Source organism: Nicotiana tabacum, chromosome 3 (assembly GCF_000715075.1).
Source record: "Nicotiana tabacum cultivar K326 chromosome 3, ASM71507v2, whole genome shotgun sequence".
In the NCBI taxonomy this organism is placed as follows: Eukaryota; Viridiplantae; Streptophyta; class Magnoliopsida; order Solanales; family Solanaceae; genus Nicotiana; species Nicotiana tabacum.
The window spans coordinates 30,977,639-31,049,727 of NC_134082.1; the positions used below are offsets into that span (position 1 = coordinate 30,977,639).

General features: G+C 39.3%; 2 protein-coding genes across 2 annotated transcripts; one reads left to right on the forward strand and one right to left on the reverse strand.

Moving 5' to 3' along the window:
- The first annotated feature begins 19,934 nt into the window (after positions 1-19,934).
- LOC142175998 (uncharacterized) lies at positions 19,935-20,447 on the forward strand. Its single transcript, XM_075243023.1, has one exon. It carries the CDS (start codon positions 19,935-19,937, stop codon positions 20,445-20,447), a length of 513 nt encoding a protein of 170 aa, XP_075099124.1.
- A 9,918-nt stretch (positions 20,448-30,365) lies between these two features.
- Positions 30,366-52,132, reverse strand: LOC107788511 (chaperone protein ClpB4, mitochondrial). Its single transcript, XM_016610185.2, has 10 exons — positions 51,678-52,132; positions 49,626-49,844; positions 49,315-49,552; positions 38,669-38,864; positions 35,198-35,252; positions 34,269-34,419; positions 33,266-33,574; positions 32,698-32,963; positions 31,676-32,605; positions 30,366-30,787 (listed from the first exon to the last, which is right to left on the reverse strand). The coding sequence occupies exons 1-10, from the start codon at positions 51,924-51,926 to the stop codon at positions 30,476-30,478; spliced, it is 2,925 nt and encodes a 974-aa protein (XP_016465671.1). The 5' UTR covers positions 51,927-52,132; the 3' UTR covers positions 30,366-30,475.
- Between the last annotated feature and the right edge of the window lie 19,957 nt (positions 52,133-72,089).

Here is a 72,089-nt window from a genome sequence, read left to right on the forward strand (position 1 = left end):
ATCTATAATCCGTTTACCTCTATATCTATAAGATAGCATACCTATAGGTCTTCGTCTAACACTTAGGCAAATCATAAGGTAAACTTGTCAGATTCTTATTAACTACAACCAGCAGGCAGGCCTGATTCGGATATCTTATCTGAAATATGTAATAAATCAACCTGCCTCAACCTTTTAAGTTTTAATGAGACCCTAGGCAGTATGTGCAAGACATGCTAAACTATGTGTTTTTCTTTGGTTTTAAGGAGTTCTGTTGAGCCTTATTTGTTTATGTGCTTTCTCCCCAAACTTGCCACATGTGTGTTTTGTTTGTCGCCTTAGAATTTTGCCTTTGAAACTACAAAGCCTAATACCCTTTCCCTTTAGGATTAGTAGTCCTAAGTGCCTCCGAGACTGATAGGAATGGGACTGGTAATAGCATGCAATAAGTAATCGAGATCGATCCGCGCTTTAATACCTTAATAGGGTGGGAAAGGTAGATATCGATATGATGACCACGGGATAACATCTTGTGTAGCCCCTCATTGAGGAGAGATTACCGGATGTTGTGTGGGGTGATCCATATTATTTATAAACCTAGGACCCCCTTTTCCTTTACTTGTTTATTTCAATGTTTACTTTCAAACTATTTTCTCAAAATTCAACTTTTCTTTTGTTTTCTTTTTATTTCACCTATTTGTAACCCTTATGTGCAAATCACCTCTTATTTGAAGTCTTACTTGCCTTCATGTTATTTGTACTTAAAGTCACAACCGTAGCCTGGCCGGGAACCACATTAGTGGATCCTGAGGGGTGCCTAACACCTTCTACTCAGGATAATTTCAAGCCCTTACCCAATCTCTAGTTTCCTAAATCAAATTCTTCCTAGTGTCCTAATGCACTCAAATCATTAGGTGACGACTCTCCAATCCAAACCCAATTCCTGAAAGGGAACGAGTTGTCCTCCCAAATGTCATGAACCCGCTTTCGCGAGGAAAAAGGGGGCGTGACACCGTGTACTCAACATGGCCAAGAATCCAGTTCAACACAAAAGGACAAAACATATTGATATGAGGCATCATTTTCTGAGGGACAATGTGGAGAAATTATATGTATGAAGTTCTATATTACAGAAGATCAAATTGAAGACATTTTTACCAAGCCGCTAAGTAGGGAACAATTTGAAAGAAACAGAGTGAAGTTGGGGCTTTTAAAGCCCAATTGAGAACCTGATTCCTCTTTATCTGGCTATAAAAATCACCTTCAAGAAATAACTGGCTAAAAGTGTTTTCTGGCTACGTCTAACTCACTTTAATACTGTTGCAGGTAAACACACATGATGAGTATAGAAGCTGTAGATGTAGTGCATGAATGATAAAAGAGGATTGATTCTTTCAAATAAAAAGGTCAAGAACATGGTTATTGTACCAAAGGTTAGTAATTCTGTGCATCCTTTAATACATGTCTTAAAAAAGGGTATAAAACACAACTGCCATGTCATTCAACTTTTTAGATCCTGTTGTCACGTCTCTTCATTTCAAATCGTTCCATCTTCCTCTGAAACATTGAAATTCTCCACGCCCAACCGCCGTTTCAGAACCGGTGCCTATTCCTCTCTCTTCATAATTATCCTCTCCTCTTAAAGCCCCTCTTTTCTGCTATTCCTAACTATAAGTTTTACATTGGAATTTCCCAAAAGAATCATCACACCACTTTTTTCAATGGCTGAGACAACTTTCGATCTCTCTGCCTCAGTCGTAACTACTACTGATCAATCTATGGAGCCTTCCGCTCCCACTGAGCCTTCCTCACCCACTTTTACTCCTGTCTCTACAGTCACACCTCACCTAGTTTCCTAGTCTCTTCTTAATTTAGAAACCCTTAAAACTGCTACTCTATTCTCCCCATCGTCTGAGGCTTCCACTAGTCAAAGACAAAGTGGAGAACAAGGTCAAAACCCTGAGGTCACAAAGAGTTCTGCCATCGTTGCTACCGATTCCATGGTGGTAGTAGCACCATTTGAGGAAGAGAAAAATGTTGTAACCATGTTTGTGGTGTCTGCTGATGGTGTACTGCATGAGATCACCTCTTAGAAAAATGATGCACAAGGTGTGGGGGAAGAAGGGGTCATTGTAACTGTTGGCGGGGATGCACTAGCAGATACTACTAAGGCATCACATGAGGAACCAGATCCCTCTCCGGAGGACCCAGGTCAGGGCTCTCATTCCCAGGACAATGTTGTTCCTACATTCGATGTTGTGCCCTTGGAAATTCAAGAACCTAAAATAAGATCCAGTGATGAAGAAGACCTAGATAATGTGGCTCTTCATGCATTCATAAGTAAGCGGAGGGTTGTGTCCACCCCAGAGTCTGAAACCAAACAACCTACTACCAGGCTTCAAGTTAAGGTAGCCTACGATTTTGCCCTTCAAAAGAGCAAGAAGAGTAGTAATAAGAAAAGGAGAAAGTTGGTGAAAGATGGTGTACTTGTAAGTGATGAGGCGATCTCTGTAGTCGAGGTGGAAGAGGAAACCCCAGATGAACCTGGTTCACTTGTTAGACGGTCTTTGAAAAAGGCGAAGCCTGCTTCAATAGAGAAGGGGTCAATATCTAGGCCCAAGATGAAGGAGGTTGTGAGTGAGTTTTCGATGTCTGATGAGGATGTGTTAGTCAAATCCAAGAGAAAAGGAAAATTCACTAGAGGGAAGTCCGACAAATGCAAGTCTGAAACTTTTGACGAACCTGGTTCTGTGAAGAGAATGAGAAGTGAAGTCAGCCTTGGATATGAACGCCCGAGGCATCAAAAAGTTCTGCTGGGTCGTACGTTTAACCCAGTAATCTCTGAGATGGATGGAATGCGCCAAATTCTGGAAATGATCGAGTTTTAACGCTGGGTGCATCTATTTCAGATTGATGCACTTACGGTATATGAGGATGAGGTACAAAGCTTCTTTTCTAGCCTCTTTCCCATTGAGACTGACCACATTTGTGCCTTGGTCAATGGGGTGGACATCGTGTTCAATGTAAAGTTTCTTAGAGAGATTCTTAAAGTTCCTACAGTTGGTGTGTCTAGTGTAAAAGATGTGTGTTAGTTTAACTTTAGAAATGTCATGGTAAAAGACAATTCAAACCAAAAGGGGGACCAGGGCCATAAGAAAGCGCTACTCCCTATCTATCAGCTGTTGTTTGAATTGGTTAACAAAGTTCTATTGCCTCGAGCTGCGAGAAGGTCAGTAACTTCTAAGTCTGACCTATTCTGGATGGAGCAACTGGATAGTTTTACTCCCGTGAGTCTGCCTGCAATTATGATTGAACACATGCAAAAGGTTGCCTCCTTCAAAGATGGTAATCATGGCCTTCCATATAGGTTCCTGCTTACTCAAGTGTTCAAATTCTTTGAAGTCCCACTGGGACATGCAAGGTGGGGACTAGGAAGCAGACTTTCTCACATACAACTTTGGAAGAGTGCGAGTGCATGGAAAAGAATGAGGGGGGTAGGAAGTACATCAACCGTCTCACAACTTATTAATGCTCAGAATAGTGTAGCTGAGGAAATTCGTCGATTGAAGGCCATGAATGCTATCCTGGAAGGTCAGCAAGCCCAAGGGGTTCCGGTGTCAAATGATGAAGTAGCTCGTTTGACAAAGGAGAATGCTGGTCTCAGGGCGCAAGTAGAGAACCTGAAAGCAGAACTGTCAATGAGAAAAAGTCGGGAAATGCCCGAATAGACCTCGTTTTCCAAATGCTTGCTGCAGCTTCCAAGCCCTTTACTCCTAGTTCCCCTTAAGTACCCCTTCACTGACCAATTTCTGGAAATGTTTGTTAAGTTTTCTTTGATGTTTTGGCAGATGTTTTTTTGTTTTCGTTTTTTTTATGTGGTTGGGATGAAACACTACTGCTCCCGTTTTAACAAGTCCAATGTTGCCTTTCGCTTTCTCAAAGCAAAGGCATATTAAAGTTTTATTAATATCAATCCTTGTTTTATTATGTTAGTACTCTCCTTCTGTGTTTCTATTCTCTATCATGATTGTGTGCACATATGTGGCATGAGTTAGCTTATCTGGACTTCTTTGTGTTGTTATTCTATCTGTGTTTTTTAATGAGGCCAAAAGGGGGAAAATAATATGGCCATCAACTCAGGGGGAACACATGTGTTATGAAAGGCATAGAGTCAGGGGGAACATGTGTTCCCCTGTTACTTAATCTGGTTCTTATTGCTCTAAATGCACTCTATAAATGTTAAATTTGTCATCATCAAGAAGGGGGAAATTGATAGGTTTTAAATGTTCTTGCCTTTTGTTTTGATGATCTAACAAACTTATTGTTAAGAACCGGATAGGGAACCTGATCTACTCGGACTATACTGCAAGCTTAACAAATTCTAGCTAAAGGTAAACTGCTACAGTTTCAGGAGCTAGGAACCAAAACAAGGATCTGATACCCTTGTGATTTCCGCATCGCAGTACAAAGTCAATTGGACATAGCTGGAAATGAAGTGACTGACTGTATCGTTTCTGCCGCATTGCACTGTTTCCAATGCCCACTCATTCTCTAACCAACTAAAGAGGTCACATCATTTCAAGTGATGTGATCAAAGTGTACCAACAATGAGTTTATACAAAACAATACTTGAATGTTTCAGTTTCTCATTCAAGCTTCTTTCCAAAAACAGAGAAATCAGTCCTTACAAGCTTGAAGCACAAAGTTGAATGCAACTATGGACCTGTTCCTAAAGATAGCTTATTGTTGTCCTAGTTGAGTTGTAACTTTGTGATTGTACTTATTGTATCTCCTAAACTGCTTAGCTAGAAGTGTTTGATTAGGAATCCTCTTGTAAATCCGTAAACTCCTTGAGTTTATGTTGTGACTAGGTTTAGTCATAAGAAAAAGTCTTTGTAATCGTAGAGTTACAAAGTGGCTTGTGGTGAGAGCATCACAAGTTAGTAAAAGTCTTTGTAACTAGGAAGTCACAAAGTGGCTTATGGTAAGAGTACCACAAGTTAGTTGAGAAAATTCTTTGTAATGGAGTCATTGTAAAGTGGCTAGTAATAGGTTTTTACAAGTTAGTGAAGTTGAAAGCCTACATGTGTAGGTCGTGGTTTTTTTTGATCCCCTTATGTGGGATTTTTCCACATAAAAATTCTCTGCCTTATTTACGTACTGCTTTATTAGCATTCCCAGCAGAATCTCGTAAAGGACCAGGTACTCTACTGATTGGTGGACTCACAAAACTAACAAAGGTGATTATCGGGGATGATGGTGTTATGCGACTTCAGGGTTGGATTTGTGTTCCTAATGTTGATGGCTTGAGATGATTCATGAGGAACATCATAGTTTGTGGTATTCTATTCACCCAGGTGCTAAAAAGATTTATCATGATTTGAACCAACATTATTGGCGGAGAAAGATGAAGAAGGACATTATTGGGCACGTTTCTCGGTGTTTGAATTGCCAACAGGTCAAGTATGAGCATCATAAATTGTGTGGTTTGCTTCAAAGGATTGACATACCGGAGTAGAAGTTGGGGTGCATTACTAATGACTTTATGGTATGGTTCTATGGACCTTGAGGAAGTTTGATGCCATATGGGCCATTATTGATCGATTGACCAAATCAGCGCATTTCATTCCAGTTATGGATTCTTATACTTCAGAGAATTTGGCTCAGATCTACATTAAAGATATTGTTTGCTTGCATGATGTACTTGTCTCTATCATTTCAGACCATGACACTCAATTTACATTGCACTTTTGGAGGGCGGTTCAGAGTGAGTTGACCACATGGGTGAAGATTAGTACTGCATTTCACCCTCAGACAGATGGACAGTCTCAGCGGACCATTCAGATCCTTGAGGATATGTTGAGGGCATGCATTACTGATTTCAGAGGCCAGTTGGACCACTTTTTACCATTTATGGAGTTTGCATGCAACATCATCTACCAATATAGGTTCCAGATGGCTTTGTGAGGCCTTATATAGGAGGTGATGTCATTCTCCGGTTAGTTTGTTCGAGTTGGGTGCGGCTAGGATGTTGGGCACAGATTTGGCTTGTGATGCTTCGAAGAAGGTGAAGTTGATTCAGGAGAGGCTTCGCATAGCTCAGTCCATGAAGAAAGGTTATGCAGACAAGAAGGTTCGCGACGTGGCATTTATGGAAGATAAGAAGGCTCTCCTATAAAGGGTGTGATGATATTTAGGAAGAAGGGAAAGTTGAGCCCTCGATATATTGGTCCATATGACTAAGCACTACCCAGAACAAAGCCCAATCAATTCAAGACGGTCAGTAGAATACACAAAGACTATTGTTCAATGTTTTAGAGAGAGTTGGTGATGTAGTTTATAGGCTTGATTTTCCACCCAACTTGTCAGTATTTCATCCGGTTTTCCATGTTTCTATGCTTCGAAAGTATCATGAGGATCAGTCACATGTGTTGGATTTCAGTTCAGGCTAGTTGGATGAGAATATGTTTTATGAATAAGAGTTGATGGCCATTTTAGATAGGCAGGTTTGGAATTTTAGATCGAAAGAGATTGCATTAGTGAAGGTTCAATGGAGAGGTCCACCAGTTGAGGAAGCTACTTGGGGTACCGAGCATGATATGCGGATCAGATATCCTCATCTTTTTGGCACTTCAGGTGTGATTCTAAACCCATTTAAGCCTCGTTCCCCTATTTCTTGCTTTCAGTATCTGTATTGGTTATTTTAGGACTAGCGGGAATGGTTGGTTTAGCTTCGAGAAGGTTTGAGAGTGATTTGGGACACTTAGTCTTATTCTGGAAGTTTAGGTTGCTAGAGTTAACCATGGTTTGACTTTTAAGTAACCAACCTCGGATTGGTGATTTTATGGTTCCATTAAATTTTGTATGGTGTTTTTTGACTTAGGCGTATGTTCGGATCTGGATTTGGAGGTTTCTAGGAGGTTAAGGCTTAATTTGCCGAAATTTGGCAATTTGAAAATTTGGAGAGTTGGTAGGATTGACCGATAGTTGACTATGATGTAATCGGGATCTGATTGGTGTTCGAAGACTTTGGCTAGTTTCGCTTAGTTGATTGGAACTTGTGTGCAATTATAGTGGGAATTCAGAATGTTTAGGCATGATTCGGATGAGTTTGGCGAGGTTAGAATGTTTGAAACTTAAAAGAAGGATTTTGATAGTCGATTCATAGTTTTGATGTTGATTGTGGCGTTTTGAGCATTTGGATAACTTCGAATAACATATTAGGACTTGTTGGTATAGTTGGATTGGAGCCTGGGGGCTCAGGTGTGTTTCAGGATGATTTAGCAATTTTGGTTCTGGTGCATCACACTTGTGGAAGTCCGAGCGCAGGTGCAAAGTCGTAGGTGCGACTGGTCTGTCACATTTACGGTGTTGAGATGGTCAACAGAATTATCGTGTTTGTGGAAGAAGGAGAGCAGGTGCAGAGGTCGCACCTGCAGTGGTTGGAGAGCACCTACAAAGCTGGTTGGTCCTTTGTAAGATTACTTCTGCGAAAAAGGGAGCGCAGGTGCAAGGCATACATGCGGAAGTTTGCGTGTGCCTGCAAGAAGTGAGGAAGTCCTGAGGAAGAGCATCTGCGCACGTTTAGGTTCACCTGTGGAGCCGTGGATGCGGTTGGTGAGTCGTAGGTGAGAGGTCTTTATTTTTAAGTGAAGCTCGCATATGTGAGCTTTTGACCGCATAAGCGTGATCGCTGATGCAAGACTTTTTGTCGCAGATGTGACATCGCTGGCAGAATGTTATAATTCGAGGGTTTAGCTCATTTCTCATTATTTAGATTTTCGGAGCTTGGTAAGAGGTGAATTTGAAAGAGATTTTCATCACTACTTTGTGGGTAAGTAATTTTTACTTGGATTTGGCTATATATCTTAAATTCCCATGGATCTATACACTTTAATCATCGCATTTTAAAGAGAAAATTGAGGTTTTTATCTACAACCTAGGAGGGAAAATTTAGGGGGATTTAAGAGTCAATTTGGACTTGATTTTTCAATCTAATCACATATTTGGATTTGTAGGATTATGGGTAGTCAGGATCTACCCCTTGACTCGGGTTTGACCATGTGCACCCGGGTTGACTTTTGTTGACTTTTGGAAATGGAGTAAAGATTAAAGCTTTATTATTTGAAATTAATTCATGTGGATTTGTTTTACGTTAGTGAGTTGTATTTGACTAGATTCGAGCCGCTTAGAGGTTGATTTTGCGAGAGAAAGCATTTTTGGAATATTGATTTTGCTCGTTTGAAGTATGTATCTTGCCTAATCTTATTGTGAGTGAATAATTCTTACGATGTGACCTTATTTTTCAAATTAGAATGTGTGAAAAGTGACGTGTATGCAAGGTGATTAGCGTATATGTGGATGCTATGTATGATTTTGACCGGATTAAATATTAGGCTTCTATTATGCCTTGCTTGGACTGTATGCTTTCTTCGACTCATGTTTAATTATTTGTATGACTATGTGAACTTTTTGAATTATTCTAGAGACCATGTGTAGGATTTTATTTCCTGTTTGAGCATGAGACTTGTTTGTATGGCGTACCTGCATAATCTAAGTTGTATTCGTACATGTTGCACATGCATACACATATATTCTTGTATATAATTTTTGTTAGATGGACTAGTTTGATAGCACATGAGCAGTCTGTACGGGTTGAGTTATTATCGCATGTGAGTTGTCGGTGCGATAGCTATGATTATGGCACATGAGACGTGTGAACTAGGATCCATCCCCTAGGTCGTCCTCTCTTGTTTCTCTCTTGATGACGTACACACAGATTATGAAAAACTGATTTGTGTTGGGACTTTGTGTATATTCTCTATATGCAAACTCCTTGAATGTATACATGATTTTTACTACGTATCTTCTCTATATGCTAGCTCTAGAATGTATACATGACTTTTATGCATATCTTCTACAAATGTTGCTTTAATTGATGAAATGATTTATGGTACATATATTTTGTGTATGTTAATTTGTTTAACTTGACTTGCTTATTCATACGTATCTCCTCTATATGCAGCTGTTGACAGGTTATTTGGTCTTAAATGTATGTTCTCTATATGTTGGACTGTTAATTTGTTTATGACGCATGTGCATATCTTCTCTATGTGGACCATTGTCCGTACATGCACTTTATGCTTAGATTTTAGTAATGTTGTTGTGTACATGTATATTCATGAATTTTAAGGGTTTGATAAGTGAATATCATTGGTCACTCCCGCCACTGCCTCACTGAGGTTAGTCATGATACTTACTGAGTACAGAAGATCAGTTGTACTCGTACTACACTTTGCACTTAATTGTGCATATCCAGGAGGCGGCCCAATTAAATATTGAGGGTTGTTGCTGTTGCGGTCGAGACCCGAGGTAGAGCTGCATCCTAATCACAGTCTGTGGCATCTCTTTCTATCTTTCATTACTCTTATTGTTTCAGATAGTATACTATACTAGCAGACTTGTATTCACATATTAGAGCTCATGACTCAATTTTACCAGTTTTTGGGAATTTTTTATATTGATTTGGTAATTATTTATGATTATTCGACTTTCAGAATCATTTATTCTATAGTTAGTTATTAATTTTTGTATTTATTTTATGTTTGGCTTGCCTACCAAGTAGGGTTAGGCGCCATCATTGCTAGTGGTTTTGGGTCATGACAGGTAAAGGGGAGAACAATTTTTATTATAAAAGATATGGGGTCTATTTCAAAACACACATATACACTTACTTATTTTTGAAATTTATTACATTGACAATCCTATTTTTACTTAATATCTCTCGCCCTCTCTCATTTACTCTTCGTCACTGCTACTGGCAATATGGCGGAGGCCTTCTCTCCTCCCTTCACTTTATTCTTCTTCCTCCTCTCTCATTTCTCTCTCAAATCAGTTTCCATTCACTCTCCCTCACCCTTACACCCCTGGCCGCCAGAATTAACCACCGACGATGGCCAGCCATCCACTTTCTTTCCCCTCTGGCCTGCCTCTCTTTTTCCCCACCTCTATTATCCTTTGCTCCCTTTCCCATCATATTCTTGCCAGAGCCACATCACCGGCGATTCCAAACCTCCATCACCAAAATTGGATGATCTGTAAGGAGATCCACTATTACTGGCCATAGCTCTGTTTTGTTAGCTCTCCTCTTCTTCTCCTCTTTTCTTTCCATCTCGTTTTAAAACTATTACAAGCTTCCAAATCTGAAGCTTCATGGTGAATTAAGCTTATCGCTGGAAATCTCTAACTTGCCAAAGATATTGTAGGAGATCCCTTTTACCTCTCCTTATCGTCGTTGCTACAGACGCCAAGCAGCTCTATCTCAAGTCTCCTAGGCAAGTCGAATCTTAGCGAACTCCTCTACGCACTGCTGGGTCCAACACCAAGATCTGCACAAGAAGTGCAGCAGTATAGTGTGAGTACAACCGACCCTATGTACTCTGTAAATGTCAAGCCTAATCTCAACAAACTAGTGATGAGGCTATGACAAGACACTCCCTATAAGCCTATACGAATAATAATAAAAGAAGGAAGAAATATAGATAAAGTAGTAAACTTATAAGAACGAACCCGAAGGTTAACTAACAGAGGACCCCCAGAATAACAACATCTCATAACCTCATATCACAATACTGAGATAAAACACTACAACTATAGACAGCTACAACCCATCATACTTTATTGCGACATGCAACCCGATCCAAACATTTATCACAATATATGTTGCGGCGTGCAACCCGATCCCATATTATTTTAAAATATTTGTTGCAGTGCACAACCCGATCCCAATATTATATTAATACCTATTGTAGCGTGCAACCCGTTATCAATTCGTTAACATGAACAACACAATCAAATCCCGTAATCTCAACACAAATGGGAACCAGGCGTATAGAACATCAAGGAACTACCAATGCAAACAGAGAATAACGATTACCTCGTGTTCACAAACCTCAACAATTCATCAATACAAGAATAGCTCAAAGACTCACATAATTGGAAGAACGTAATGAAGTGCAACAAGTAATGTAATGACAATTAAAATAAGTAAAAATATGAGACAATGAAGATATACAATTGATATAGGTAGGAACATATAGAAGGTAAAGAGGTATTGAGTGAAGACTCAATAAATTGAAACGAGTAACAATTAAATAGCAGCAAGTAATGCATGGATAACAAGTAAGGACATGTGGAAATTAAAGCATATAACGAAACATAACATGGAATAAATAACAACGTAAAGGTAAATAGCCCAACCGGAATGCTTTAACCCATGACAACGCATATACACTCGTCACCTCGCATATACGTCGTCCGCGCATATAATTCATAGCAAATAGACCAAACAAGTCTTTTTTTCCCTCAAGAAAAGGTTAAACATGACACTTACTTCTTTTCAGAATCAAGTCAACAATCAATCACGAATTTTCCTTTAGAATAAGCCTCCAAACCAATCAAATCTAGCATAATATAGCTCAAACAATTCAAAATAAGCTTTAGAAACTACCCATGAGTGAAAAAGCTTCAATCTTTAATGAAATTGCAAAAAGTCAATAAAAGTTAACTCTTGGCCCATTTGGTCAAAATCCAAGATTCCGACCAAACATCGATTACCCATTCACCCCTGAGCCCAGTTATGTGATTTGACTCGAAATCCAACCTCAATTTGAGGTCTAGATCTCAATTTCTCCCAATTCCTAAATACTACCCAAACCCCTGATTTCTACCATGAAATTCATAGATTTAAATTTAAAAATCAATGGGTGTTTGTGAAAATACATCAAAACTAGTTTAAAAGCACTTAACAATGAAGTAAGGATGGAAATCTCTTCAAAAATCTCTCTAGTCTGAGCTCTAGGTTTCAAAAATTATGTAGAATGACAAAATCCCGACTTAGAGTTTTTATTTAACTCGGCGTCAGGTGTTCTTCACATTCGCGAACAACACAGGTCAGTTGGCCTTCTCGTTCGCGAGGTCTTTATCATGTTCACGAAGGCTATTCCCCAGCCAAGCCTCCATATTCACAACCTAGGGGTTGCGTTCATGATGAAGACCATCACCAGCCTTCCCCAGCCATCCCAAAGCTACGCGTTCGTGAGGGGTATGTCGCATTCGCGAAGTGAAGTCTCCCCAAGCAGCTTTCACAACCTACCTCTCGCGTTCGGGAAGAGTAACTAGCCCCAACCCCAACTTTTTCCCTTCACGATCGCAGGAGTGGCTTCACAATCGCGAAGCACTATGACAGCAGTAGAAAAACTAGCAATCTCACAAGTCCAAAAGTGGTCTGAAACCAATCCAAAACTCACCTAATCCCCTCAGGCTCTCAACCGAAGATGCACACAAGTGAAATAATGTCATATAAACTTGCTTGAAACCTCAAATCACCAAAATAACATCAAATAACAAGAATCGATCATCAAAACTCAAGATTTCATTTTAAAAACTCATTTCCCACAATTTTTCACATAATGCGCCGAAATGCACCTGGGTCACCCCGGACCCCAACCAAACGTGCGTATAAGTCCAAAAACACCATAACAACCTAATGGAATCATTAAAACACTATTCTGAGGTCGTTTATCCAAAATATTGACCATGGTCAACTGTAGCCTCATTTTAAGCCAAAAATCACATTTTCTTCAATATTTTACGTAAAATCTTTTTGGAAAACGACACGGACCATGCACATAAATCATTAAACATCAAAGGAAGCTATGGGAGGTCTCAAAACACAAAAATAATGACTAGTACTCAAAATGACCTATCGGGTCGTCACATTCTCCATCTCTACCTGGACTGTAAAGAGGTAGGGGTATCTACTCTGTATATCAAACTAAAACTCCCACGTTGCCTCCTCAATCGGCTTACCTCTCCATTGCACTGTCACAAAGGGAAAACTCTTAGATCTTAACATGCGAACCTTCCGGTCTAGAATAGATAGTGGCTCTTCCTCATAGGTCAGATTTTAATCAAGTTGCATCGTGCTGAAGTCCAAAACATGTGATATATCTTCATGGTACTTTCGAAGCATGGAAACATGAAATACTGGATGTACCCCTGCTAGGCTAGGAGGAAATTCAAGCATATAAGCAAAATCCCTAACTCTCTCCAAATCTCGAACGAGCCAATAAACCTTGGGCTCAACTTGCCCTTCTTCCCAAACCGCATCACACCCTTTATAGGCGATGCTCGGAGAAGAACCTTCTCACCCACCATGTAAGCTACATCTCAAACCTTCCGGTCCGCACAAATCTTCTTCCTGGACTGAGTTGTACGATCGCTCCTAAATCACCTTAAACTTCTACATAGCATCACGACCAAATTAGTGCCCAACAATCTAGCCTCTCAGGTCTCAAACCAATCAGTCGGCGAACGATATTGCCTCCGATATAAGGCCTCGTATGGAGCCATATGGATGCTCGACTGATAGTTGCTATTGTAGGAGAACTCTACCAGCGGTAGCAACTAATCGCATAAACCTCCGAATCAATAACATAGGCACGTAACATGTCCTCCAAGATCTGAATTGTGCGCTCGAACTATTCGTCCGTTTGAGGATGAAATGTTGTACTCAGCTCGACCTATGTGCCAAACTCACGCTTCACGGCTCTCCAAAAATTTGATGTGAACTGTGTGTCTCGGTCAGAATTTATAAAGATGGGCACGTCGTGGAAGCGGATAATCTCCCGAATGTAAGTCTGAGCCAACCGCTTTGAAGAATAGGAAGTCATCACCAGAATAAAGTATGAAGACTTAGTCAACTGGTCCACAATAACTGAGACTGCATCATATTTCCTCAAAGTCTGTGGTAAGCCTACCACAAAATCCATGGTGATGTTCTCCCACTTCAACTCCGGTATCTCCAATCTTTGAGTCAATTCACCCAGTTTTTGATGCCCATACTTCGCCTGCTGACAATTTAAACACCGAGACACATAAGCAATATATCTCTCTTCATTCTTCGCCACCAATAGTGTTGTTTCAAGTCACGGTACATCTTCGTGACAGAATGGAATAGCACAAACTATGAGCCTCCTCAAGGATCAACTCTCTCAACCCATCAACATTTGGAACACAAATCCAGCTCTGGAGCCGCATAACACCATCATCACCAATCACAACCTCCTTATCACCACCTCATTGCACTGTCTCTATCAAAACCTACAAGTGAGGTCATCAAACTGGCGAGCTTTGATACTCCAATAATGAGGACGGTGCCACAACTCAAGCAAGAACCCGATTGGGCTCTAAAACATCCAATCCACAAATTGATTGGCCAAAGACTGAACATCCATAACTAGTGGCCTTTCCACCACCGGTAAATATGCCAACTACCCATACTCTCAACCCACTTACTCAATGCATCCCCGGATGATATAATATGGTGATATCATAGTCTTTCAACAACTCTAGCCATATTCAGTGCCACAAAATAAGGTCCTTCTGCTTGAACAGGTGATGGGAGACTCTGATGGTTGATATAGACCTCACATGAAACGCCGTATAGATAGTGACTCCAAATCTTCAACGTGAACAAGGGTTGCTAAATCTAAATCATGCACACGGTAACTCTTCTCATGAATCTTCAACTGCCGAGATGCGTAGGCAATCACCCTACCATCATGCATCAACACTGCGCCTAGTCCCTTATGTCGATGCATCACAATATATGGTATAAAGCCCCAAAATTGTAGGCAACACCAATACTAGGGCAGTAGTCAATGCAGTCTTGAGCTTCTGAAAGCTCAACTCACACTCGTCGAACCATCCGAAAAGAGCATCCTTATGGTTCAACTTGGTCAATGGGGCTAAAATAGATGAAAACCCTTCAATGAACCGGCGATAATAACCTGCTAAACCTAAGAAGCCCCAAATCTCTGTAGCTGAAGTAGATCTAGGCCAATTCTGAACTGCCTCAATATTCTTAAGATCTGCTTTAATATCCTTGGAAGATACAACATGGCTCAAAAAGGAAACCGAGTCCAACTAAAACTCACATTTCAAAAACTTGGCATATAATTGACAATCCCTTAGAGCCTGAAGCATGATCCGAAGATGCTGCTCATGCTCCTCTCGACTGCGGGAGTAATATATCATCAATGAAGACAATCATAAAAGAATCTAGATAGGTCTTTAACACCTGGTTCATCAAATACATAAAGTTTGTTGGGGCATTTGTCAAGCCAAATGACATCAATAAGAACTCATAGTGACCATATCGAGTCTGAAAGCTGTCTTAGGGACATCTATTGCCCTAATGTTGACCTGATGGTAGCCAAATCAATCTTGGAAAATACCTTGGCACCCTGAAGTTAGTCAAATAAGTCATCAATCATTGGTAACAGATAATTGTTCTTGATAGTGACCTTGTTCAACTGCATGTAGTCAATACACATCCTCATAGATCCATCTTTCTTCTTCAAAAAGAATATCGGTACACCCTAAGGTGCGACAATAGGTCTAATGAATCCCTTGTCAAGAAAATCCTGCAACTGCTCCTCAATTCTTTCGACTCAATTGGGGCCATACGGTATGGTGGGGTAGAAATGGGCTGAGTACCCGAAACCAAGTCAATGCAGAAGTCGATATCTCTATCGGGTGGCATCCCTGTCAAATCTGTAGGAAACACCTCTAGGAACTCGCATACAATTGGTTTCGAATCCATGGAAGGAACCTCGCACTAGAATCACGGATATAGGCCAAATATGCTAGACACCCCTTCTCGACCATACGTCGAGCCTTCACATAAGAAATGACCCTACTAATAGAATGGCCAGTAGTCCCTCTCCACTCTAATCAAGGAAACCCCAGCATGGCTAATGTCATAGTCTTAGTGTGACATTTCAAAATAGCATGACAAGATGACAACCAATACATGCCCAAGATCACATCAAAATCCACCATATGAAGTAATAGAAGGTCTACTCTAGTCTCATAACTCCTAATAGTGACCAAACAAGTACGATATACCTGGTCGACCACAATAGTATACCCAATAGGCCTAGATACATAAATAGAAGCACTCAAAGAATCATGAGACATATCCAAATATGAAGCAAAACAGGATGACACATATGAATAAGTGAAACCCGGATCAAATAGAATTGATACATCTCTATGGAAAACTGGAATAGCATCTGACGACCTACCTCAGGTCTAGCTGGGAATGCATAGAAATGGGGTTGAGCCCCACCACTATGACATCCACCTTTGGGACGACCTCTAATTGGCTACCATTCACCTCTAACAGCCTGGCCATCACCTTGGGCTACCTAACCCTCACCTTTGGCTGGTTGAGCAGGTGGTGGAGTAACCGATGCTGAAATTATGGCACGAGTAACCTGTTGTGGTTTACTTCTCCTCTATTTATGATAGTACCTCCTAATATGATCTGCGTCGCCACACTCAAAGCAACCCTGCAGCTAGTGTAACTACTGAGTTTAGATGATCCCTAATGACCTGAATGACCACCATAGTAACTCTATAGCAGTGGTGCACTAATAGGAGCTGAAGGTATACGGAATACTAACTGCTCAAGATGAGACCCATAAGAACGAAGACTACCCGAAGCACTGTGTGCTACCTGAAGCGCAGACTGAATCGGCCTGGGTGGATGGCCTCTACCAAATGAACCTCTACCTCTAGATGAGACACCACTGAAACCACTGGAATGACAAGTCCTCTTCTCAGACGCCATATCTTTGCCCTAACTACGAAAGAAAGAAATATCATCCTCAATCTCTCTAGCCATCTGTAGCCTGATACACTATGTAACGCCATCTATAAATATCCTTAACATATCTCTCTTAGTAGGGATCAAGATAGCTCCATACCATGATAGATCCACAAATCTGGTATCGTCAAACTAGCTGTGTAGATCCTCTCTCTAAGTAAAATAGATGAACTTCTCCAAAAATAGTTGTGAAAACTAATCCCAAGTGAGTGGAGGTGAACCTGCTGGTCTACCCCGAACATACTCCTGCCACCATCTCTTGACAGAACTAGTCATCTGAAACATTACGAAGTCAACTCCATTGGACTCCATTATGCCCACATCGTGCAACACCTCAGAGTGTGATATATGGGACACATATTCTCTACAGTGTGAGTAGCGGGAGTTTAGGCTCCTCCCCCATCCTGAGAGACAGCTAGTTCTATAGGAAATGCATCGGCCTAGGCCAAACTCTCCATAGGACCCACTAAGCGGACTAGTGCATCCTGAAGCACATAAGTAGTAATAAACCCCTCCAGGACCTGAGCTGGTCAACCTGCCATACCCGGATAAGGGATCTCTTCCTCCTGCTCGATCTAAGGCTCTATAATCAATGTTGGTATGCAGGCTCTAGGTTGAGCTCTACCTCTACCTCTAGCTCTGCCTCAGCCTCGGCCTCTACCCCTGGTAGTGCCTACAACATGGGGCTCCCGCTCCTGCTCGGCTATGGATGTTGTGTGTGTCCTCACCATCTGTGAGAGAACAAGAATAGAATGACTCAAACTTTAGAAAAAGAATAAAGTTGCATGATAAAGTGTTCTAACACAGTTTCTGACCATTGAACTATATCAGAGCACGTGTCAACATATGAATTCCCTATTGAACTTTACTGGAGGGAATTTTACTGGATTGGATCCCACCCTCAGGGGGTCGAGATCCAGTCTAGTAAAATTCCCTCTAGTAAATTTCAATAAATTATTTATATGTTGACAAGTGTTCCAATATAGTTTCAATGGCCGGGATCTCTTTGGTTTTTAACTATAGTTAAGTTTCTTCTCTAACTTTTCTCTATTCCTAATTTCCCTCTACGATTGTCTAAGGTAAAATTGGCTTATATTAAATGATCGAACGATAGGACGACACGTGGAACCGAAGATAGATGAAAGAGAAATCAAGTGAGAACCGGGACCGGGAACAACAGCTATAGTTGGCACTAGATAAACCCCGAGACAAACGTGATCAACATGAGCGGGTTGAATGTTTGTCACCAGATGGCATTTAATAAAGAATATTCCTTAGTATTAAAATAGGCAGCCATTGTAGAGAATTTTGGCATTCATAGCATGTCGTTACATATTCATCAATGACCTCCTTTATTGTCATTTTCAATCCTAGGATCTTCTTTCCTAGGTATAGCTATAAATAGTAGCTTCAACAATCATTGTAAGGAGACGAAATCTCTGGAAAACTTCTGCTATACTCTATTCCCAAGCTAAAGAATACAACTTTGCTTTATGTTTGATATTGTTCTTATTTCTGTCCTCGGAAGTGTCGCTCTCGGAGCCAGGCTTGCCATTTCCTTTTGATTTTTACACTAACTCTTATATTTAATCTAATTTATTTATCATTTTAGATCAGATTAATTCACTTTTCTATAAACCACGTAATAAATTCAATTGTACCGTTTTACGGATAAATAGTTTGGTGCCCACCGTGGGGCTTAGAAAACTGCGTAATTGAGTTGATCCTTGCATCTATTACTAACTGGTTTGATGCTTTGTTTCATAGCAAAAAAATAAATAAATAAATAGCTGCTAACAATGTCAACACTGCACACAACCTTGAGGTGCAAGAATATCTGCCTCAACATGAGGATTCAGTCATGACACCTGCAACAAGGGGGATGTAGCAACTCCAGTCTATGGCGAACAATATCCCCGACATGTGCGAGAAATAAATCTCGATGACACAGAGGACGAGCATGTGCAAAAACGGTAAGGATATTGAGAGATCAGCAAAAGTCCATCATGGGCCTTCTCTCAAGATAGGACCAGGTCATGACGGAACTAAAGCGAGCATTATCAGGCACTTCCGACAATGCAAACGAAAGAGGCCCATCTCCTCCCGACACTCCTGCAAATCAAATAGCTCAAAAAGTTGATAATAACACCCCGAGGGGTGAGGTCAACTTCGACGGAGCTAGGGAGATCATTAGCGGATCCGCTAACAACAACGGTAATGATCCCTTCAATTTCAAACTCATAAGATTCATGAGGGAAATGAACTAGCGGGTGGATCAGAACGCGAAGGAGTTTCATGCCCGAATGGATCAAATTCCGAGCTCACCACTAGTTTTGAAGGGCCCATATTCGAAAATACACCCAGTTACCGTTTAAGCCGAGCACAGCATCGGAATTGATTCCGAAATGGTTCAATATGCAAGACATACCAAAGTATGATGGGACTTCAGATCCTCTAGAGCACATCACAACTTATACAATGGCGGTGAATGGAAACAACTTGGCTCAGTATAATATTGAATTGGTTCTGCTATAAAAATTCGGAGAAACCCTCACGAGAGGGGCCTTGACATGGTATTCGCTTTTACTCAAACATTCAATTGATTCTTTTGAAATGCTCACAGATCATTCATAAAGGCGCATGCCGGGGCCAGAAAGGTCCAAGCTCGAAAGGCGGATATATTTAGGATTGCACATGGAGAGTCCAAATTGTTGCGAGAGTTTGTTATTTGGTTCAAGAAAGGGAGGATGTTGCTACCGGTCGTACCAGACGAGTGGGCAATGGAGGCATTCACTAAGGGTTTGAACCCGAAGAACTCTGATGCCTCCTAAAAATTGAAGGAAAGCCTGCTCGAGTTCCAATCGACCACATGGGTGGATGTCCATAACCGCTATGAATCGAAGATAAGGATAAAAGATGATCAGCTCGGGTACCCGACATCAACCAAGAGATGGGACCGAGACAAGAACAGGGATAAGGTCAAGGATAATTTGATACAGACCGGTGATCTTCCAAAGGACAATTCTCGCCTTACCAGAGAGCCTAAGGATGCGATAGCAAAGGGTTTCGGTCCTCGGATAGGTTTGCTGCTGGTAGAAGAACCAATCACGGTCAGAACAACACGTCGTTACAAGAAAAAGAGGTATCGGGGACTGAGGATTTCTCATATCCCAGGCTATCAGATTATTTCAACATCAGCGTAGTGAAGCTAGTATCGGCAATGAGAAACATCAAGGAAGCACGATTCCTCAAGCCAATCAGAGCCAATCCTAGCCAGAGAGATACCAACTTATGGTGCGAATATCATGGAACTCATGGTCACATAATTAGGTATTGCCGACATCTCCACGAGGAAGTGGCAATGTTGTTGATGAACGGCCACCTCAAGGAGTTCTTGAGCGACCAAGCTAAGAACAATTACGGCCGCAGCCAGGACAATGCAGAACCCTCAAAGATAAGGGAAAACCCTCATCACCTAACTATCAAGATGATTTTTGGAGGGAATGAAATCAACGGTGTAACTTTCTCGGCAGCCAAGAAAACAAAAGTATTAGTGACTCAAAGCAAGAGACTCTGGGAAATCGCCGAAGACGGCATCACCTTCATGGAGGATGACGCCAATGGACTTCTTCTTCCACACAAAAACACCCTGGTAATTTCTCTTAATGTTCTAGATTTCGAGATTAAACGTGTTTTAGTTGACCTGGGAAGTTTAGCCAACATCATTCAATAGAGAGTGTTGGAGCAAGCCAAATTAATCGGAAGTATCATTATGGTAACAAAACTCCTCATCAGGTTCAATTTAGCAAGTATGACAACCCAAGGGGAGATCCTGCTATCTAGAAATGCCGAAGGGGTCACAAAGACCACCTTATTTGAAGTGGTAGACGGCAACATGGGCTACAACATAATTCTCGGTAGACCATGGTTACATGAGATGAAGGTCATACCATCAACATATCACCAACTACTAAAATTCCAGACCCAGAGGGAATCAAACAAATAAGAGGAGACCAACCGGCAGCGAGAGAAATAAATGCAGTATCAGTTTCTAGCAATAAAGGGAAGGAACTCAACAAATAGAAATTAAAGGAACCGAAGCCTACTCCCATACCGAGCGAAGATGATAAAGGCGAGGAGTCATTGGAATCCAACCAGGTACCGAGATACTTTCAAGTATCGGAAGAGACAGATGCAACCAAGCCCATGACAAAAGAACTTGAACACGTGGCTTTGTTCGAGGAATTCCTGGAGAGAAAATTTCACTTGGGAATAGGACTCAATCCCAAGCTTAGGTCATGATTTATTAATTTCCTTAAAACTAACATTGATTATTTCGCATGGTCGCACACGGATATGATAGGTATCCCACTAGAGGTGGTCGTGTGCAAGCTAAGCCTAGACCCAAGCATCCCACCGGTAAGGCAAAAGAAGCGCCCAATAGCCGAGGTCAGAAACAGGTTTGTTAAATAAGAGGTAACTCGGTTACATGACATAGGTTCAATCTGGGAGGTAAAGTATCCCGATTGGCTAGCTAATGTAGTTGTAGTTCCAAAAAAATAACAAATTTTGAATGTGCATAGATTATCAATACTTGAATAAGGCGTGCCCAAAAGACTCATTTCCACTTCCAAACATCGACCAAATGATTGATACAACAGCCGGGAATGAGGAATGAGTTTCCTTGATGCCTATTCCGGGTATAATCAAATTAAGATGAACCCGCAGAACCAGGGCTTAAAAATGTCGGAGCCATATTGACACATATTGTTATAATGTGATGCCCTTCGGCTTAAAAACGTCGAAACCACTTATCAGAGGCTCGTGAACAAGATGTTCGAGAAACAAATAGGTAAAATAATGGAATTATACATAGATGACATGTTGGTCAAGTCTTTGAATGTAGGTAACCATTTAAAACACCTCCAGGAAACATTCGATATCCTGCGGAAGCGCAACTTGAAACTCAACCCCGAAAAATGTGTGTTCGGGGTTAGCTCCGGTAAGTTCTTGGATTTATTGGTTTCACAAAGGGTCATCGAGGTAAATTCCATTAAGATCAAAGCCATAGAGGACATCCCAGACCAGCTGACAAACGTGAAAGAAGTTCAAAGGCTAACCGGAAAATTGGTCGCTCTAAGCAGGTTCATCTCTCGATCTTCCAAAAAATGTCATCACTTCTTCTCACTTCTGAATAAGAAGAAGAAGAAGAAGAAGAATAAGAAGAATTTTGAATGGACTTCAGTATTCCAACAGGCCTTAAAAGACCTAAAACGTTACCTACCAAACCCTCCGCTACTATCAAAACCGAGGGAAGGTGAACAACTGCTAATATACTTAGCGGTCTTGGAGGTAGTAGTAAGTGTCATTCTAGTTCGGTATTATGTTAGCAAAATTTTGTTAGGAGCGGAAACTTATTATTCGCACCTCAAAAAACTGGCCTCAGTTCTCGTAGTCGCCTCTTGAAAGCTTAGGCCTTATTTTCAGTGCCACTCGATAGCCGTTGTGACAACTTTTCCCTACGGAATGTCCTTCACAAACTTAAGTTTTCAGCGCGGTTGGCCAAATGGTCAATTGAAATTAGCGATATTGAATATAAGCCTAGGACTGCGATCAAATCACAAGTTTTGGCCAACCTTTATGGCCGATTTCAGTCCTAGGTTATTGGATTTGGCTGCAGAAGAAGTGGTTATGGTGTCGGAAATGACATCAGGAGATTGGACCTTGTTCATGGACGGAGCTTCCAATGTGAAAGGGTCCAGGCTCAAGGTGGTTCTAATCACGCCTTCGGGGAAAACCCTAAGGCAGGACATAAAAGCTATTCTATTGACTATCAATAAAGCCGAGTATGAGGCTTTGATTACAGGACTCGAACTGGCCTGGGGACTTGGCTCCGAGGTCATTGAAATCAAATGAGATTCCTAATTGGTAGTAAACCAAGTGTATGGAATTTTTATACAAAAGAGTAACGCGTGCAATAATATATGATTAAAGTTCAAACTTTGCTTACACGATCACACACATCCCGAGAGAAGAGAACGTAGAAGCAGATGCATTGGCCAATTTGGGGTCGTCCATGGAGATGAAAGGATATGACTCTGGTATTGTCATTCAACTTAATCATTCGGTACTCGATGTGGACGGCTATTATGAAGTAAATACAACCAACCTAGTATGGGATTGGAGGAATGAGTTCATCGATTACCTTCAGCATGGCAAGCTGCTCGAAGACCCGAGGGCATCCCAGGCACTACGCGTCAAAGCGGCTCGCCACAGCCTCTTGGGTAAACAGTTATATAGAAGATCGTTCCAAGGCCCGTTGGACCGATGTTTAGGAGTGTTGGAGGTAGACTACGTCATGAGAGAGGTCTACGAAGGAATTTGCGGGAACCATTCCAGTGCAGATCCTTTGGTGATAAAGTTGATTAGGGTAGGACACTAGTGGCCCCAGATAGAGCAAGACACAAAGGCGTTCGTTCAGAGATGCGACAAGTACTAGCGTCACGCACAATTGGTACACCAGCCGGTAGAGCTATTACATTCGGTTTTGTCTCCATGGCCATTCATGAAATGGGGGATGGATATAGTTGTGCCATTGCCACCGAGTCCCGAAAGGTAAGATTCCTTTTAATTTTAACTGAATACTTCACTAAATAGGTTGAAGAAGGTCCTTACCAAAATATCGGTGTGCCCGAACTGGTCGACTTCCTATGTGAAAACATAATTTGCCGATTTGGAATACCAAAGGATATGGCCTGTGATAACGAAGCACAATTCATAGGCTCCAAAATCACAAAATTTCTTAAAGACCTAAAAATCAAAAAGATTACTTCCTTACCATATCATCTGAGCGCTAATGGTCAGGCAGAATCAACCAATAAGGTGATTATTCAAAAGCTCAAAAAGAGGTTAGAAGCAGCTAAAGGCAAACGGCCGAAACAGTTACCTTAAGTACTATTAGGCATACTAGATGATGGCAAAATCAAGCACGGTAGAGACACCTTTCTCTCTCGTATACGGCTCAGAAGTTCTGATCCCGGTGGAAGTAGGAGAACCAACCTTACAGTTCTTCCGAGCAGACGAAGATGCAAATAATGAGGCATTGCCGGTAAAGTTGGAATTGCTTGATGAACGCAGGGACTTGGCACACGTGAGGATGGTGGCTCAGAAATAAAGGATGGAAAGATACTATAACCGGAGGGCCAATCTCTACTACTTTAAAGTAGGAGACTTGGTTTTGAGGAAAGAGACTCAGAACATTAGGGAAATCAATGCTAAAAATCTGGGTCCAACTTGGGAAGGTCCCTACCAAGTTTCAGCTGTCACTAGAAAGGGATCATACCATATAGAGAATCAAGTTGTAGTCAAATTTCAAGAAACAAGAATGTGACTCTTTTTAAAAGGTATTACTACTGATGAATCCTACTTATACTGAAAGTATGTGCTGCACTCTTTTTTTCCTTCGACCAGTTTTTATCCCAATCGGGTTTTTCTGACAAGGTTTTTAACGAGGCAACAACGGAAAGCATACTACTTAAGGAACATCATCAGCAACGTTAAGACCTTTAAAAGACAAGGAACTGAAACAACAAGACAATATGGGATGGTTAGATAGTCTTTGGCTCGATAGCAAAGTTCCTAAAGGGAAACGAAGCTTGCCATCGGACCAAATATTATCCAACTGTTCACAAGTGTTTTTCCTCAAAGTAGTAAGACTTCCAGTGTTCCAATTGGCATACTTCGCATTCGAACACTAGGGGAATAGTATGAGAATACGGAAACATGATTACCACAAAAATTGGGATTGCAAGACCCGGGAACAATAATGTCTCATCTGGACCGGGGATTTCATGACCAGCCCTATAGAAAAAGTTGTACTAATTAGCCACATGTATTGGCAATTTCTTTTTTTAACATTCGAACGCTTATGTACTTTTAAAGATGAAAGGAATAAAATAAAGTCCTTTTGTTTTATCTTGTTTCTTGTCCAAACGGTGATTTAATTTTTCATTTGAAAGTTAACAAAAAAACTTCAAATGCTTGTGCCGGAATGAACAGGAGATATCCTCTTCAAGGGAACCGTAATCATAAGAGGGCCCTATCTTATGAAATCCTTATAGTAAAGGGTTGGTTCCGGAAGAATTTATGCTCAGAGCCCAAAAGCTATCGAAAGACAATACACACAAAGCCTTATTTAATTCAACGCAAAAGGAATGAACTTTGCGTAATACTTACACAAAAAGCCTTTTGTATTTATCAATATGCCAAACAGCATAAGTACAAAGGTACAAAGGGAAGACATCAAAAGAAAAAGAGGAAAAATCTTAACTTCATCGCCACCGAAACTTGGGGGAGAGAGGCATCTACGCTCCCTCCCCCCCCCCCACTCCCCGGAGAAATGGGAGGGTCTGCCGCCAGTGTAGGATCTTGGCCTTCGTTAGCATCCTCTTCAAGTTCCTCCTAGTACTAGAAAAGTCAGTTGCGTCAGGCTGAGCCAGGAAACGTTCTTGAGCAGCTAACTCTAGTGCTCAGGCCTTGGTAATCTCATCATCAATATCAATAACGCCTTCTTTGGCCTCCTCCAAGGTTTTCCTCCTTATATGGTACATAGAGTATGTCTTTTCAAAGATGAGGGAATCTCCTTAGTGCTGGAGCTTTGCCTTAAGTCTGTCAACCTCGGCCAAAAGGCCATCCTGCTCGGACCTTGTGGCACCAAGGCTAAGATCAAGATCACGGATTGTAGATATGTGAACCCTATTTTGATCCATGATTTTATTATACCTATCTTCCATCCGAGCCCGCTTCTCCTCGGCAGCAGCAGCCTCTTCAGTTTTGGAGTTCAAGGCTGCCTCCAAAATATTTGCTCGTTCAATAGACGCAGACTTACGCTTGGTAGCAGCAAGAGCAATGCCTTGAGATTCAGCCATCCTAGCCTTGGCATCGTAATGTTGTGCATGTAGTTGAGTGGCTTCTTGACTATTAGTCATCGCCTCCTGCTCACTCTATTGCAACCGAGCCTCAAGCTTGGCCGCTTCAGCAGCCTTTGCCTCTAGTACCAGGACGCACACAACGAGATGATTCCTCTCGGCCAACAGTTGATCCCGCTCGGACATAAGTCCTTCTTTATCAAGGATCAATCTATGCATGCCTTCGGTAGTAAGGAAATTGACCTGCAAAACTTATACCAGAGTTAGAAAACCCATTATAACAGATAAACAAAAAATAAACAGTAAGTGAACAAGTATGTTACCGCTGCCGCATTGTGCATGGCGTTGTTCAACATACACTCCCTGAAAAGGGAATGTATCTTATTCTTATATTTATCTGAATCCAGCGGCTTCAGGTAATTGGCAAGCTACACCGGCCTAGACAGCAGATAGCACTCCTTCGGAACCGAGAGAGTGACTCTCCTCTTTCCTTGGGGATCCAAAGAAGGGGTTGAATAATTGTGCCCCAAATTCCCGTGATCGGGAGACTGGGAGGAGAAACAGCTTCTTCTCGGACATCGGTGGATGTTGAAAGAGATGTAGTAGTTGCTAGTGATGAGGGCACAACTGGTGTGGAGGGGTATAAAGCTGATGGTGTTGTAGGTTGAGAAGTAGCTGCAATAGGGGCAGTGCTAATTATTGGTTGCTTATCAACCAAAGGCAGAAAAGTCCCAGTTTTCGACCTTACAGGACCGGGAGAAGCAACTGGGACCGAAAATCGAGAATCGACATTCTCTACCATCTCGATTTTTTCCCAAAGTGATCGAACCTCGGCATTCTCTACCATCTCGATTTCTCCCCAAAGTGTTTGGACCTTGCCTTCGGTTGGGGTTCTAAGCTCTCTAGATTGAGCATTCTATTGAGCTGATGAAGATCGTTGTCTCCACTGAAGGGGAGCCTCTTCATCATTAGCTTTCCCATCATCATCAATGACCACAGTAGTTGCGGCTAACTCGGTATGGCCTTCTTTATTTTCTTATTTTTATCCCCATCCGAGGAAGAACGCCGTCTTTTTGGTTGCTTGTTATCTGGTTGGGGACTCTGGGTGGAAGCTCCTGAACCGGAGTCTAATCCAAGGGCACCACTCCGAGTAAGAGCTTTCTGCAACAAATCTCGCAGCCTCTGCAGGATCGGCCAAAACCTTGACTTCGGGGCAGGTAACAAAACCCTGCGGGAGCCCTAAATCGAGTAAAAATATATGGTTAGCAAGTTTCTTATGTACTTACAGAGGCGGAAAGTAGAAAGAATCAGTTTACCGTGGTTCTTGGCCTTCCACTAGTATTTGGGGCGAATTCTGTCCACCGACGGGAATTTGGCATGGTAAGATCCAGAATCTTCTGAACCCGTTGGTACAGGCCTTCTACCCGCGGTGGTCTCCATCGAGTAGCTAAAATAACGAGAAAAAAAGGGTTAGCAATGACAGGTAACAGTCTTTTTACGGAGAAAGAGTTAGATGAAAAACTTACCTAAACGACTCCATGATTCGAGAAAATATTGAGTTGTGGCCGGGATGATATCCTTGGTAACAATGACGACAAACCTCTCCATCTACCCACGGTCATTGACATCATCCATGCTGGTAAGCAAAGCATGGTGGTCGTGCTTGCTAAAATTTATTACTCCCCCACGGAAAATTTTGGGGGAGTAGAGGTTCATCATATATGCTAGGGTTAGGGTTTTCCCCGTCTCCGTGCACAGTTGGCGCAGGCAAACTGTCGTTCGCCATACATAGGGGCCCACTTATACCAAGAAGACCTGGTACCGATGGCGAAACTCCAAGATCACGGGGTCAAGTCCCCCGCTCGAAGAAAACGGACCCAAAGTAAAGGGGTACGTACAGACATTCGTAAACCCCTTCTTGGTAAAGGTAACACACTCCACCAGGTCAGGAGCAATGATGTTTAGGTCATGGTAGTCACAATTGTCCTTCACAGTAGAAATAATGGAAGGACGAATAGACGAGGGATACCTACTAACAAGACAAGTTCGAGGATTCGCGGAAGGGAACTTCTCTTGAAAGTCGTTAATAGTGCTCAAGTGTTTGGGTATGATTGTGCTCACCGTATGAGGATCAACATCAATATCAACCTCTTTGTCTTTGCTTCTCTTTAGGCCTCCACCGAAGGGAAGACCAGAGTTTTTAGAGGACTGAGTAAAAGAAGCCATGATAACAAAGTGTTTATGGGTTAAGAGCAAAGGAAAGAGATGAAAGCAGAAGAAGGTTAGGAGCAAAGAAGATAATAAACTTATGAGGGCTTTGGATAGTGAAAGAGGTAAAATGGTGTGTATAACTAAGGATATAAACGGCAGAAATCATGGCCATGATTACCTCGAGAACCGGTGAAAATATTGTTGAATCGTGGGGCAACAGATATTCGGGGTATTAAATGCAAACATACATGTGTCCTATCAAGCGTTAGAGACTATTCAGAAGGCTTCAAAAAGATTTCCCGCCAAGAAAGGAATCTTCACCAACTTCCTGATGACACAAAGATGTGTCATCGGAAAGCAGGGGGAATATCTGTATAAGGTAAAATTGACTTATATTAAATGATCAAATGATAGGATGATACGTGGAACTGGAGATAGATGAAATAGAAATCAAGTGAGAATCGGGATCGAGAAAAACAGTTGTAGTTGGCAACGGATAAACCCCGAGGGAAACGCGATCAACGTGAGCGGGTTGAATGTTTGTCACCAGATGGCATTTAATGAAGAATATTCCCTAATATCAAATAGGCAGATGTTGCAGAGAATTTTGACATTCAGAGCCTGTCGTTACATATTCATCAATGGCCCCATTTATTGTTATTTAAGAGGGGCTCGATCACAGGATCTTATTTCCTAGGTATAGCTACAAATAGTAACTTCAACAGTCATTGTAAGGAGACGAATCTCTGGAAAAACTTATGCTATACTTTATTCCCAAGCTAAAGAATACAACTTTACTTTCTGTTTGATATTGTTCTTATTTCTATCCTTGAAAGCATCGCTCCCGGAGCCAGGCTTGCCATTTCTGTTTGATTTTAGTGCTAAGTCTTATTTTTTATCTAATTTATTTATAATTTTTTTCGCTTGTCTATAAACTACGTAACAAATTCAACTGTAATGTTTTACGGGTAAATAGCAATAACACACACCAAGTCCTCTTCTTAATTTTCACTTTCTCCTCTTTTCATTCTTTTATCATCAAATCCTTTAGAATTTTCAGCCAAATAATTTTCCAATCATCTCTCTCCCTTCTTCAAGATCTGTACAGTTTATATTTCTCTCTTTATAGATTTGATAATTGTTTGTTCTCTTTCGTGCTCGAATATTCAAGATTAATTTTCCTCTTGTCATATCGAGTCCCATATCTGGCACTATTTTGGTTGAAGGTTTGAATGCAACATATTGTCCTTTCCTAAGAATATATTTATTCATTAGTAATATGATTTATTTCCATTTTACAATTGAATTACATGTAATACATGAATTAAATTATTCATAATTGTTAATTCGTTACGGAACATCTCGGAATTAGTAATGTCGAACATGCCGAAAAGTTAAGGAGAAAAGAGGTCCTAGTCTGGATTAGAGGTATCAAACGGGTCGGGGAGACCCGGGACCGGCCCGGCCTAGACCGATTGAAACCCGGACCGGCCCAGCCCGGTACTTAGGGGGCGGGTGGGCTGGGTTACTAGGGTTAGGGGGTTGGTCCGTTCACTTTAATTCATTCGATTAATCGGACCGGTCAAACCCGGTCAACCAAAATTCCTATAGAACTGGTTAACCGGCCCGGTCCGGTTTAACGGCTAGATTTTAATTTTTTTTAAAAGGTTTTAGAGTCTAAGGCAATGCAAAACCTTTGAATTTACTCTTTTTTCATTAGTTTACTTCTTGTTAAATGTAAACCTTTCAATTTGTAAGTTTGAATTTTGAAATAAATGTAGCACTTGCAATTTATAAGTGCAACTTTTTCCCATCTTCATTGTATTTTTTATATTTTTACTTTATATTAATATAACTTACAATAGTTATACAAAATACAAAAAAATAATTAAAAATTACACTAACCTAGCCCGCCCCTTGTACCCGTAACCCTTACAGTTCAATTTTTTACCTGGATAAACCCAAACCCGTTAGGTCTGGTAACCCTTAATCCGTAACCGGCCTGATTCGAAACCCGAACGGTTTCAACTTTTTCCTACCCAGCCCGGCCCGACCCACCCGTTTAACAACCTTAGTCTGGATTCTCCAGAGAGGAAAATAAAAGTTAGAGAATAATTAACTAAAGTTAAAGACCAAATAGATCCCGACATATCAGAACACGTGTTAACATATGAATTCCCTATTGAACTTAACGGGAGAAAATTTTACCGGACTAGATCCCAACCCTTAGGAATCAGGATGGTTACCAACTTACCATAAGTTACCAAGGGATTATCTTCTTCTTGAAGGTGATCGAACTCTACTTTCTAGATACGGTGAAGGAAACACCACACCTAAAAAAATACAGAAGAAAAATATTTTCCGTTGCCCCCTTATTATCTTCCTTAGAAACTCAAGGATTGTAAACATATCGTGCATGATTCTCTTCAAAAAATTTCGTTGCAGAAAAAGTGCATAAAATTCTCGCTTTATGTTGCGTGCATGGTTTAAATTATGCTTTAACTACCCTCAGCTGGACAGAAACACGACAACTATACTATTTCATTTATTCATGTTAAATTTTACAAACTAGATCCACACCTAGGCATCTACATCATATACGTACACCTTTTGGGACGAAATGTCAATCGTTGGCAACCATGGCATCCATGTTGGAACCATTTTCAATTCTTCGTATCAACAGTCTCTTCTCGGGAAGAAGGTCCTTCCCCTGAGGAGAAGCATCAGCATCAACGATAATCATGTCTTCCTCCGAAAAATCTCCTCTTAAAACACCCATTGCTACTTCGTTCTCAACCATCTGCTGAATCACTCGTTTAACGGGTCGAGCTCCATAGTTAGGGTCGAAGCCCATATTTGCCAGTAGACTGATAGCTTCCTGCGTGTAATGAAGATCAATTTTCTTCTGTTTGAGTCTGTCTTTCACCCTTCTCATCTGCGAAGAGAAAAAGAGAACTAGTCGTCAGGTTCTAAGAAACTCTAATATCAGCAGTATAACTTCAGAGGGAGACCTTCGCTTTCTCACGATAGAGAGAAGGTTTTATAGAAAATGAAATAGATAATCAGCCGCATGTAATACATAGCACTCAGCAGTTCCACCTCGAATTATCTCATGAAACAGAAGAAAAATCTCTTCAAACAGAAAAGATGGACGAAAAAAAGATAAAAGAGAGCAACTAATATAGTAATGATAATGAAAACACAAAGTTTTGTTCTACAAATATTTTCATCAGTTAACGATATTGTCAGGTAGCCTCGGTAACTTTCTTTCCCATGAACCTCACCAAGGTTATGCTATGGCTGCAGATGCGATGATAAGGTTAAAATAAGAAATAGCCAAACACTTTCCCCAAATTAAGAACCACAAAGAACAGATATCAAATTATGTTTCATCTTGGAGAAAGCTTAACCACCAGATGAAATGATATATTTTACATTATACTCTGTTAGAAAACTACTGCAAGAGCAGACATTAGACAGGATGCGCAGTGCGCTGCAGTTCTCAAGCTTGACATACTCAACCATGCACTCATCAGAAAGCAGCAAGGAGGACAAACTAGGACGACGACCACCAAGCAAATGAGATGTACTTATGTGTAATTTTGAGATCTAATGCACACTAAAACATTTTTTTGTTCTCACACAGAAAAACTGAAATTTACAGAGATAACGCACAAACAGTAATCTGCTGTAGTGCTTATAAAACTCTTAAAGTCAAAGTAATCAGAAAGCAGATGACACCGCAGCAAACAGAAAACAACACAGAAGAAAAACATATGAAGTCAGGAGAATCAGAATTCAACAGATTACAGATCTGTATTACCTGGAGCTCAACAATTCTGCTAACTTGCTTAAGGTCCAGAGGTTGGAAAACAATGTATTCATCAATCCGATTCATGAACTCAGGCCGGAAAGTCCGTCTTGCCAATTCAATAACCTGCTTTTTCATCGCATCATAAACTGCCTCCTGGCTATCTCGAGTGTTTTGCAGCGTCTCAAGAATGTAATGTGACCCGATGTTTGATGTCATTATTACAACAGTGTTTGTGAAACTAACAGTCCTCCCTTGAGAATCAGTTATTCTTCCATCATCCAACAACTGTAAGAGAATGTTAAAAACATCATGATGCGCTTTCTCAATTTCATCAAAAAGGACCACAGAGTAAGGCCTCCGACGGACCACTTCAGTGAGTTGCCCACCCTCTTCATATCCAACATAACCTGGTGGTGCACCAACCAACCGTGAAACAGCATGTTTTTCCATGTATTCACTCATGTCAATACGCACCAGAGCATTTTCAGTATTGAAAAGGTACGCAGCAAGAGCTTTTCCAAGTTCAGTTTTGCCAACTCCAGTGGGACCCATGAACATGAAGCTTGCAATGGGCCGATTTGGATCGGACAGGCCTGCCCGAGATCGCCTGATTGCATCAGCCACAGATTTTACTGCCATATCCTGACCAACAACTCTTTTGTGAAGTTCATTCTCTAGAAAGACAAGCTTGTCCCTCTCAGACTGCTGAAGGTTTGATAGTGGTATACCCGTCCACTTGCTAACAATTTCAGTAATATCAAGATCTGTTACTTCTTCACGAAGCAACGAACTCCCAGACTTCCGGTAGTCTGCCAGGTTTTTCTCTGCTTCTCCTAGCTGCCGTTGAAGGGAGATTAGGGTGCCATACTTGAGTTCAGCAGCACGATTCAAGTCATACTCACGTTCAGCAGCTTCCATCTCTAAGTTCACCCTGTCAATCTACGCAACGGAAAAAATTGAACAGTAATCATGAGAAAACAAAGAAAAACTGCAACTTTGATTTGACCTCATCAATGAAAGATGCAATTTACCTCCTCCTTTATAGAACGTATACGTGTCATCAGATCTTTCTCGCGTTCCCACTGTTCGTTTAACTCTTTCTGCTTTGCCTTAAGGGACTTCAAATCACTTTCTAGCTTGTTAAGTCTTTCTTTAGATGCTTTATCCGTGTCATTTTTCAGGGAGAGTTTCTCCATTTCCAACTTTAGCACTGCCCTATCTATCTCATCCAATTCAGTTGGCTTTGAAGTAATTTCCATTTTTAGTTTTGCAGCAGCTTCATCAACAAGATCAATGGCTGAAAAGAAAGAACTGAGCATAAGTGAAAAGCCCCAAGTAACGTATGTCAGATCACGCACAGCTAAAAACATTTAGAAGAAGCTTGAAAATCTGGACCCATTGATCCACTCAATGCAATAAAACATGTAAAGAAGCCATAAAAATAAGCTACTTGTAACCCTGTAACTTTCTTATTATGTAAAAGTAACATTAGGCTGCTGTATTATTTGAAGATATCATGAAAAACGTTCACAAGAATTTTATAGGAATGAAAAGCAAGTATTTCAGACAACTTGCAGTTCTAAGGATACATTAGCCTACCCTTGTCCGGCAAAAATCGCTCAGTGATATATCGATCTGCAAGAACTGCAGCTGATACAAGAGCGCTGTCTGATATTTTAACACCATGATGCAGCTCATATCGTTCACGCAATCCACGGAGGATGGAAATTGCATCTTCCACAGATGGTTGGCCACAATATACTTGTTGAAATCTGCGCTCCAGAGCAGGGTCCTTCTCAATGTACTTCCTATATTCATTCAAAGTGGTTGCTCCGATACATCTAAGTTCACCCCGACCAAGCATGGGTTTCAACAAATTCCCTGCATCCATGGCCCCACTAGTAGCTCCTAGACACAAAGCATAAGCAAACACAATGATTAGGAAGGTATAAACAAACAAAAGTTTTAGAATATAACGTATCAACATAATTTGACCAAGTAACATTCGCTGAATTAGTTACTAATATAAGCCAGCTACAAACAGAAACTATATCTTGGGTGTAAAGGTACCTTCTCCTTTACTCGGTTGCATACATAAAGGACATCATCAGTAATGTTTTATCAGCTTTATGGAACAGAAAAATAAACCTATTCCAATCATTTCCAAGGTCCAGGCTCAAATTAACAGAAAAGTAAACTTTAGTTCAAGCATTTCCCAGCTCCAGGCTCAAATTTAAAAATGGATCACCTAAAACACAATCACGAAGCAATAGTGCTTTTTAACCTCACTAGAATGAAGAACAAGTGTTTCCCAGTGACATCAAATGAATTAAATCATGAACTTTGGATTGTTTAAGATTGAATTAAGCAAGGATAAAAATCATCCAACAAAAAGAGCAGTCACTACTTGCTGTCCACACGCCATGAGATTTGAAAGCAGACAAGCAGTTTGAGTCAGCACTTTTCTTTAATATCGAACTCTATAAATAATAGAGATTTGATCTTAGAGAGAAAGAATACATTTGGCAAATTTTCTAACCAGTCGGTAGAAATAAACTTCTTCCTTCATGGAGAAATGGATATTAAAAAAAAAGTACCAGACCTGCACCAACTACAGTGTGTATCTCATCAATAAACAATATTATCTGCCCATTGGATGAAGAGACTTCCTTTAAAACAGCTTTCAGCCTTTCCTCAAAATCTCCACGGTACTTTGCACCAGCAAGCAAGGCACCCATATCGAGAGACATCAACTAAATAAAATGAAAAGGAAAAAGGAAATCAAATTACAGTATTAGCACTTAAAAGTCGAAATTAACAAATCCTAGTAGACAATTAAGGTTCAAGCTACAGAAGGCTTTCCTCGGAATCCCACTCTCAAATTTGAAACTTCAGAAACTTATGTCCAACTACTTTACTTTAGGAGGCATCATAATTTAGTTCCACTCTTTTTAGAGAATGAGGTGGTTCGTTTCCTTTTCTCCTACCCCTTTGCTGAGTGAGGGGTTGGGGGTTTCAGAAAAGAGACTAACTCATCGGACTAGCTTAGATGATCAAAATTTAGTTTGACATTTGAGTGCAATGTTATGCATATCTCACTTAGTATCAAACTCGACTGAAATTGCTCCCAGAAATGATTAAAACAATATGTTACTTAACCACGGTCGTTCATTTGAGTAAAGACTGCATCAACTGTCTTTAGCAGACTCATATCTTGAAAAGAAAATTATGATCCAATAATACTGGCGTCATACAAATGAATCACTGCAACACGAGAAACAGAACTATTTGCAGTAAGCAACAAGTTACGGCTCATGGTTCTCAAGAGAAAGGCAGCAGGTTTTCAACCATTGATTTATTTCTTCAAGACATGCCTTTCCCAGATACTATCTTTTTCAAATTGAAGAGAAAGCAATCCAATGCACACTACGCAAAGGCCATCTTCCAAGATCTTGCATATGCACAATCACTTGACCTTTTCACAATAAAATAAAGTCAATCAAATTAAGACCAAGGAAGAGAAGTTATAACCTTCCGATTCATCAAAGGTTCAGGAACATCACCGCGGACTATCCTTTGAGCTAACCTGCATGGATGAGGAGCAGAAAGCATAATCATTCCGAGGTTAATTGTCATATAGATTTGGCTGATACCATCTTTCACCTCTCTTTTTCCTGATTTCTTTTAAAGACTAAAAACCGTGTTAAAATACCAAAAGAATCAAAGTAATTATAGGTTAATATTGCCTAGTCTCATTGTATCTGAATAGGAGAATATGTAAAATATTTTATATGATATTTTGGAGTATTCTTTACTTAACTACAAGAGAAAAATCACTATTCATATCATTAGCATAATATAAATACTTAAGCTTATATCACTAGAATAAGAATCCTTTATAAAAAACACTCTCATTGTGTCAATAATCAAGTCAATAAGTACTCTCTTCTTTTCTCATGATACCAAAACCTCTATTCTCTTAGTAGAGACTCAATAACTTCTGTCTACCGGCAGCCCAACCCGCCAACATTTTCTTCGGTTGCTGCTCCACCCTCTCTGGAGGCTATTCTAGCCGTTGTGTGCATCATTCCAGTCAGTGGGAGTAGAATATGTCCTAGTCCTATATGTAGTAGGAGTAGAATATATATTATATATAGGGCTCGTTGTATCATATATTTAAAAAGATAGATTTTTCTCCCATGCATTCTCACAATCCTTACCTTCTCCTTCCAGGATGGTGGGAGAGAAATATCTTATATCAAAGGAAAGGAAGAACAATTTCTTGTTCGACTTCTTTTTAACATGTTAAGAGCATCTTTGCCTTACTAATAAGGTTGATTTTTAAAATTTGGATAACTATATCAATCATTCTAATCAATACCTCAAATCCAACCTAGTTGGGATCGTTATATGAATCATCTATCTATTTTGCTCTCTTTTGAGATAACTTAAGGGTGTTTGTTAAAACTAGAGGGTCTCTATATCTCACATTTGATATACAAATCTCTAACCAAATTAAAAGCTCCTGGAAAACACACAACCTAATGTAAGAGCAATAGCGACTAGGCTTCAACTCTAGCTAATTACTATTGCATGCTTTTGATAATTTGCTTTCATTGTGCTATGTTCATAATGAATCCACGCAGATTCTGTGAGATTGTAGGTGATTCTAGATGACTTCTCTTCATGTAATTTTAGATCTAGTTCATACCTTTTCAACAGCTTTAGTCATCATAGTCTCACCAATAAACCAATGCACTTGGAAGGCCTAGGAAAGACATGATGGAAATGTGGCCATCTCTCAATTTACTATCACTGTGTGCTACATGCACCTTCACATGGACACAACCATTTTTGGTGTGTATACATCCATCTGACGCAACATATTTGCGATGCTCATCTTGTCAATGTAGTGACTTGGACTCAACCATTTTTGGGTCGTATAGTACATCCATCTGACACCACATATTTACGATGCTAATCTTGCCGATATTGTGGGTCTTAAAATTCCAGCCTTTACTCCTATATAACCCTGTTTATATCACCAGTTTCCATAGACCTTATGTTCTACTTTAGTAGCTATATCATTATCGCAAAGCATTTCCATGGGCTTCCTTCAATTCGGCCATCATATTATTGTGTTACATATTCATCTATCATGTCATTCTATTGAAAGATCGAGTCTAGATATCTGAATTTTTTGTCTCGACACTAGTATCCTATCTAACCTCACTTCAAAAGCTAAACTTGCATTGCATATCTTCTGTTTAACTTCTACCTATTGTAAAATCCTTATTCTCTAGCGTGCTTCTCCATAATTCCAACTTTTGATCGGCTCCTAACTAATTTCGTCAATTAACAATTGACTCTCTCGGGTATGATTGTTACTTTCTTGCCCTGCCCCTCGTCAAATAACAAAATATCATCGACAAATAGCATATCCCATAATGCCGTCCTATTTGCTACTGAATAACTTATTCCATAGCCAGGGTAAGCAACTATGGGGCAGCTCCCTATTATGGACTCACGGTTACAAGGAACTCCTCAATATCTCCGCCCACTGGTCCCTCACTTGTGACCACTCCTTCATATATATCTTTTATGGTACTTATATATTTTGAGTAGAAATTTCTTTGTTCTCAAGCACCCACTAAACGACATTTTTTCCCAACTCATCATATGCTTTCTCTACGTCTAAGCAAAAAAAAACTATATTGCAGATACACTCAAATAAGTCACTATCCAATATCAATTTAGAATTATTCACTTCCGGTGCAGAAACACATTCGTCTGGCAGTTAAACCAAACTAATTATTCCGATATGTAAGATAAGTAAGTTACAACTAGCACAACTGATCTAATAAAAAGTAAGTATTGATTAACTTTTTAAATATCCAAACCACAAAGGCTCTAAATCTCATAACGTACTGGTAACAAGTAATAAATAAAAAGCCTCCTTTGCTGGAAAAAGATCATTACAAGAGACAGAACTGATTGACTTTTATCAGTTAATCTGTCAAAAACACATCCCCATTTCACGAAGGCTGGAAACATAACATATTGCATAAAGTAGATGACGTGAAAAATGCCACCACTTGAACAGGACTCTTAAGTACACGCAAATATTACAGCTAACACTACCTTGGACCTATGTAAAAAGTTAAAACGAGGTCACACAGAGGCTCTACAAGCTGCCACAATTTTGGCATTATATTAATTATTAAATAGAAATTTGATCATTCAAAGGCTCTGCAAGCCACCTCAATTTTACAGGCTTACGGGTAAGGTAGTTTCAAATCAAAGGGAAGTTAACACAAATTCAGTGATTCACTAACAACAGCATTATTTTGATATATATTTTCAAGAAATGTTGAATGCATCCATCAGAACTCTTCACTGAACCTTGTCAGCGATCCTGATTCTGCAACATATAGGCAGACCCCTTAGTAAGAAGTTCTATAACTACATTTCATTACCACGCCACTGCTCATTAAAAATAAACACAAGGAACCATGGTAAACAAAAAAGATTATAATTGTTTCATTCCATCCTACAATTACTAATTTTCAACAACTCCACATAACACACCCTGACCCATCTCACAATTCAAATAGTTAACAGGAATAACGTATTGTCCAGAAACAATATGTATTAGCAATGATTTTTTCCTGTAAACCCCACATACAGTCTGCTAAATATCACAAACCTCTCTGAGTGGATAATCATGCTATTCCGAGCATATCTTTTCTAGAAACATAACTCTTTTAAAGTTCAATGTTTGGTTTGCCAGGCAGCATTATTCAACAAAACTAATTAAAACAGCATATCCAACCAAAAGAATATCATTGTAGACAAGTAATAATAAAAATGTCCTCCACAGATCTGCTATTCCATTACTGTTTTTGGATTGTTTTCAACTGAACCAGGATCCAGACAAATAAATATAAGGAAAAACATGTTCATACATCACCCCGTGAGACCAAAAAAGGCTAGAGATCATACCCTTCGGCAATTGCAGTTTTCCCCACTCCAGGCTCACCAATAATAACAGGATTATTCTTTGTCCTCCGACTTAATATTTGGATGCAGCGCCGTATTTCATCATCTCTTCCTATCACCGGGTCAAGTTTTCCACGTCTGGCAAGTTCAGTTAAGTCATTTCCATATTTCTCAAGTGCCTCATACTTTCCCTCTGGGTCTGAAAAGAATCAGAACGCTATGTATTAATAGCAGCAAGAAAAAATGAGTGACACCTCAAAAAGCACTTTCAGCAGCAATTTCAGTATCTAGTAGCAGACATAATGAACCAAAGGCACAAAGACCATTACATGTTTCATTATGTCATTAAGGTTTCACCCTACATACAACTTTTTCCCGAGCCAATCAGATAACATTATGTTCCTCTACTTTTGGAGAGAGAACAGACTTTAGAAACTGAACATCAGGCATTGTCAAGACTGCTCAGTTTCATTGGACTTGGTAGGAAACCATAATCTACCACAGTGAACAGCTGAATGATGGCAAAAACAAGAGCAACAGCAACTCTTTCCAATTTAATGACCATCACTTAAATATATTGTCATGATTAAGGCAGCGAAACTTGTTGAAATTGATAGACTTGGATTTGTCGAGATCGTCCAGTCATTTGCATTTATTGGGTTAACTCAGTTGCTATGAATGAGTCACATTAGGAGAATTACTTCACCATATTCTGTATTTTACCAACATTGTAACTAGTTTAAGTTCTTAATCAAACTTGAGGAAATAATCAAGTTTTTCCATCATTTTTCATTCTTTTATTTCTAGTTTTCATGACATTAAAACCAGGGAAGAAACTACTTACTGAAAAGCTATAGCGGCAAAAAATTACAGAGGCTGACAGAATGAGTCATAGTCACTGACTGTACCACTCAATTCTCTTTGCATCGACTTCTAGACCTCACCGCCACTCGAGGAAGACTCATAGAGCCCCAACAAACCCATTCACCCTAGAATCATGTTGCTAGAAGCATTGTTATCGATGGCAAATGTACAAATCAATCTTTTCTATGTTGCAACTTTACTGTCCACACTAAAATTTCCAGATCAAAATCTCCACCATCTACAATTGGAAGTGCTTGGATGTACTTGCTTCCTTCATGATCACACTACTGGAAAAGACAGACCTCAATCCTAATCAGAATTGTGTCTTTTTTTACTCACCCATTTTCAAGAAAAGTTGCAAATGTTTATAATCCCCCAAAAAGTAAAGTTCGTCCCAGCAAATGTAACCTCCCACTCATCTCTATACTTTTCACCAAATTCTATGAAATAAAATTTCCCTCCTGACATCTACTAGTCCCTAACTTCTTAAAACACAAGTTTGTCCTGTCCGAGTCTAATCAGTTCATAAACATCCTCCTACTAATACAGATGAGATTTTTCTCATGATACAAGTACATCGCCAGCATTCAATGACTTTCTCCTCCTCCTCCATCACTAATCCTAATCATGCCTTCAACAGACATAACAACTCCATTCATTACCTCACGCAAAGATATTCGTACTTCCCGTATCATTTTGTTACTTTCTTAATCAATGTGTCAACTTTTTCTAGTGTTTCCACATTTAAAAGACGTTGGAAAATTATTGATACATCTAATATGGAGTCATTCCATGATAGAGGAGATTGTTGTTATTCATACCAATAATTCGTAGGGATTTTTTTTAATAACCACGGTGTTCTGGCGCTTGCGCACACCTCCACTAATTCTAAAGGATACCTGCTACCTCCCACCAGCACAGATACGGGCTAACTCTTATTAGAATCTTGTCAATATTCTAGAATATTCTAGGATCTTGTAAATAGAGTATAGCTTGATTGTATTTTCATTGTGATTAATTCTCTTTCCTTTTAGTATAAATTCACACACAACTTTGTGATTGAATTTCTCTTCAATGTATTAATTTGGTACAGCGGTCGTACATTTATAGAGATGAGTATATACTATAGGATAGGGACTAAGGAGATCTAACTACATAAGAACTTCAAAGTATAACTAGGTTTAGGTACCCGACTATATCCTAAGTTTACCAGGACTCAAAGTTGATACAATACTCCCTTGCAAGCTGAGGTGGATAAACCACATTGAGCTTCGACCAAAGGAACTCAAATCTAGAGGAAGCTAGTGGCTTTGTGAAGACATCACCAAGCTGATCTTTGGAGGATAAAAATTGAACTGTGAGATCCTTTCGAGCTACTTTGTCTAACAAGGTGAAAATTAATTTCCGCATGCTTGGTTCGTGCATGAAACACAGGATTACCGAAAGATAGGTAGTCAAACCATAGAATTGGAGCTTTGGGAAGTTAAACACCAAGCTCAAACAAGAGAGACAGAATCCAAGTCAGCTCGGCAGCTGCATCTACTAAAGCTTTATACTCTGAACCTGTGGAAGATCTACTACAATGCGCCGCTTTTTGAACGACCATGAGAATAGCTTCACCCAAGATAATGGCATAACCGTAGTGGACTTACGATCATCGAGTGAACCTGCCCAATCTGAGTGTGTGAAGGCTTGAAAAGTGAGTGTAAGAGACCTAGGAATGTGAAAACACATACGTTGGGTATGCATCAAATAGCAGAGTATGCGCTTGACTGCTGCCCACTGACTCATAGTAGGATTGTGCATGAATTGACAAGCTTTATTCACCACAAAAGCTAAGTCCGGCCAAGTGAGAGTAACATACTGTAAGGCCCACAATATGACAGTACAAGGTAGGATCATGAAAGCTAAGACTTTCTCCATTGTGAAGTTTGACATTCACTTCCATGGGAGTAATTAAAGGTTTGCAGTGCTACATACGTGCTCTTGCAAGAATAGTCTTAATGTGTTCAGCTTGGGACATAGAGATGCCATGGTGATCACGTGAAACCTGAAGACCAAGAAAGAAACTGAGAGGACCAAGATTACATATGGAAAAGACATCTCCAAGTTTGAGGAAAATGGATTCTAAAAAGGAGGTACCACTGCCAGTGACTATGTATCATCAACGTATACTAAGAGGTAGGCGACAACACCATTTGAGTTGCAGACAAACAGGGAAGTGTCCGATCTAGAGGTGATGAAGCCTACGCTGAGCAAGAACTTATGGAGACGCATATACCATGCCTTGGGAGCCATTTGAGCTCGTATAGTGACTTCTTACGTTGACAAACATGATGAGGAAAAAGAGGATGGATGAAACCTGAAGGCTGGCTCATGAACACATGGTCTTGAAGCTCACCATGTAAAACTGCATTTTGCACATCAAATTGTTGGAGAGACCGCCCATGTGAAGCTGCTAAAAATAGAACAATGCAAATGGTTGCAGCCTTACAACTGGACTGAAAGTCTTAGAGTAGTCCTGGCCTTCAAGTTGATGAAAACCTTTAGCCACAAGATGGGCTTTTCATCTCTTAATTGCCCCAATAGAAATTTTTTTAAATGAGAAACACCCATTTGCATCCTAAAACATTCATTGAAAGATTATGAGGAACCAAAGACCAGGTATTATTTCGTAGCAAAGCATTCATTTCAGATTGTAGTAGGTCCTAAGAATCTGCGTAAGTACTAGTTGATGGGGGTGACCAAGATGAAGATGTCAGCATGAAGGTGATGTGTTGATGGATAGAGAAGCTGTTGGAGAGGCTGGAACTGGCTGGGAGATGGAAGAAGAAGAAGACTTGGATGGAAGTGTGTATAAATCGCCATCACTCTGCCCTGTAAAAAGAGGTGTCCTGGATTGTAGATCCTTGACAACAAAATGAAAGGGATGAAGTTCGAAGACATTATTGTGACGAGCAAAAGTTGAACAAAGAGTAAACGTTTGGTAATTGAAGGAACATGAAGGATATTCTTAAGATAGAGAGACCAAGAGGGTGATCAGAGAGAGGAGTTACCAGTGCGATGGATAGAAAGGCCATGTCTATAGCCAATTTGGACCTGATCTGAACCCCTATAATCTTCAACTTGATGAATATTTGTGAGATCCAAAGTGATGTAGCGAGTGGCTCCAATGTCCGCAAACCATTGCAAAGTTGAGGGTAAAGGAGCTTGGTTAGACAAATAAGCCATAGGGTTAATCAAGTGATTGTACCTCTGGAAGCAAGTTGATGCAAGATGGTTGGTACCATTGCATATTTGACACCGGGTTCGCTGATCATATTGAGACCAAGATTGTCCATTGTTAGAGAAATTCCTTGAGGATGAACAACCACCTCTACCCCCTCTTTCACACGAAGATCTGCCTCGTCCCCTATTTGAATTGAAACCATTATTACGATCAGATTTGTAGTTCGTTGATTGAAGTTAGCTGTGGGTATTGTTGAAGAGCAGGTGGTTTTGGGGTGGTTAAGGAAAGTGAGGAGATAGAGGAACCATGTCTAAATTGATGGTTAAGCAAGAGGCTGTGAAGTTCTGAGAATGTGATTGGTTCATGTCGTTCTGAGAGAGTTGTAACAATGTCCTTGAAATCAGATCTCAGTCCCTTAAAGATGTACACATTTTGATCGGCAAGACGAAGGGGCCTTGCAGCAACTGCCAACTCGTCGGAGATGAGTTTGGCCTTGTGCAAGTATTGAGTAACCGAAAGATCTTCTTGCTTCAAGTTTTAAAGTTGCATATGAAGATTGAGGATTCGTGCATTTGAAGGTTCGGATAGGGCTGCCTCAAGTGCATCACAAACTGCTTTGGAGGTATTTAAACCAATTTTCATGGGCAACATTTCTTTGGAAAGTGATGAAATCAACAGGCTAAGAATCAATTGGTCCTGTTAGATCCATTATACATAGGTTGTATTTGGTATTTCTTTGCCTTCAACCGTAGTGTGTGATGGTGGGCAAGGATTAGTTCCATCAATATAGCCGTGGAGTTTTTGTGGAGATTTTGTCCTCGAAGAAAATGTAATAGTTGCGTCTTCCAAAAAAGAAAAATTTCGTAGAAGTTAATTTAACTGAAATGAAGTGATGAGCATGGTCAAGGGGTGCATGCGAGGAAGATGACGAAGAAAGAGGGTTAACGAGTGTAGGTGATGGAGGGGAGGAGGAGGAAGATATCGACATGGCTTCTGATACCATATAAATTCACACACAACTTTGGGATTGAATTTCTCTTCAATATATTAATTTGGGACAGCACAGATGAGACTATACCATTAGGATAGAGACTAAGGAGGTCTAATTACATAAAAACTTTAGAGTATAACTAGGTTTAGGTATCTGACTCTATCCCTTTTCCTGTGGAAGTTTACTAGGTCTCAAACTTGATCTAATACTTAGAATATGTGCACTTAGCTATTTAAAGCCCACTGCTTAAGGTAATAATCAAGCTGAGTTCTCTCTCAAACTCTTTCTTTCTCACATATGTTCACCAAGACTTGGACATACAAAAAGAAATCACCTAGTGTCTTTTGCCTCCGCAGGAATTTGAATCTGAAACTCATGCTAATTCTGGTAAGTGTTTTTTGGACGTCGCTACTTATATGGTATCCACCCACACAACTGTTTAACTTTTTAGCGTCAATGTTTTAATGTACACTTTATAAACAGGATATCTGAAATGCCTTCTTGCATGGAGAATTAGCCATGGAGGTGTACATGAAGCAACCACTCTAGCTTGTTGCTCAAAGGATTCAGGCTTAGTATGCTGTTGACAGTCACTTATATGGTCTAAAACACTTATAGGGAGTGTGGCTTGGAATTTCTCTAATTCAGTTCGTGGTCCAATATCATGGGAAGTGTCCAAAGTGAAGCTGATCGTTCAATTTCCTTTCATTATTGTTTACCCTCAAAATCGGATAACAATTGAATTTATAAGTGGTTTTAAGGATACGCGGATTAATTTGACACAAAGCTATAAATTGGATTAGATTGAACTAGTAAAGATAAAATGAATTCAAACCATGCGAATAAGACAGATTCAACCTTAGTAAAATTGTTCACCCTCGATCCCGGGCTTGCTATAGTCAACACTGATGAACAAGTGAAAAAAGCTAGATAAAAGAGAAAATGATAATATATTTCCTTGGAACGCGTGTTTTCAATGTGTTACATGAATTATCAAACCCCCTTTATATAGTAGGGGAGTCCTACTTTAGGTACAACTCTGTAAAAGGTAAAAGGTCTTCTGATTAACTGGTTGAAGGTTCCTTATCGATACGTGCCGAGATCCCCGTCGTGATACTCGGCCGGTCATGGATATTTCGGCTTTCTGTTGGCTACGCTTGATCGTCCGATAATGTTCCTCGAAGTTGTTCGAGGTTAGGACCGATTCTGTAATTATGACCTCGATATTCCCGAGGGCAGGCATCGTGTCCCAGGGCTCTGGCTCAATGGGACTTTCGGCTTGATATTTGTCCCTTGCCATCACATCTCGAGCCTGGCTTCTCTTGTCGGAAATCGAGGTGCATCATGGGCTCGGTTTTACCCGTATACAATTATAATGGTCATGGTTAATCAGTGTTTAAAAAAGCGTCCGCTTCCTCGCTTTAAGCGAGAAGCGAAGCGAAGCAAGAAAGTGCACGCTTCAACAGGGTGAAGCGACTTAGGTGTAGAAAAGCGACCGCTTCCCACTAAAAAACGAGAAGCAGGAAAGCGATGCGATGCGAGAGAAGCGATCGCTTCTGTGTTTTAAATCAGACTCAACCCTATTTTATTAAAAACAAGATGTCTGGTCTTTCATTAAACGAACAAATGCGACTAGGGTTTTAAAGCAGAGACACTAGTCGACTTCTTCTTCTTCATCAACTTCTGAAAGCATCGACAAGCATCGACTGGGGTTCTTCTTCTTCTTCAAGAGTTCAACTTCAACTTCAAGTTCAAGTCTTCAACTTCAAGTTCAAGTCTTCAACAGCAACAGGTATGTTCTGATTTTCCTCCTTCTTCTTCTTCTTTTCTTTTTCTTTCACTGTTTAAACGTCCAAAAAGCAGCGAAATGCTGGCAAATTTTTTTTTTTAACCTTCGGTTCTTTCTCAGAATTGATGCCAATTTTTAACAGAGAATTACTGCCTAGTTTTTTTTTTTTTAACTCTGCCCAATTTTTAAAAGAGAATTACTGCCCTTCCTCTAATTTTTATATCCTTTATTCTTAGTTCTTATTGTCTTTCTTATGTGTTATGTAGTTGTTCTTTTAATGGCACCAAAAGAAGATAGGAAAGATCCGGCTTGGACTTACTCTGAAAGAGTTAGCGAGACCAACAAAACAAGATGGCAATTAGATGTCTTTTTTGTGACAAGATTTCAAATGGGGGAATCTATCGGTCAAATAGCGCATCTAATCGGTGGTGATCCAAATGTCGCATATTGTCCTAAAGTTCCATCGCATGTGAAGGCAGAATTGAAAGCATTCCTTCAAAAAAAAAAAGAGTTAAAGACTCAAATGATTCATGAACAAGAACTGTATAATCATGATGATGACGATGATGAAACAGAAGAAGGTGACGATGCTTCGTCGCTTCCACCAAAATCACAAAAGCAGGGAAGGATGCAACCAATGTCTTCTAGCTGTGGATCTACTGGCAAGACCAAAGGTCCTATGGATTGTTACTTCCCGCAAAAATCTGGGGATAAGGGAGGAAAAAGTGGTAATCCTCAAATTGATGCCAAAGCGATTTTGAGGGTTCGTGCAGTCACAATGTTTGCGTGGTGGATGTATGATGCAGGTCTTCCTTTTAATTGTGTTAATTATACTGACACTTTTTCTGCTTTTATTGATGTCGTAGGCCAATATGGTCCAGGAATGAAGCCTCCAACTTATCATGAAGTTAGAGGTCTATATCTAAAAAAAAGAGGCGGCAGAGTTGAACAAAATCGGGGAGGATCACAAAGTAGAATGGAACAAGTTTGGTTGTTCCATTATGATGGATAAGTGGACGGCGAGAAATGGAAAAATGATCATCAATATCTTGGTGAATTCTCCTAAAAGAAGTATGTTTCTTGAGTCCGTTAATGCAAGCGACTCTTTGACTGATTCAACCAAAATATACTCCTTGTTCAAGAGTACAATAGACTCTATTGGAGCAGAAAATGTTGTTCATGTTGTCATGGACAACGCCAGTGAAAATGTTAAAGCTGGTGATTTGATGTCTGTTGGGTACGCGCATATTTATTGGACTCTGTGTGCAGCACATTGCATTAATTTGATTTTCGGTGACATTTTCAAGGAAAGACCCATCAATTCAGTCTTTAATCAGGCAATTAGAGTGCATTCCTCTATTGTTCAAAGGCCTTTGTTATTGAATATGATGAAGAGATTCACTAAACAAAGAAGCTTGGTGAAACTGCAAAGACAAAATTTACTACCGCTTTCTTGACTTTGCATAGGATGTATGAGCAAAAAAGCAATTTGAAGAAGTTGTTTGTTTCAGATGAGTACACTAACGGTGCCTATGGAAGGGAAGCTCGAGGGAGAGAATTTGCAGATATTATACTTTCTCCTTCATTCTTGAACAATGTGGTTCATGCATTGAAGATTGGTGGTCCTTTAGCTAAAGTGCTTTGTTTGGTGGATGGGGAGCAAAGGCCACCAATGGGCTACATGTACGAAGCAATGGATAGGGCAAAGAAGGCTATTCAAGTCTCTTTTAGTGATCAAAGAAAATACAAAAGTGTATTTCATAAATAAAAGGTGGGATAGTAAGCTTCATAGCTCTTTGCATGTAGCTGGACTTATTTTGAACCCGGAACTGTTTTATGACAATGAAGAGAGGATTCTAGGAGATGAACATTTGTGGAATGGATACTATGAATGTACTGAGAAGTTGATACCCAAAGAATCCGTGCAAGATAAAATAACAGAGCAATTTAGTATTTATAGGAATGCTGAGCAACTTTTGGAAAAAACATGGCGATTAGACAAAAAAAGACGAAGTCACCAGGTGAACGAGTGCTTATATGTTGTTTTATAGTTAATAAGTTATTAATTTATCAATATTATGTTTTGAAAATTTGTTCTACTTCTACAGTTGAATGGTGAAAGCAATATGGCCATTTCACCCCAGATTTACAAAAGTTTGCCATTAAGGTTCTAAGTCTAATATGTAGTTCATCCGGGTGTGAAAGGAATTGGAGCGTGTTTGAACATGTAAGAACTAAGAAGAAAGATTTAGTATATTGAGATAATTAAATTATATCTCAATTGTCCTAATCTTACTAATTACTTATTATTTGCAGATCCACACCAAAAAGAGGAACAAAGTAACCTTGAAGCGTCTCAATGATCTAGTCTTCATTAAGTACAATAGAACATTGAGGCGTCGTTACAATGCTCGCAATGTAATTGATCCAATTAGTTTGGACAACATCAATGATGCTAATGAATGGCTAATTGGAGTCCCGGAAGATCATGCAGATGAAGAAGTATTTGAGGAAACTTCTGATTTCACTTGGGGTGATGTTGCGGAGGCGTGTGAAATTGGGGAGAGGATTTATGGTTTGAAGGGGAGTACCTCAACTTCAAGTTCACAGAGGAAGGGAAAAGAGGCGGCTACTTTGTCCCTAGTTGATGAAGAAGAAGAAGTTGAAGAAGATGACGAGCAATATAATAATGATAGTGGAATACAAGAATTTCACAATCTTGTAGAAGAATAGGATGCTCATTTTGTGCTTTAATTGATGCTACTATTTAGTTTTTACATTGAAGTATTGAACATTTGCTTACAATTACATGTGTTGTCTATGCAGTATTTATTTTAATTTTTTTTTGAAAATTCGGCTTCACTTCAAAAAAGTGAGTGCTACGCTTCTCGCTTTAAGCGAAATGGGGGTTGTCGCTTTTTCTCACTTCACGCTCTTCACAACAATGTGGTTAATGTATTTACTAGTGGACTATGTTGATGACATTTTATTATAGAAGGCAATGACCAAATAGTTTCTTAACTCTAGCAACACTTGTTCAATTGCTGTAAGGCTCAGGATTTGAGAAAATTACAGGAGATTGAGGTAGCACAATCAAAGATAGGCATTGCTATCTCACAAAGCATGCTTTTGACGACTATAGTAAACAAACGTGTCAGATTGCAAACATGTTCACACCCTTAGGATCGAGATTTCAAACTCATTCCTAGACAGGAAGAGCCGCTGGAAGATCTTGATAAATATCGGAGCCATACTAAAATCTATTTTGACACAATTAGATATCTTATTTGCACTGAGCATGGTCAATCATTTTGAAACTTCATGATGTAGTCACTAAGAGACAGTAATATGCATTGTCATATATATCAAGGACATCCATACTCCCTCAATGCAATTTTGCTAATTCCTCATTCTACCTTTTGATATCAAAAGTCATTCTTCAAATTCAGATTTAAATCTAAGTTCATGTGAATGGAGTATTATACCATCTACTTGGAATTAGCCTTTTTTGCCAAGTACTTTTTGAAATATTATCAGCTCTAAGCCTCTAACCACCTTACAAGACTTCCCCCCATCAATAAGAGGAAAAATTTAATGTCCATGACAAACCAGAGAGACAATATTGCACGATCCACCCAATCAACCAAAGTAAGGATCGTCTCATGCTGTGATAAAGTAAGATCCTTTCGCCAACTGGGATTTACCATTCAACCAGAACGAATGAAATCATAAGAGACATGGCCACGAAACATGAAGCTATATAAATATATACATACTTGGATCAGTTACTCTCTGACTTCCACGAACAGCATTGACAGCATCCTTCAAAGCCTTCTCCGTAAGCTGGAGATTCCTGAATAACTTTTGACCAAATCTTGTGTCTGACAAAAAAGATAACAACATATGCTCCACAGACACAAAGGAATCTCCCATTTCTTTCTTGTGCTTCTTCGCATTCTCTAGGAGAGAACTAAGATGTGACCCCAATATGGGGCCACTAGTATCACCTACTACCTGCAAGAAAAAATATCTGATTCTCTAGTCCAAGAACTCATCAGAATCCACAATCAGTCTCCATTTTTCATACCTTTGGCTGCTGAGATATAAATTGATCTGTTTCTTGCAGAACTGATGAGTTGTCCAACCCAGCCTTAGTGAATATTCTTCGAGCCAACCCATCCTTCTGCTCCAAAAGAGCTTTCATTAAGTGCTCAGTCTCAACTACTTGTTGCTTGCTAGTCCGTGCCGCCTCTACAGCACCAACAATACCCTCAAGAGCCATCTCGGTGTAGTCCATATTATTAATCTGTTAAATCTTCATACTAATTAACATAACAACAAATAATATGCCAAAACAATTTAAAATTACCCAAAATTAAAGATAAGTAATCATCAGGACAAATCCAAGAGAATTGACAAATGGCGATATGGTATAGGTAAATATCTACAATCATGGCACTCCTCATTCTAGAGAAGGCCAGGGAGACCAATGGACCTTTATAAATAGCTGTTTTTATCTGCACAACCCCCCTTAGTATTGTTTGAGTACATCAAAATTTCTTGTTTAAGAAGATATAACACGTTTGAGGAAGGAGATGTCCTTTCAGTCACCCGTCCTTTCATTCACCCCATAAGTTCTAAGCATCAATAGTAAACTCTAGAGTAGTTTTTATGGCAACACCAATAGCAGCCAAACAAAAAAAGAAGTAAACTGACAGCCTCAAGTGAAACAACTATCACAAAAGTCTAGTTTAGTGCATGTGTTTATACGTAACTTTGATAAAGTGTACTCCACAAAGGGAAGTCCAGTGCACGAAACATCGTGCATTCATGTAGGGCCCGAGAAAGGGTCGCACCCCAAGGGTGTGTGATGAAGGCAGCCTACCCTACCCCAAGGATGACCCACGAAATTGTCAAAAAATAGTAAAATGAAACCGCCTGTCCAACAATTAGAAAATGACAACTTTTGTTGGGGGGTAGCCGGGTAGGTATGAAATAGACTCTTAAATACATGTATTTAGCTAAGCTATAAAAGGGTCCTTTAAGAGGATCATACTAGCTTGTAAGCACATTTTGGCTTATCTACACGTTTGATAAACATCAAAAGTGCTCGTACGAGAAGAACTTGTAAGCCAAAATCAGTCAAAAGTTATACCTTATAAACATTTTTTGTTTGACCAAGCCTTTTACGATTTTATCCCTATGATCTTTTGTAATCTCCAATATATTCTTCTAACATAACTTTTAATTACCTCTATTTTTCGTCTTTTTATGTAATAAATACTTTAAAATTATAGAATTTGTAAATAACTTTAAGGTCATTACAGTTATTTTAGCAAAAAAAGTGTTTATCAACAGTTTTTTTACCAACCATACTAATTGATTATCAGTTCCACTTCTCACTTAACACGTAACTGCCAATTTATAAAAATCCACTTCAGCACCTAAAAGTGTTTTCCACTGCTTGACGCTTATCAGAAGGATCTATGTTTGCCACGCATGAGCATTTTTTATCTTGTCAACTGTTTATCAAAATTTGGCTGCTAGATTTAGCGAAACTATGAAAAAGAAAAGGATTTAACTAGAACCACTAGGAAAGACCCATTAAATCCCAGAAACTCCATCAGACACCAGAAATAGACCAAATATATCATAAACGGCAAAAAATGCACCTCCAAATGCGACTTCGTATTCGTCAAATTAAACAACCAGAGTTTGTTAAAATAATTGACGACTACTAAAACTGCTCACTTTTTTGCAAACTTGAAGAACCAAAACTGCTCAGGAGTATATTAAGGGACTATTTTATTCTACCCCACATATAAGGGACCATTTTTGTTATTTCTCGTCCAAAAATACACAATTTAAGGCTTCCACTCTGCAAAAAAAAAAAGGCTGGAAATGATGTTCCTTAACGTTGAGAAAATAGTTCTCTAACTGACAATATCTAAATAGAGATTACTTCACTTCGCATCAAAAGCTAAATAAAAGAACCAACAGCATTCATTCAAGTTTAATCTAAACGTCAATTAGAGTTAATTCTATTAGCACTTCCAATTGAACGGACAGAATAATGCAATTAGGAAGAAGAAAAGTCGTTGAACAGAGAAGAATGCAATTAGGAAGAAGAAAGTCGTGCCTGTCCGGAGCTAGCAGCAGTAGTAGAGTAAGAGTGCACGAAACTTTTGGACAACACGTTATAATTCGGCCAAAGTGCAGCAGTTGTTTCTGCAACAAAAAATCCACTATTGGGAGGTGGACACCTGCCGGTGCCGAGTAAAGTATTCTGAGAGAGACGAGAAACTGCAGGACGAAACCGCGAGAGTAGGCGGGAACGAGACGCCGCAAGGGCCGTGAGAGCAGAGCTAGAGCTTCTACGTGTTGCCATAGGTTTCAAATTCGCGTCTTTGTCTGGCTGATAATTGTGCAAATGTGACCCTGAGACTAACTGTAACCTTGGGGAAGGGGCAAAATCAAACTGAAAGTGGAAGAGTGTGGAACGCTCGAGAGTTATTTTCCTTGTGAGAAAAAACTCAAAATAGTCTGGGCTCAAAATAATCCTTTTGTTTTTTTTATACTTGTGCACTAATAGTCTGCATTCGTCGAGAAAGTGGTACATTTTAAGTCCCAAACCTAACCATCGTGAGTCCTTTAACGGAACAAAAATTCCCACGTGCGCTGTATATGTTTCCCTCAAACTCTTGTTGCTGCAATATCGTTTGGGCTTCTCCTTGAAATGATCACTTCAAATCGGCATAATCATAATTTGGAAGTAATAATGTCCTTAAGGCCAGAATTGGCTCCAATTTATGGTTAGCTTTTCTTTACTCTTGTCGGACCCTGTTTACCCTTAAAATTGGATAACAATTAAACTTATAAGGTGGTTTTAAGGAGACGTGATTTCACCTAATACCAATTGATAAATGTAAAGATTAGTGATAGAAATTAACAACAAAGTAAAGCAAATCGGTGTTGAGACGTGATTCAACCCTCGCGTTAGAATGCCCTCGAGTGGATTGGTACCAGAACAAATATAATAAAGTAAGCTCATGAACAAGAGAATATAAGCTAGAAATACTATTATATGGCTCTAATATGTGAGAATCCAAGTCCCTTACAAATGGTTAAGACCCTCTTTATATAGTAGATGAATTCTATTTACGGTATAATTCTAATTACAGAAGGAAATCTCATGATTAGCTAAACAAACGCCCCTGATTTGATCTGTACCGAGATTTACGCTGTTACCCTCGGCCAGTAATGGATATTCTGCTTTTCTGTTATTGTGTTATCTTCGGTCTTACTCGAGTTCGATCTCGATCATTACTAATCTCGGTCTCGACAGATACCTCGAATCTCGAACTCGATACCTTATCTTCGTGCCTCAGTCCGACGAGCTATGCGGTCGATCTTCGACCCATCCTCCTAGTTCTGATTGGTCAGCAAAATTATGCAAGCCTGATTTTGATCGTATCTCGTTTCTTGGAGTATAATAACAAGAAACGAATTGAGTCCGAGTTCCTTTGCTTGTTCTTTCCAAAGCACCAAATATTTCAATCTCTATTCTTCCTTGCTTACAAAAACAAAATGTCCAAAACATCTAAAGCTATTCCGCAAAAGGAAACTGCTCAGGTTCGGGCAAAGGAGATTGCCGAGCGCGCCAAGTGCTAGTCCTAGAGGGAGACCCTTGAAAAAACCTATGCTCGGGGCTTTGATATTTCGGTCGAGATCGATGGACCCTGAATGACCATTTGAACAAGTAGCTCTTAGGCTTATCAGTCGAGTGAGGATTCGCTCGAACTCGAAGTGAAGGTAGCCCTTAGGCTTTATAGTTGAGTGAGGATGTGCTCGACTTCGAAGTAAAGTTATCCCTTAGGCTTTATGATAGTCCCTGAGTGAGAATTTATCCGAACTCGGGTAGCCCTTAGGCTCAGTAGTCGAGTGAGTACTTGCTCGAACTCGAAGTAAAGTTACACCTGAGGCTTTATAGATAGTCCCTGAGTGAGAGTTTGCTCGAACCCGGGTTAAGATAGCCCTTGAGCTTTTATGATTGAGTGAGGGCTTGCTCGAACTCGAAGTGAAGTTAGCCCTAAGGCTTTACAGATAGTCCCCGAGTGAGAGTTTGCTCGAACTCGGGTTAAGATAGCCCTTGGGCTTTTATGATCGAGTGAGGGCTTTCTCAAACTCGAAGTGAAGTTAGCCATTAGGCTTTATGATAGTCCCCGAGTGAGAGTTTGCTCGAACTCAGGCTAAGTGATAACATCCAAATCCATTACTAAAAAGTAAATGAACACGGTCACATGCAATATAATATACCCAACTATGAGTCGGGGTCGAATCTCACAGAGAACAATATGTAGGCGATTAGGAATGTAAGAGAATTATCACTTATTATGCAATGCCAAACACTAAGAATAGATTTGAGAAAAGATTTATATCTAAATGCGGAAACGTAAACTAACCTAGAAAGCAAGTAAAATGATCAATGGCTACAAGTATGGATGCATCAGGAATTACACACAAGTAACGATCCAATGTATTTCCTGATTTTACAAATATGAGCGAGTTTATGTTAATTGGCCACGGGTAATAATTCTATATTAGCTTCTTCCAAAGACTAACAAGACTTCCTAATTGAATTATCCCTAAAACAATTAAGAGATTAAGCACACCCGATTATGGCTACAAGTAGTTCAATCATATCCCTTGGTAGAATTTATAAAATGAGGGTTAAAGCCTCAAGTTCTTGTTAATTAATATTTCCCAGCCCCAAATAATCTTTCCCAAAATTAATTTGGAGTTAATGGGCGAGTCCTAGGGTTAGCTAATCCCTTTGGAAACATTAAAAAACAAGAATAATTAAAGAAACAATAACTCACTTCATAAAAAGATAAAAGTCATTCAATACATAAGCACAACAAGGTATTTAATCCACACTTTAAATATGATTATTTCCATAAAAAAGATTCAAGTGTTAAATAAAATACTACACACTTAAATATTCAATACAAAGCAATGAAATGAAGAAATGAACATAAATGGGTAAGAAATTCTCAACCAATAGCTTCAAATCTTCAAGACCCAAGTGTGTGTGCAAACCCTAGCTCCCAAAACTTGTTCTCTCTAGTGTTAAGACTGAAAATAAGCCAAAAGATGTTTTCCCAATAGGCTTGGTCGTGTCTTAAATGGCTTGGGGAACACAGACGTGAAATTCCAATATTGCCCGGAATCTGCCCAGAAAATGTGTTATGCGTTCGCGTCTATACACATGCGATTGCAGTGAATAATTTCCCCCCGGTACGCGATCGTGCACAGTGCCCCGTGTTCGCATAGGTAAGTTGACCAGCCACTGACCAGGCTTTCTCCTATGCATTCGCATTGATACATACGCGCTCGCATAGCTTTGTCTTCATTAACTTCTGCGATCGCCTACAAGCTCTTGCTAGGGTATCTGGCAACAGCCATTTTTCACCATTCTTGCACATTTTGACTTGGTTTCTTCCGTATCTTCTCCAAATCATATGATACTTGAAATATGCCAATAAACCTCAGAAAATGTCCTAATTTCTCAATAAAATTATACAATAACTTAAGTATAAAGAGAAAATAAGTTGGTAAAATACCAACTTATCATTAAGATAGCCCTTAGGCTTTTATGATCGAGTGAGGACTTGCTCAAACTCGAAGTAAAATTAGCTCTTAGGCCTTTTGTATTTGTTACCTATTTCGGACGTCTCCAATCCGTGTTAATCTGGCCGTAGCCTCTTTAGTTCGGAACTTGCCCTTTGGGCTTATTTTCCATTTCACTTTGAGCTTGCCCAAAGTGTTAGTTCCCGAGTGGGGTGGCTGTGGCCTGTAAAATCGAGGGTCGCCTTTAAGGTATTATGGTCTTGAAATTTTAGTAGTTCGTCTTCGTTTATTTTTCGGACGACAGTCCCCAAGAATGGGTCAGTTGTTCGAACTTCCATCATGATCGACCCTTAAGCCTGTTTACGCAATAAATCAAGAGTATGAAATAGGAAATTTTTCTTAAGGCATGAGATATCGTCAATGAAAAACTACTCCTCTTAATAGATGATTATACATGCATTCATGGTTGATGTTAGGGCTCGAGTAACTTATGTGGGCACGGTTCATTTGACTGTTTGACCCTTACAACATTTTCCTATCGAGACCCCGTTGTCACGAAGTAATTTTCTTGCAATAAAGTAGACATTCGAGGGTAATGCCCCCCGGTATTTGAGGCTCACTACAGGGAACCTCGGATACTATTGAATTGCTCTAAGTTAGCACGAACAATGGTTGCCTCGTTAAAAACCTCGCCGAAAAAAAACCCATTTGGGACAAAACCGGTTTAAGGGAAAAAGAGTGCAACGCGTGCTTTAAGATCCAAAGCTCCGTGCTAATTTTTGTCGATAGCCTGCAAGTATTAGTCGAAAAAATAGAAAGAAATGGAATGGGTCGTACCTTCATTCATAATTTGGATATTTAACGTGATCTTCCTCAGCATCAAGCCCCCATGAATTTTGACCTCGGTCATCTTTTCTCTCATTTCGTGCGAAGCTTCGCCCAGACCCGTTGCTTCTACAGTCTCCATTGTATGGTTGATATCGATCTCTATACGACCTCGGCTCTCGATCAATGTCCCTTTCGACCCAATCCATGCACTTGTTTAGATAAACGGACCCTGGAGGAGTCCCAGTTGGTCATCCTCGACCCTGATCTTCGACTGATATCGATTATGTATGTCGGCTCAGGTGACAGACGTGTACTTGGTTAAACTTTTCTTCAACTGTTGTGAAGTTACGAAACTCCGAGTGTTGAGACCTTGAGTGAAAGCTTGAACAGCCCAATCATCGGTGACTGGAGGCAAATCCATTCTCTCCGCTTGGAAACGAGATACGAATTCCCTAAGCATCTTGTTATCTTTCTGCCTTACCTTGAAAAGGTCCGACTTCCTCGTTACAACTTTAATGGCTTCGGCGTGTGCCTTTACAAAAGAATCTGCAAGCATAGTAAATGAATCAATAGAATTAGGGAGTAAGTTATGATACCATGCTAAGGCACCCTTCGATAGAGTATCCCTGAACTTCTTCAGCAGTACGGATTCAATCTCGTCATCTTCCAAGTCATTTACTTTGATGGCGCACGTATACGAGGTGACGTGTTCATTCGGATCGGTTGTCCCATTATACTTGGGAATCTCGGGCATACGGAACTTCTTGGGGATCGGCTTCGGAGCCGCACTAGAGGGAAAGTTGTACGCTTCTACCCTTTTGTCATTTTCCTCAATCTTCTTCTCCCCCGATTCGATTCGTTTTGTGAGCTCCTCGAGTATTTCTATAATAGAGGGGTCAGTCCCCGATTCATTGGCGTTCGATCTCTCCGTTATAGGTTTATCCTTATGTACAACTTCTAGTGGGGGCTCAGGTTCGACCCCACTTGGTGCATAGTTCTGGTTTTACAGTTGTGTTATAGCAGTTTGCTGAGCCTGTAACATCTCAAATATTAGCTGAAGGCTGATTCTACCATCTTCCTCGCCCTGCGTACTTCAACCACCTGATCGTACTTCCCTGTGCACGCTATTTTCGGGATCAACGCCCAGATTTGCATTTAGGGCGACATGTGAACTGACATCGATGGGATTTGTAATCAGTGCTCCCTCGAGATCAGCCTGAGGCACTTCGATCTCTAAGGTGGCTATATTATCGTTTTCCCTGTGAAATCCAAAATCGTTGTCACCATGTGTGAGTGCTACTTGTGAGTTTGACATCTTTATCCTGAAATCAAAAATACTTACGAGAAAAAGCATAAAGTAGTGTGTGTTATCAGAATCAGTATTAAGTAATCACTATTGTCCTTAGCCCCACGGTGGGTGCCAAACTGTTTACCCTTAAAATTGGATAACAATTAAACTTATAATGTGGTTTTAAGGACACGTGATTTCACCTAATACAAATTAATAAATATAAAGATTAGTGATAGAAATTAACAATAAAGTAAAGCAAACCGGTGTTGCGACGTGATTCAACCCTCGCGTTATAATGCCCTCGAGCTGATTGGTACCAAAACAAATAGAAATAAAGCAAGCTGATGAACAAGAGAATATAAGCTAGAAAGAGTATTATATGGCTCTAATATGTGAGAATCCAAGTCCCTTACAAATGGTTAAGACCCTCTTTATATATTAGAGAAATTCTATTTGAGGTATAATTCTAATTACAGAAGGGAATCCCATGATTAGCTAAACAACCGCCCCTGATTTGATCTATTCCGAGATTTACACCTTTTTCCTCGGCCAATAACAAATATTCTGCCTTTCCGTTATTGTGGTGTCTTCGGTCTTGCTCGAGTTCGATCTCGTCATTACTGATCTTGATCTCGACAGGTACCTCGAATCTCGAACTCGGTACCTTATCTTCATGTCTTGGTCCGACAAGCTATGGGACCGATCTTCGGCCCATCCTCCTTGTTATGATTGGTCAGCAAAATTAGACAAGCCCGATTTTGATCGTATACGGACCCCTGCCACAAAAACATTTAGTACAAGAAGCATGTTTTTGAATAAGTAAAGAGAACCCTTTATTGAGAAAGACACTTTACAACTTTGTTATTGTTTTTTTTAAAGTACGACTTGATCCACGTCCAAAAATCGGGACGTTTTCGGATATGTACTATTGTTAAGTTCTTATTGTATAGTATTTTTGTTAATCGTATCATAATATACTTTTTGTGATTTTAAAATCGATAACTGGGCCATCTATTGTCTGTATCAAATTGGGGGAATTATAAAATGTATGCTAGAAAAGCACTATGTTGGTGGCAAACATCGACTATATTGATTATATTAATATGGAAAAATCGAACCTTAATGAGTTCAAGAGATGGCAAAAGATTTGTGGATATTCAAAGGATTCAATAACTTTTTGGCATAGGTATGGAAGATCCGTTAATAAATGGAGGTTGGTATATACAGATAATGAAGCCTATGCAGTTGGTAGAAACATCTCGAGTGACAATGTGATTTGAGATTTACTTTATATACTTGGACTCATAATTCAGTATAGACAATATGGGTTCGGTATATAAATCAAATGCTGGAGATAATGGCAAACATCAATTTGTGCAGGAAAATTCAGTTAGTGATGATTTTAATGACTCAAAGATGATTTGTGTGGTGATCTACTTGTTGATAAACATAAGAATATTGCACAAAGTATTATGGATGAAAGAGAGATTCTTTGTGTCGAATTGAAGAGAAAGATGGTAGCTCCAGGAGGGGAATTGTAACGCCCCGTAAATTTGGATTAGGAATGAATGAGTTAACGGAGTAGTAAGGTTATATTTTGGACACATGAATTCCTATTGGGATGATTATGGGTGAAAATAATTGTTTCAAAATCAAGATGGAAAGGGAGGTGCATAAGATTTGACAAAAACGACTAAGTTTGCAGAAGGTCCGTCTTTCAGTATGGATTAGTGAAGATATGTAAGAAATTTGGGAAAACTCAAAGCATGAAAATTGTAGGACTTTGAAATAGCTTTCCAACGATATATTATGGAGACCGAACGGATCTCTGTACAAAATGTTATGCTCGTTTAACAGAACAGTGCGTAACTACCGCGTTCGACCGCGACCGCGGTCGTGAGGCACTGCTCCAGCTATTTACTGCGGTCGGGACTGCGGTCAGGCCTATAGGGGCGCGGTGAACTCCTTGGAAGTCATTTTTAGCCCTATTTCATCCCCCACAGCCCCAAAATATAAAAACTTGCTCTAGAAAGGGAAGCTCTCAAAAACCTAACTCCTTAAAGGTCCCTCCACTATCCAAGGTAAGTTCTAATGGTGATTCTAAGTTTATTTCAATTCCCCAATACCTTAGTAACATGGCTAAACCCTCCATATCATTAGATATTCGATTGGGACACCATTGTTGAGAGAATAAACCCTAGAACTCGAATTCAAGAAGATTGAACGTCAAAAAGGTAATATCTTCACTCTCTAATTGATTCTATTATTGAATTAATGATTATAGACTCTAGTTCATGAGTTATTAGTTGATGGTTTTGATAGAAAATCATGAACGATTATAGGTTTGGGTTGTTGATTGTTGATTATTAATTAAAGGTGTTGTTTACCTTATGGGTGGTAAAGAATGATATTGATTATAACCATTTGAGACTTTAGAATTTATCTAGAAACAAGAGAATGGGTTATTGGGTGTAGAAATACCATTAATAAGGACTATGAAGCTTTATGCCACCAAGTGTTTGATAAAATGCCTAAGTAACCAAAACATGAGTATTATTGCTAATATGGAATCCATTTGACTTGTATTGATATAGATTAAAGTTGAAAGGGTTGGCGAATATTGTATTACACTCAAGAGCAGGAAGTTAAGGTATGTGAGGCTAACTCTCTATGTTTGGGAATGTTAATGATTCTCCCTACATTACGTTTCTTTTACGACGTATCAATTGCCTCAGAAATATAGTTAAGCCTATTTCCTTGAATAGTTGTAGAACTTCCATTCTCTAGTTTCATAACCCGTTCATGACTTTCATTCTAAGCGTTGTGAGCTCAGTTCGTATTCAATATAGACTTGAGTTTGGTGTCTCTGAGTCTCAGTATAGCTTACTTAGCATGTCATAAACAGTTAAAGTTTCGGTGTTTATAATCAGTTCAAGAATACATGTCTCATTCTAGTCCTATTCAGTATTCTAGTATTATGTAACTCAATATGATTCAGTATTCCAGTATTATGTAACTCAGTGTAATCCAGTATTCTAGTATCATGTAACAGTGTGATTCAGTATTTCACTATCATATATTGCAGTATGATTCTCAGTTCCTGATTTTAAATCCCTGAATGTTGAACACCTATATTTGGGCTGGAGGCCGCAGTTAATGCTTTATACATCTTTGGGTCTGAGGCTGCAGTTTATGCTTTATGCATCTTTGGGCCTGAGGTCGCAGTTATGTATACGCATACTTGGGCCCGAGGCCGCAGTTGTGCCTGTGTGTGCACACACACACACACACACACACACACACACACACACACATATATATATATATATATATATATATATATATATATATATATATATATATATATATTGGGCCTGAGGCCGCAGTTTAATATTTAGATAAACAGGTTGTTCATCATTCAGAAGAGGGAGTATTCATATCCTTACCTCCTTTGTTCAGTTCAGTTATCAGTTATCTTTTCAGTTATCAGTTCAGTTATCATATCAATTCTCATTTATCAGCTTAGTTTCAGTTTCAACATTTATAATTCTTTCTTTCAGTTGCTTTACATACCAATGCAATTCAAATGTACTGACGTCCATTTTTCCCGGGGCCTGCATCTCAGAATGCAGGTAATGATTTACAGGTCGATGATTCAGAGCGCTAGGATTCTCGTACCAGCTATTTGGTGATCCCCAGTTCTTTCGGTGCATTATCATTACTTTACAGTCTTTCAGTATTTGTAGACAGTCAGTGTTTTTAGTACTTCATTAAAGGCTTCATAGACTAGAGTAACAGTTAGACAGAGTCGCGTGCTTTTCATATTAAGCTATATTGGATGCAAATATGTTTCAGAATTGTATTAGTATTTCCGCACTTTGATTTATATCATTCTGACTTTCAGTATATCAGCATGTGTTAGTTTATCTTCCGCATTCAGTATGTTATGATATCACATGTTGATTCAACCAGCCAGTTGGTTCGCTCGGTCACATATAGTTAGGCACTGAGTGTCGTGTTACGTCCAGGTTCGGGGCGTGACAAGAATCTAATTGTGTTGATTCTACAGACACAAAAGGTTTGCATAGAGATTCTGAGATTGAGAAATCAAGTTTCCCTCAATTCAATCAACATACAGATGGAGATAATTCGATTTTAGCTCTGGAGTGTACTTCAAGCAAGCAAGATTTTAAGAATAGAGCAACTACTCATGAGATTAAGAATGAAAAGTATACTAAGTAGAAGAAAAACGACAAAGAAAGAATGAAAGTTGTTTGTATATATCCAGAGTGCGAATGAAAAATCATGGTATATAAAATGCAAAGGAACACAAATGATTCAGATCGAAAAGTGAAAACCTACACATAGTTTTAAGCAGTGGAATTATGAAAATAAAAAAATAATATCATACTTCACTGCAAGAAAATATCTCAAAGAAATTAAATTAAGCAGGGGTTGGAGCTTACTTGAGTTTAGAGATAGGGTGAGCGTAGATCTACGACCTCAAGTGACTTTATCTCAAGACAAAAGAGCTAAAATGAAAGCTATTGTGTTGAATGATGGTGATATTAAGGATCAATTCAAGATGATGTGGGATTATTGCATTGAAATTGATAGGACAAATCCAAGTAGTACAATTAACGTGAAGTTCACTGATTATGAAGTACCAAACAAGCCATATAGATTTAAGAGAATATACATCTGTTTTGCTTCTTGTAAGTGAGGTTGCAAGACTAAAATGTATTAGAAAAATAATAGGTGTGCACGGTTATTGGTTGAAGGGTCCAATCGGATTGATGGTAATAATAACATATTTCTCATTGCATACGCAACTATTGAGAAAGAAAGTAGACAGATATGGGTATGATTTTTAAACTATTTGGCAGCTGATTTATATATAGATGAGAAAGGGAAACGATTCTAAAATTTGATCACGCCCAACTATAGTCCTACAAAGGATAAGCGGTCGCTGCAAATATAATATGGTCTAAAAGTCCGGAGTCGAATCCCACAGAGAACTAAAGTTTCACTATAACTATTGACTATCACTAAGAAAACAAGCTCGAACAATTTCTAAGTTATAAATATAAATATTCTTATATCTAATTAACTAACAAATTAAAGTAGTAGATTAACAACTAAAGATACTAAGGGTTGGAGACAAGATAAGAAAAGCCTAGAGTTATGATTTTCCCAATTTTCGGAATCCTTCCCGCTACATCTTTTATAATTTCGCCTAAGTTTTATCTACTGATCATGAGCACTCGATTTATCGTAATTCTCTATCGAGCAACTACAAATACTAGACATAGTCTCTCGAACTACGCTGGCTGGCAATAATTCACCGCTCACTACTATCGCACCAAGGTTTCGTTATCTCTAATCCCGCCTTTAAACCCTCTGTATTAATCTCTCACATACGTTATGAGTGATATTGTTCAAAAACTGCCTAAATATGTACCCTCTCTCAAGAAATACACACTAAATAGGTACAGTCAATTAATGGTCATTCAACCAACAACAGTAAACACGTAGTTGAATAAGTAGAGAAATCTAACGGTTCGATTATATTTAAATATAACGAGAATTTATCTTACAAAAGGTTCCATCAAAACCCTAGATAACAAATTAGCTATTCATAATAGTATGCAAAACTACAATACTAGAATTCATAACCAATAATGAAAATAGGAAGAAGGAAGTGAAAAACTCGTAGAAATATTCTCCGCCTTGCTCCTAGCGTGTTCTTGCCTCCTTGGGTCGAATCCCCTCTCTAAAAACAACTTCCTCTATAATGTGTCTGGTCTAACCTTTCTCAAAATTTGATCACGCCTAACTTTAGTTCTAAAAAAGATAAGTGATCGCTGCAAGTATAATCCGGTCTAAGAGTCCAGAGTCGAATCTAACAGAGAACTAAGGTTTCACTATAACTGTTCAATATCACTAAGAAGACAAGCTCGAACAATTCCTAAGTTATAAATATTAAGATTATTATGTCTAACTAATTTACTAATAAATTAAAGAAGTAGATTAACAACTAGGGATACTAAGGGTTGGAGACAAGATTGGAAAATTCTAGAGTTATGATTTTCCCAATTATCGGAATCCTTCTTGCTACATATCCTATAATATCATCTAAGTATCCTCTACTGATCGTGAGCACTTCAGGTATCTAATTCTCTCTCGAGCAACTACCACAATTTACTAGACATATTCTCTCAAACTACACTAGCTGGCACTAGTTCACCGCTTACTAAGATCACACCAAGGTTTCGTTAACTCTAATCCCACGTTTAAACCCTCTATATTGATTTCTCACATACGTTAGGAGTGATGTTATTCAACAACTACCTAAATATGTACCATTTATCAAGTAATACACAGTAAATAGGTACAGTCAATCGATGGTCATTCAATCAACTAAAATAAGCATATAGTTAAACAAGTAGAAAAATCCAAAGGCTAAATCATATTAAACGTAATTAAAAGTCATCCTTTAAGAGGTTCCATAAAACCCTAGATGAGAAAGTTTACCTACTCATAATCATACTAACACTCATGATAATAATTGAAAGCATTAAAATACAGATTAAGGAATAACAGAGAAAAAAAACTATTGTGATCCGCGCTCCAGAGTGTTATGCAGCCTTTTGCCTCTCCAACAGTGTCTTTATCTCTAAAAATGTCCTCTCTTATGATGTCTAACCCTAAAAAACTAAATTTAAGGAGTATTTATAGGGTAGGGGCTGAATTCTACATGTCCAAAACTAATGAGGAATTAAAATTTGCTGGGATGGCATCGTCGGCACCATTGTTTCGGCCTAAGGCACTGTCTGAGGCGCCAATGACAGTGCCCTGGATAATGCCTTGCACTGTATATGGAACTGTTGTTTCTGAACAAGACACTGTCTGGGGTGTCAATGACAGTGCCCTGGACAATGCCTTGCACTGTCTATGGCACTGACTTTTTGTTGCCTTGCACGTCTTTTTTTATTACTCCATTTTGTAGCTTTGAGGTATCATGATGCAACTTTTCTCCAATTCATGTCCAAGCATTCCTACACATGAAATAAGCTCTATTAAGCGCAATTGTCACATAAATTAGCATCCAAACAACAATCAAGTAGGGTAAATAACGTTAAAATATATGAAATTATCGCACGACATCAATGTCTCACAAATAAAAAGTTCTTATTGAAGCTTTTAATGAATTTTTACATATGTTAGCCATAAGTTGTGTGTGAGACACCGTTATAATAATTTCAAGATAGCTTGTTTTTATGGGTTCGCATTAAAAAAAAGTCTTTTGGGCTACTGCAAAAGTTACTACTGTGAAAGAATTTGATGCTTGCGTGTTGCATATGACAAAGTTAGATCCGAATGTTGATACTTGGCTCAATGACAAAGAACCTATTTAATGGTCAAAGTCTCATTTCTCTTCAGATGCCAAGTGTAAAATTTTATTAAACAACTTGTGTGAAGTGTTTAATAGCATGATCCTTTATGCCAGAAGCAAACCTATCTTTGACACTTTTAGAGAAATTGTAGTATTTGCTCATGACTAGAATGCTAGCTAATAGGAAAAAAGTGTAGAAACAGAGTTTGGGTGATATTTTTCCAAAACTAAGGACATATTGCGCAAAAATTGGACTGCAACCAGTTAATGCATTCCTCGAAAATCTAATCAATGGAATTATGAGATTATAGGAGCTACCGTTATTGACAATTTGGTAGTTGATTTGGAGAAACAAACATGCAGTTGTAGAAAATGGAATATCATGGGAATTCCTTGCAAGCATGCTTGATTGATAATATTGGAAAACCAAGTTTGTAAAAAATAAAAATAAATGTATGTTTTCATAAATTTGAACTATCATTCTTTCACTAAGCTAAATACTAAATTTTTAACAAATTCAGTTAGTGATGTTATTCAATAATTCACTTTCTGACTCATATTTCAAACTAACATCATATTTAAAACTAACATCACGCTTCCAATTACTTTCTAAGTGATAAAATTAGCATATTAACATTGCGGATTATGCTTCTATTTAAGTAAAACATTTTAATATTGTTGAAATATTTTGTTGAAATATGTTGTTGACTATGTGGATGACTGTTACATGATAGAAAGATATAGAAAAATTTATAAACATATAATTTTACCGATAAATGGGCCACAAACTTGGGCTAAATCAACTACAATTCTTCCTTTACCTCCAAGGATTGTAAGAAACAACGAGAGAGGAAGAAAGTAAAAAGTTAAAAGAAAGGAAGCCGATGAGGTTGGAGCAAGTCGAACAAGGACGAAAAGGAAGAAATAATCTCTAGACTGTAGTATATGCAACAAGTCTGGCCACAACGAAAGAACTTGCAAATTTAATGTTGTGCAACCAAAGACTGCTTCAGTCCGTAAAAAATTACATGCACTATCTTTGGAACTATATTAAAGTTAGTTGTTTACTAAATGATCTTAAACTAAAACAAAATATGTATGTATTCATGGTTCGGGTTAGAAGGGGCAATTCAAAATGAGACCACAATAATTTGGACAAGAAGAAGCAGTTGAAATAGATTCTAATTGGAAATACTCTCAACACACATAACAAAATTAAAATGGATCACTAATAAATTAGCTTTTTCTAGTGCTAATATGTGTTCAATGTTAATAGTAGTTTATCCTTATTCAAGTGCTTATCTATGCATTTTTTAGATTTTTCTACCAGCTTCTTTGGTAATGTTACTATGTTGCTTTCAGATATTTGGTGATATAGTGCTGATAATGTGTTACGGTTTTTGTAATGGTCCAATCGAATATTTTGAGCTCTAGAATTTTTGTTTGAGGCCTTGAGTAGAGGGATATGATGCATTATGACTTGCGTGTATGGCTGGTTTTGGCTTTCGAGGGATTCGGGATTGATTTGGAAGAGTGATACTCAATTTGGGAGCTTTAAGTTGGAAGAGTTAACCAAAGTTTGACTTTTGAGTAAACGACCTCCAAATTAAAATTTGATGGTTCCAATAGGTTTATATGGTGATTTTAGACTTAGACGTATGCTTGAATTTCGATTCGAAGGTTCCTAGAAGGTTTTGGCTCTATTTGCCAAAAGTTGGCAATTTAAAGGTTTGAAGAGTTCATAGGTTTGATCGGGAGTTAACTTTGGGGTTACAAGAGTCCGGTTGGTATTCCGAAATTTTGGTTAGGTTCATTTAGTGAATTGAAACTTGTGTGCAAAGTTTAATTGTTTCATAAGGAGCCATCATGATGTTGGAATGATAGATGTTATTATAAGAAAACTTGATGAGAGGTAAATGATCATCTCAATTACCCATCCAGCATACAAGATCGCAACATATCTTCGAGCGTCTGAATAGTGCGCTCGGCCTGCCCATTTGTTTCTAGATGAAATGATATGCTGAGGTTTACTTGAGTATCCAAACCTCTCTGAAAGGACCTCCAAAAGTTTATTGTAAACTTAGCACCCCTTTCAAATATAATCGAGATTAGAACACCATGAAGTCAAACTATCTCATTTATATACAACTTTGAAAAATCTTCGTCCATATAGGTGGACCTAACGGGTAGAAAATGATCCAACTTCATAAGCCTGTTGGCAATCACCAATATAGAATCACTCACCAATATAGAATCATACTTAAAATAAGAGCGGGGCAAACCTATATTGAAATCTATGTTAATCATCTCCCATTTTCACATCGAGATATGTTCTGAGCCGATCCCCCGGGCTTCTGGTGCTATATCTTGAAAAGCGGGAAATTGGGACACTGAGCAAAAAACTCTGCAATATTCTTTTTCATAATATTCCACCAATAAACCGCCTTGAGGTGATGATACATCTTAATCGACCCAAGATGAATAGAATACTGTGAATGATGAACTTTTACCATTATTCATTCTCTAAGCTTCCTCACATCTGGAACACCCAATCGGCCTCGATATCTAAGGACTCCGTCTTTATTAAGCTCTAATACCGACTTCTTTTGTTACTGAATTCCCTCTCTAGGCTTTACTAACTCAAGATATTCATATTGTAGCTCTTTCACCTTCGCTATTAAGGATAATTTTGCTGTATTCTGAATGATAACGCTCCCACCATTTGAGTTTAATAATCAGACCCTTAAACTAGACAACTGATACAGATTTTTGTTCATTTCCATCTTGCCGGCTTCTACATGTTTCAAACTACCAATAAACTTGTGACTAAGAGCGTCGGTTACCATATTAGCCTTGCTAAGATTGCACAGATTATTGACATCATAATCTTTCAGCAGTTTGAGCCACCCTCTTTGCCGTAAATTCAACTCCTTCTACTTGAAGATGTACTAGAGACTCTTATGATCGATGAATATATCAACATGAAACCCGTACAAGTAATGGCATCATATCTTTAGTGCAAATATAACGGATGCTAACTCAAGATCGTGTGTCAGTTAATTCTTTTCATTCCTCTTCAACTGCCTCAAAACATAAGTAGTAACCTTGTTGTGTTGGATTAGAACGCAACCTAATCCAATTCTTGAAGCATCACAATAGATAGCATACCATATTGTACCTTCTAGAAGAGTCAAGACATGTGCTAATGTCTACCTATTCTTCAGCTCTTGGAAACTCTGCTCACAAGCATCGGACCACTAGAACTTAGTCGCTTTCTGAGTCAGCTTCGTAAACCTCTACAAATCTCCCGAAATAGCCAGCTAAACTCAAGAAACTATCAATTCAGCAAGAATTCATACTTAGAGAACATAACATACAATTTACGTTGTTGGAACATTCGTAACACCGTGAGACTATATGGCTAAGTACTGAATTCAGCAAGAATTCACACTTAGAGAACATAGCATACAATTTACATTGTTGGAGCATTTGTAACACTGCTCGTTGATGGTTTGCATGTTCCTCTTCTGACCGTGAATATACCAGAAAATCATCAATAAACACGATCACTAATATATCGAGGAACGACTTGAAAATCTGATTCATTAAATCCATGAAGGTGGCTGGTGCATTGGTAAGCTCGAACGACATCACGAGAAACTCGAAATGACCATACCTAGTTTTGAAGGCCATCTTCAGAATATCCTTCTCCTTAATTATCAACTGATGTTACCCTGACCTTAAATCAATCTTCGAGAAGCACTTGGCACCCTATAACTGATCAAATAGGTCATCGGTCCTTGGGAGCAGATATTATTCTTTATAGTAATCTTATTCAGATGCCGATAATCGGTGCACATACTCAACAAACTGTCTTTCTTACATACTAACAACACTGGTGCACCCCACGGCGAAGTACTAGGCCTAATGAAGACTTTCTCCAGCAATCCTTTAACTACTCCTTCAATTTCTTCAGCTTGGCAGGAGCTATTTGGTAAGGAGGGACAAATATCGATTGGGTTTCCGGAAGCAAATCAATAAAAAATCAATCTCCCTCTCTGAAGGAATACCAGAGAGTTCTTCCGGAAACACATATGATTTTCACTTACCACTAGAACAGACTGAAGAGTTGGTGATTCTTCATCCACGTCTCTAAATCGAACTAGACGATAGGTGTATCCCTTAGAGATCATCTTCCTTGCCTTAAGGTAGGAAATATACCTACCCTTAGGGGTTACAATGTTAGCCTTCCATTCCAGGATTGGCGTACCCATAAATTAAAGTATAACAACCTCTGTGCTACAATCAACCATGGCATAACAAGATGCTAGCTAATCCATGCCCATGATAACATCTAAATCCACCATTTCTAGCTCAACCAGATCAGTTAAGGTATGATGGCAAGAAATTATCACCGCACAACCAAGATGGACCCCTCTAGAAATAACCGATTCACGAATCGACATAGATACAACAAATGTCATATGTAATAACTTAGGTTTTATCCTGAACTTAGCACCAACAAACGGAGTAACAAATGACAGTGTAGAGCCTAAATCTGTCAATGTTTATCATTTGAGGAGACAAACAATATACCTGCAATAACGTCTGGTAAAGACTCCAAATCTTGTCAACCTACTATGGCATAAATATGGTTCTGGGTACTACATAAAATAGATGCTCATCCTCTACCTATACTTTACCAGCTGGTGCCTGTGGACCATTCGCTGAAGGACTTGCCGTCGATGATGAAGATGCTACTCACCTGGTCGGCTAAGACCTGCCACCTTCGCCCCTTCTCGAGCAATCCCACATCATATGGCCTGAAAACACACATTAGCAATATGCTTTGAACCTTGACGACACAGTCTAGGATGTGTCTTACCATATTGACTGCATGGCGGCAAAGGCAACCTTATTTGACTCAAGCTCCCTTGAGGATGAGAACCTGGTGCCCGCGAACTCTAGCCCGTCTAGACTGGGCATAGCAATAATACCTGGGCCCTTGAATTAAGGCAGAGCCCTATTAGTAGGATAAGTTGGTCGCCTAGGAGACTGTGTTCTGAAACCACCCTGCAACTCTCCATAGTACCCAACAAATCTGACTCTCTTATGTTGCTCCCTCTCTATATCCCGAGTAACCCAGAGCTTGCTCTTACGGTCCTGTAAGTTTTGAGCAAATGCCAGTATCCGAGAGATATCCATATCCTGCTATAGAGATGCTACTATACAGTCTTGAATCAAATACGGCTAAAGACCAGCCAAGAACCGATGTACCCTATCTCGCAGCACAACCAGTAGTCAGAGCATACTTGCTAAGGAATCAAATTTGATACTATTTTCTTGCATGCTCATATTTCCATGACTTAAATCTATAAACCTATCAATCCTGGCCTATCGAATCTCTACTAGCAAATAGTTATCCAAGAAAGCCTCTGAATAATCCTTCCATATAGCTAGAGGTGCATTCTCTCTCCTGGACCGCTCCCAATCCTCACACCATAACACAACCACATCCTTCAATATATATAATGCCAACTCTACTACTTAATTCTTGGTAGCATGAATCACTCAGAGTGTCCTCTAAAGCAGATCAATGAAGTCCTGAGGGTCCTCATTTGGGTCAGATCCTGTAAATAATGGGGTGTCTAAACTAATGAACTCCCGACTCTTGAACTACCCGACCTCTATGAAGGTCCATCACCAAGGCCTGCTCCCATTTAGCATTGAGTCTGTGTGTCCCCTAACCGAGTCAACAACTATACTACACTCCGAATATTCTAGTCAGATGTACCAGGTGGAGGAACTGGAGGTGTTGGGGCCCCTCTAAGCTCCTCTGGTGCTGGCGGAGTCGAAGTTGTCTGAGAGGGCGTCTCGCTCTAGGCCTCACTCTGACCAACACCGATGGGTGGCACTCTACTAGTACCTTCTCTCACCATCATATATGCCCTCTTGCTAACAATCATCTTTCTAGTTGTAGGCATTTCTGTAATACAAAGCAAACACATGTGCCCATTATCCACTATATTTCCATAACAACAATTCTAATACCACAACCACGCGTAGCCCACGGCTCAACAACACCAAGTATAATAACAACAACAACAACAATAACATGGGAGTACGATAAATAAATCAACATAAGAATTACAACCACACAATAAAATAGAGGAATAAGCTCAACAATGAAAGAGATAACAAGTAATAATGACTTCAAATAAGAATAACTCAACAATGAGAGAGAGAGTATGTAACAACGACTTCAAATAAGAGTAAACTAACAATGGAAGAAATAACATGTCAATAAAAGAGACAACAACTTCAATTAAAGCATATAAGAGTATATTTGACAATAAAAGATAGAACATATACTAACAACTTCAAATAAAACATGTAAGAGTAAATCTAACCATGGAGGATATAACATGACATATAAACTTCAAGTAGATGTATGAAAGAAGCCTAAGAGTCTAAACCGGTTAAACCTCCATATGTAAGGCCAAGTACTCACTCATCACGTCGTATACACGTCTTTCACATAATTCAAATAGGCAAATCAAACTAATCTCTACGGTAGTTAGCAATTGCGAAGTACTAGCACTAGCAACCCCAAACTTCACCGAAATGATCCAAAACCACCCCGAAATTCATCTAGAACCTCCCGGACACAAACCATATGTGCATTTCAATCATAAAGCAAGTTACGGACTTGATTGCGCACTCAAAATACTGAAACGATCTCGTCTTGACCATGGTCAAAATCCAAATTTTTTAGCTTAACTAGTCCCTCAACCAATGATCCAAAACACACTCAATCCCCTCGGGACCCCGTCAAATCATACCAACAAGTCCCAAAATATAACACGGACCTACTCGAGGCCTCAAATCCCGCAATATAATATCAAAACCACGAATCGCACCTCAATTCAAGCTTAATGAACTATTTCAAATTTCCAAATTCCAAACTTACACCGTACACATCTAAACAACTAGGAATCACCTCAAAAGTTTTGCACACAAGTTTTAAATGACACAACGAACATATTCCAACTATCGGAAAAACAATCTGAGCTTGACAAATCCAAAGTCAACTCCCGGTCAAACTTATGAACTATTCAAACATTTAAATTGCCAACTTTACCATATAGAGCCAAAATCTTATAGAAACATCTAAATGCAAATCCGGTCATACATGTAACGACCCAGCCGGTCGTTTCATGAGTTACCGCTCTGTTTTCCTCATTTCTGCTTTTTATTATTTTTTTAGTTGTATTATATGTTATCGGGTTGATTGGTTCGGGTTCGGAGATATTTTGGTAAGGTTTGAGACACTTAGTCTCTTTTGAGTAAGCTTAAGTTGAAAAAGTCAACCGGATATTAACTTATGTGAATAAGGGCTCGGATGT

What these genes read in the sequence shown, in the direction of transcription:
- LOC142175998 (XM_075243023.1), top strand. Translation starts at nt 19,935, where the DNA reads ATGAGAAACATCAAGGAAGCACGATTCCTCAAGCCAATCAGAGCCAAT.
- LOC107788511 (XM_016610185.2), bottom strand. Translation starts at nt 51,926, where the DNA reads ATGGCAACACGTAGAAGCTCTAGCTCTGCTCTCACGGCCCTTGCGGCG. An exon ending in GCGATTTTTGCCGGACAAGG is followed by an intron (nt 32,964 to 33,265) that starts GTAGGCTAATGT and finishes CTTTCTTTTCAG; the next exon opens with CCATTGATCTTGTTGATGAA. An exon ending in GCAGAATTGTTGAGCTCCAG is followed by an intron (nt 30,788 to 31,675) that starts GTAATACAGATC and finishes TTCTCTTCGCAG; the next exon opens with ATGAGAAGGGTGAAAGACAG.